Raw genomic sequence first — 72089 nt, forward strand, 5'->3', positions numbered from 1 at the left:
GCTTCGAAAGATCAAGTGTGATAGATTGATGATCGTGATCAAATACGGAAACAAATGGATCACGACCGCCACGATCAGAAAAAACAATGATTTCATCGACATCCTCATGATCAGATGAATCAAATAGAGGGGTAGATGAAAAGCAAACAAACTCATCCTCTGTGTTTCTAGAAAATACAGATGAAAGATCAAGTGGATTTTCAACGAATAACTTATCCTTTCCGTTGTCAAATGATGGCCCATCATCCGATGAGTCCTGCGAATGATCAACAATGGGTGCATCCATGGATGAAGACACATGTGAAATCATGGATGGTAGGTTCACCAAAGATGTTAGGAAAGAACGGGAGGGGGGGCTTGGACGGAAGGGAGTCCTCCTTCGCCGAGTGTCGATGCTAAAGCTCCCACTCATACTCTTCATGAATGACAGTGCACCAACTCTGTCAATGGGTTATTCCTCATTCACAACAAGTGAAGAGTTTGGAATGGAAAAACACAACACAGTTCCATCTGAAGGAACACCGAAGTGCAAAGACGGAGGTCATAGAAAAAAATGCATATGAGAACTCGAAGGACTCACAACAAAATCTACGTGAAAATTGAGTGAAGTGATGTTGGGAGAATGTGACAGCTGAACAGGTGTGTGAGCATGATCCTCAACATCACTCAGCAGTGGTGGAGCTGTCGAATGAGAGGAAGGCAGACAGTCAGTCAAGACAATGACCGCATCCACATGAGATTGCAGCTTCATCAGTGAATAATATTGGGCGAGGCTTGATCTCAAGCTTCTTCTTAGGATGGGCAGATTTCTTAAGGCAATACTTGAGCCGGTCCCAAAGATAGGTGAATTTCATTTGGCTCCTCGAAGCTTGAAACTACAAGTCACTGAAGCGCTGCCAAAAATCAATAACTGATTCATACGGAGCCTTCAATTGCTGTAACAGTTTTCGGTCAAGATGGTCTATATCAAAATGATAAAAAGTGTCTTCAATAAGATCACAGAAGTGCTCAAGTGAGTGCACACCGTCAGCCAGTAGGTTGAGCAAACAACGACGTGGAGATTCGTGAAGTGTGTGTGTAAGCAACAAGTTGTCCTGTTCATTAGAACACCCATATTCCTCATGAAGCATGGAAAGAAAGTCATGTAAGTACTTAGGCCAGGCTACTTCACCTTCACCATCATACATCTATGTGGACAAGAGATTAAAAAAACTCCTCGGTGATGGATACATCTTCATGATTCAATAAACATTGCGGAGGGAGAAGAGTGTAAGAATCCATGAAAGGCATGCAAAAGTTCAAAATTGGATGAGAGGACATAGCTTATCATCTGGCCCTCCTTCTAGCACCAGAAATGTTGACGGTGTGGGACTCGCCAACATGTCAAGGGAATCTCCCAGGTAAGAAGTCACAATTAGACCTCAGACCGTTTGGTGTAGGAGTCCCAACAATGGGTCATATGGTAATGCCTTGACCGCAATGTCACACAAAGGAAAGTAAGATAACTTTGTCAGTAGCAAGGGTGTGACCGCTATAGTGAGTCAGGGAAGGAGTATGAGAGGTTCTAACACATGGGGGTTGAGATGAGTGCACCCCTTGACAACCTGTAACAGTACTCAACTGGGAAGGGAACACAGGAGTGAAGATGCATCACAAGTTGGAAAGTAGGTCAGCTGACAGTCCAAAGTGATGGTTAAACCAACAACACATCTGCGACAAGATTCATATAATTGCATATAAAATTGTTCATACACAACTACGTAAGTTAAACAACATACATTTCTAAAGCAACCGGAACAATCCAACTACAATAACAACATATGCATGAAAATGTGTTGGCTCTTATTATATAAAGAAGTGTAAGTTCCAATCATACAATACATCCATGTAAACCCGCTAGCCACAATAATGGAACGTTACAGCCACATTTTCCTGCTCCTCCAAAGAGATGTACTCGCTCCGTGCAGTGTAGAAGCCAAGGCGCGTTACAATATTGTCCAAGCTCTCTCCAAGATAGTCTTATCGAAAGCTTCGCTGACCAAAAGCCCATACAATGAGTTATGAGGGGCTATTTATTGAAAAGGGTGGGGTGACCCTTGACATTCCCCTTTGTGACAGTTCATCTACCCTCATGACTCTTCATCTACTTTATGAATGTTACATCCAACTATTGGCACTTGACTTACACTTGACATGACGTTACATTACAATGCACATGTACTCATGTGAGACAACATGGCTTGAGAAAGCCATGCAAGACATCATTGACACTTGGTCCGTTGTGATGAGACCAACTCTTTACCATGCTTGTGATGGTGAATGTGGTGAGTTGATACCAAGCTTGGTCGTCAATGATGGTGTGCATGCACCTCATGTTGACATCTTGCTGAAGTGAACTCTTGCCTCTGTTGCAACCGGTGCATTGGTTCGGCTCCTTCATCCAAGTCGTCTCCTAACATGTGCATGGTCTTCTTGGGTGTGGTTGAACTGACAACAAATTGATGCATAGTTTATGTGTTGATCTTCAAGTGTATGATGGTAGTCATGTGCATCAATTTTCTGAAGTACATGTTCAGCTCCAGTTGGACTTGCTTCTTGTCTTCGCCTGGGTGAGTGTGTTGAATGGCTTGGATTGCATGTGTGTGCACGATGACATGCATGCTTATGAATCCCTTGCATGCGAACAACAAAACTTCTCACCATGTTTGCTCTATGCCAGTTGCTGGGAAGCATCTTTAACTTGTACAGGTGCAGTTTCATTCGTGAGTGCATGTTTCACCCACTATTGTTCATGTTCCTACTGCAACTCATTCGTCTATCTGTGTAGCTTCGTGTTCTTCCTTGAGTTGTTGCTTCAGCACATGTAACTCTTTCTTTGCTCCATTCTCTGTCTTCGCGTGATCTTCATGTCGTGCTGTCACCTCATAGCTTGAGTCCCCAAAGTTTCTTTCATCATCAGTGGATCTGCTTGATCTTGCAACTGTGTTCCGCCTTTGTGTTGTCAACAACCTTCCTCTTGCATTCGCTGCATTCATTGTATTTGTTGTGTTCATTGTCTTCGTTGCATTCACTATGTTCGCTACATTCGTTGCGTTCAGTATGTTGCCTTTAGTTGTTGTTCATGATGTTTCTCGTTGTGATATCCTGATGTTCTTGCCTACGAACAACTTGATATCTTCGTGAGTAGGTAGATGAACACCTGCAATACCTGGAGACATGGCAACACTCATGGCAAGCAATTTGTTAGTCGAAAACCAAAATGAACTTGAGAGCTAACTTTCAACATACCTGTGTCACTGATCGTGAAGGTTGCGCAATTTCGGCCGGGAGGTCAGGAGACTAACTTCCAAGACTGCGAAAGGCACAATCTGGGCTACTGGGAGACTGGCTGACTGCTGGAACTGCACAATGCACAATCCAGTCTAGTTGTTGGTTGTTGGTTGTTGGTTGTTGGGATTGCATAATGTGTAATTCCAGTTGGGAGTGACTGTAGGCTTAGGGACTGCATTGCACAATTTTTTGGGCCAGCAGTCACTGCCCCTCAGAAATGCACAAAACAATCCAAGAGGGTAGTGCTGGGAAAAAAGTGCATTTTTGGAGAGGAAGGCAGAGAATTCCTTCCCAATATTGCGCAATGCAATCTCAATGAAGGCAGAGTTTGGGCCAAGGTTGGCCCGACTCGCTGATGGGAAACTAAAAGAAAATAAGACAGTGAATGCATGGTGACACTAAGTGAAAGCAGAAACAATTGATAGTGCATGCAAAACATGAATGAAAGATTCAACAAACAAATCAACATGCATGTGGGTGAAGCGATTCACCGATTCAGAGAATGTTTGTGCAAAATAGTTTCATGCATGCGACAACAATGAGATAGCAATGAAAACCAAAACAAAGCTAGTACAAGCTAGTATACATGTAAATGACAGCAAGTGTTCAAAGAATTCAAGCAAATAGCACTCGCACAAGAGAAAACACAAAGAGTGATAGAAGTTGAAAAATACAAGTTGAGGCCACTTACCTATGAATAGTTGATCTAGATGTGTTGAAGAGTCTTGGATGTGTTGTGGAATGTTAGAGCTCCAAGATCGATGTGAAAGAATGAGCTCTGATGCGTCAAATAAATAAGTTTGGGCTCATGACGTGCATGCCACAAATATAGGAAAAAGTGACACTTGGAGAGAAGTTTCTAAAACAACTTCACATGTAACCCCCAACTACTAAAAATAGCTCCATGAATCATGGGATGCCTTTTGCATATTGCCTTTCACTATTCCAAGAAAAAGCACTTCATGTGTGCATGCAAGTCAAGTTTCCTTGGTCCCGGGTGGAACTGGTCAACCGGATTGCTCATGCATGCAACTGCTCAACTACTTGAGAAAAATTCACATTTCTAGTTGGGAGCTAGGCTGACTGCCCAAGAGGTTTACGCAATTTCTGGGCAGAGTAGCTGATTGCTGCCCAGATTTGCGAAAATTCTGGGCTAAGTAGCCCTGCTGGGGAAATTTGCGCAATTCTTGCTGTGCAATTTTCTTGGGGAATCTGCTTAGCCTGCAGGTTGACCAAGTTCGAGTGAACAGCCTGTGAGGGGAATGCATCAAACTGCGATTAACGGGCTTCCTTTGTGCATGAAAAACATTGAATCTTGTGTACTTGACAAAGCAAGACAAGGTGTTGTGAAAGGTTAGTAGGGAGGCTCCAAAACGGGCTAAGGAAAAATTTTGGAGGGTGGTTGTAGCCACTACAACAGAAGTCTTAGGGCCTGGATTTGTAATTAGGTTATATTTAAATATTATAATAATATTCAAATAAGGTTGGTTGTGGAACCCACTCCACGAAAAGAGTATGGGGGCACAATTCTAGAGGAAAAGGCAATAGTTGTGTTCTTTTAAGGAAAAGTGTGCCTTGGGGCCCATGTGGCTCTAGTGAGTGCCACTTGGCTAGCTATGGCCATGCAATTATAAAAGGAAATGTTTTTCTTGTAAAGGGATTCATTTAGCTAGGGATGGTTGGAGGGGGATTAGTCAATGAGTCTTGGTATGAACTCTGAGACTGACTAATGGCCAGTGAGTCTTGGGGTTATAATATGGACTAGCCCTGGTGTGTTTATTAAATTAATCATGTCGTATGGATGCATCTGGTTTATGATGAGAGCCCCAATGTTGGCTCCAATAGCTTGGTGCTCTAAGAGTTTGATGGCCCTTTTTCTAGCCTAGTGGCCTAGGATTTCTAGTGGGAACTCAGTTTCGCCTATGGCCTAGAGGATATCTGGAGCCTTGGAGCAACAGAGTTGTTGGGTTGGTACCTTGGCCATTTTTCTTGGAGGGTACCTAGAGCCCTGGAGCAGCGTGACTATTGGGTTGGCACCTTGGCCATGGATGTGTGGATACTTTCAGTTATTGTTGCCTTTGGAGTTGTTGCCTCAGCTCAGGGGTGACCCGGTTGTTGAGCTTATGAACCACTAGGTCTATCGCTGGGTGGAACGTGGAGAGCCTGGAACAAGACATTGTTTTATTCAGATAAGTATTCTTGCTCTATGTTGTGTCATATATGTTATTCTTATGTGTAGTGTTAAGCTTCAAACCCTAGTTTTGGGTTCTATGCCTTTAATTATGTGTTTGTATGTATACATTTATTTACCTATGAATTCATGTGTTTATTTACCATGGATTTACTATAAACCCTAGCCTTAGGGATTATGTGTTTAAGTGTCGGTAATGGTTGGTATCATGTGTATTGTTCAATTATAATTATATAGTGTCCTGCATTGTATTATAACTACGTGTTATGTTTATAGTTGTATGTTGCTTGGCTCAAGGCTCTAGTTGGGGTTAGAAATAATGTAATTATTGCTCTATTAATTATGTTATGCATTTTTACTTGCGAGTTGAGAATTGGGTCTACAATTAATTCTAATTGTACATTTAATGGAAGCAGGTTAGGGTTTACTCCTAGGATTCAAGGGCTTTGGCCCTGGAATGGGTTTAATGTAGAAAAATATGGATTATCTATGCTTCTGCAAGAATATCAATAGATTAAATAATGAAAGTTGGCTTATGGATACGTAATGAGTAGAACCCAGATTATATGCTTCCACAGAAAAATGGGGAATATTGTTGATAATTTTGGTTGAGGTTACATAGTGTTGTTTGACTAGAGGCTGGGGACATTACAATCATAGTTGGTAGCAAGGTGGAAGAAATATTCATTGGTCTTGTTATCCAACTACACATTCTTTCCTTCAATTGGTCATCATTTATGCCCATGAACATGTTTGTAGTATGTCTCCCTCTATGCATCCATGAAAAAGAATATCAAGATAGAGGTGATCCCCATCACAAAATACCAAAATGCACATTTAAGAATAACACCAAAATTCCAATCATTGATGGTTGGTTTTTTTGCAAGACTTAGTCACTTGTGACCTTTCCCCAAAAACCAAACCAATACTTAATAATGACATTTTACAGACACATACATATGCAAAATTGCCTTTAATTTATCTATGCTTTGTAATGAATTGGGACAACTAAATTGTATTCCATTAGCTAGATGCAATTTTAAATATTATTTTAATGATTAAGAAGTATTTTGAAAAAATTTCAAATGTGGCAAAACTTATCATCTTAGTTTTCAACCAACAATTACGAAAATCGTCATTGGTTGTTATATGTAATGTGTCTTGACCCATCATTGTTATTTAAGGAAAACCATGTCACCGAAAATAATCCATTAGAAGTTTGTAAAGGCGTAGACTTTAAATCTTGTCAAATACTTGTTGGCTTTGGGTAGCTAACATGTTTCCTTATGTCCAAGCAAGATGAGTTTTTAGCTAATCAGAAATAGCATTAGCTCTTACACCATGAGAAAAAGGTAATTTCAACTTAAATAGTATATTTGGGAAAATTAGTGTCCCTCGCTCTTATCATTAAAGCTATCTACAATGTAGTCATGTGCTTTTTAGTATCATTTATCATCCCATGTATGGAAAGATAGTGCCTTTTTATGATTAAACCTCATCTAAAAGATTAAAAAATATTTTAATTTTATGTTTATAGAGATAACATATCTTAATTAAGGTAACAAACATTTCAATTTTCTGTTTATGGTGATAACCTATTTTGATTAGGGAAAAAAATTCTTTTATTTAGTTTTTATTTGTTTTTAAGTGTGATTTAGGTGTTTAAAATTTTAGGATATAGTTTTTGGTCAATTTTATTGGAATGCAACATGTATTTGTTAAATGTAAATTTGAGTTATGTAATTTATAATTTCATTGTCTATAAATTTATTAGGACAAAAACCAAACCATTCAAAAACCCAATTTAAAATTTAATCACTTTATATAAATATCAATTGTGATGATAACATTTAGGAGCATAGTAAGTTTATAATATTATTAATTTGGGGTTATCCTTTAAATGTTTTCTATTTTAAAGGGTGTTTTTGACGTATTTTCTAATGAAATCAGAAATTTGTTGGAATCCCAAATTTGATTTATAAATTCTGTACAATCCCAGACTTGAAAGACTTTTTAAGATGCCAAATTCATTTTTGCAATATTAAAAAAAAAAAATATATATATATATATATATCCAATAAAAAAATTGTTTCACCAAAGCACTTTAAAGGCTTCTTTCATTTAGCAAGGGCTGCCCCTAAAGTGGGGTACCAAAGTAGTCTCACAAGACCACAATCTGCTCAAATTTTGGTTCAATTTATTGAGTGGGCATAATTGTTAAGAGCATGTGTTTTTTAAAAGGTAGAATATGTATGGCTTTATCGACTTAACAGAAATCGCTAGGTAAAGATAGGTCACTTATCCCCACAGAAAAGAATTTTATACACCAATTTAATATCTTGATTAATGGTGACCTTAAAATTAAATAATAATAATAATACTTACCAGTAACTTTTGCTGATTAGCGTGTTTATGGCTTCATGAATCCGAATAAAGAAAAGCAAATCCCTATCCATTTCCAGAAGGATGTCACCTAAACTTCTAGTGACATCCTTCAGATCCCTATCCATTTCCAGAAGGATGTGAAGATGCCACCTGACTGATTTCGTTGTCTTACTTCCGCCACCGTGTTTGAGAGCGCTATTTCTCGAGCCGAAGGATTGTTCTCGGACGGTTGGTTTCACTGTTCATTAGAGTTCGACCTAATATCGAGTTCTGATATTTGATATGTATACTCCATTAAGTTCTGCTCCCGCGGCCTTGTCTAAGAGTTCACTATTTCTCGAGCCAAAAGATTGTTCTCCGACTGTTGCTTTCCAGTTCTGTCGAGTTCCATCCGAAATTTGATCAAATTACAGGTGAAATATTCAGTTATGGCTTTCTTATGAGAATTCCAATTCTGCCAGAAATATCGGGAAAGGTGACTTCAGAGTCTGCTTCAGGGTTTTGTTATGTAAAATTTATCCATGTTCTGTCAGGGCATTATTAATTGAAGCATCTCCTGTTATATTTTTCTTTCATGCAATCCTACAGGTTGCAGCGTTTGGACACTAATTTTGGAATTTTGTATGGTGCAGGGTTTGGACTCTCTGTTTCGGAGGCAATTTATAGTTATTCAAGGTGGAAATATACAAATAATTTTCCTTAAAATAAAGTTAAAATTTCTGAGGGTGAGAATATAAATAATTTTTAAACAAATAAAGTTAAATTTTTATGAACAGCTCTTTATAATTTGCGTAGTTTAACTACCAGCCGGAGGAGTTGCCTGGAAAGTTATGGAAATTCTATTCATATTTAAAGAAAATCTGACAAGAATTTTTGTAAATCCAAATTATAGTTTTAAGATAAAATTTTAGATGTTAAAAGTATGATCCAGTGATAAGGGTTAACTTTGTGAAGAGACACATGTTTTTTATTATAAATGAGTTAATTAGTTGATAACTTTTATGGTAAAGGTATATTATTATTTTTTAAATGTGTTTATTTTAATTATATATAGAGTTAGTTATATATTAAAAAATGGAAAATTTAAAAATTATTTATTTTTTTAATAAATAATTTAATGTAAATTAGTGTATTTTATTTAAGGGAATTCAAAATTCAGGTATTTGTTAACATGGAACTTACTATATATCTAATAACAATAACAACAACTAGTTGAGTTAATTTTTTTTTTTTGAAGTTAGGTATTTTGTATTAAATTAAAAGAGGATTATAGAGACTAGCATTGTTGGTCTGTCCAAAGGGAAACCAGACGAGTAGCATAAGTTCATAATTTTGAGATCTTATAAATGAAAACTTATATAAATAGATTGGTTGTACCAAAACATTACATGTTGCAACATGGCAAAACAAAAAATATTGCTAGAGATGTAAACAAAAAACTAGTAAATCAACAGCTAGTGGTTAGAACATCCACGCACCTGTAGTAGCTGGTCACCATCCTTAGTCAAGGAAAAGGAGATGTTAGCTGATCTCCTAGATAGAATAGTCAATTTGTGATTTATACAGTCAATTTTGTCCTCCAACTCTGCTAATCTGATTGAATTTGTTTGTTGAGTGTTGACACGATTAGTGATTACTCACCCCATAAGTATTTTAGTGTGCTAGTAAACATTGACCACTTGCATATAGGAAAAAAATTGTGACAAGGTAGACGTCCCTATATTAGGGATTCGATGACAAGCAACAACATCAACATGGGGATTTGGAATGAAATGTCAGTCATGGTGCACTTCAGCTTCCACTTGTTCAATTTCTTTCCTAACCAACTCTAGAATAATTTCTTGATATCGAACCATGAAGTCATGAGTTTGGGCTTGAGCACAAAGCTGGAAGGTGGAGGCAACATCGTGATCCATTTGGACGGATATAAAGGACCACCCCGCCTACCCCCTTTGCATCTAGTTGTTGGTCTACCGCAAGGCATAGCTGCATGAAAGAGCAAGGTAGAGATAGGGGGATAGGAGAACATAACACATGAGTCAAAGGTGACATGGGTGAATGACCAAGTGGGAGAGGAGTTGAGGTGAGATAGGTACATCTTGGAAGAAGTAGTTGAAGACACTGAAGGAGAGTAATGTGGAGATCCTAAAAGGGGAGAATAGTTGGTGTTTTGTCCAAAGTGGCAAGGGAAGGCCCATTGAAGTTCTAGGTAAGCTCGAGAGGAGGAAATTCGAGGTGGAAAGGGAGAGAAAAACAATGAAAAATAAATAACAGAGGACATGAGAGGAGAATATGCACTGAGAGAGGGTGAGAATCAATATAAGAATGTAGGGCACCAAAGATGGAGCCTTGCCATAAAACCTAGGAAAGAGATATGAACCCAAAAACTAATGAGCCCACCATTGCACCGACCTCTTCAAAAAAGAAATAAAGAAGAAACAAAGTTGAATAGAGATAATTGTTACCAAATTGGAGAGATGTCCATGGAGAGGTTGAGTTTGAGTGCTTTGTTGGAGGCTAACAAGGAGAAGTTTGTGTATATAAGCACAACTCTAGCAATAATTGGCATGATTAGCTTTGAGAGCACTACATACTTTGGATTGCAAGTATGCCAAGAAACTGAGCACTGATAAGGTGATAATTCAAAAGCCAAAAGCAACAATTACACTCATTTTGGAGACACCAAAATGGGAATTGGAGCCTAGAATGCCAGAAGGCTTGAATTATGCGTAGACCCCAAGAACAATTTAACTGTTTGGTGGAAATTCCAATGGTGGGCTTCCTGCATGCACAATAATAACATGAGTTTGGAGCAAATATAATTCCAATTATGGTTTGAGGATAGACAAAAGCAACTGTGAATGCCAATTGAGACTTCTTGTACTCTCTTGTGCCTCACACGGGGCTCGAATGATGTCTCCCTTAATACAATTTTGTGCCATTAACAATGATATGACTATAGCGCATGCATTGTGCCAGGTAAGGTGAGAAATTTCGCCCTCTTTCAATTGCATTGTTAACATTTCAAGGCAATGAGTAAACGCTTACTTATGGCATGCTTCTAGCATAGTCAACTCTTTAAATTAGATTTTATACTTTATGTATATTTTCCTTTTGGTTATATTTTCTAAGTTAGTTAATTAGTAGACAAACTCAACCTTTTTTTAAGTTCCACCTTGAATTACTTATTTTTTTCAAATTTGACACTAGTCATCCTAAAATGCATTTTTTTATTATCAAAATTTCCATAAATTGTATGGAATTATAACTTATAATTTTTTAAAATAAAATTTGAAAAAAGAAGAATAAGAGAGATTAAGTTTTCCAGTTATATTTGTTTTTTTGGAAGAACGATATGTACACCTGTGGAGTGTTGTCACCAAAAACATACAAGCCCGGTCAAGTTCGAATACCCAATAGAATCATTTTCATCCCCTACAAGTGTCTCTCAACCTCAATCCCTCCTCATGAGATTTGAATTAGTAACTTAATGAAAACTAAACCCACACAAATCTACTAATTTACACTTGATAAATTTTCCATTTTAATAAACATCAATTTTTTCACTTCAATTTTATTTTTTAACTTTACTCCAATTCCTTGCATTTTATATTGAGGAAATAAATTTTGAAGACTCGATTATGAATTTCTAAGGAAAGAGGCCATGAAAACTCTCCAAGGGGTTTTTGTTATCATGTATATAATAGAAATCAATCTTGATTCGTTTATCTTTCTATGTCATGGATGTTTTATGTCTATTTTAACATGTCAAGGATGATTTATGTCTATTTTAACATATTGATATTGGTGTTTTTTTTTGCAAAGTAGTTCTTATTTTATAATTTAAAACAACATTTTTGAACCAGAAAAGAGAAAAGACAAGGGAAACACAGTAGCTAGTCCCTGACGCTTAGTTTAAATATAGCTAAATTAAAGTAGGAAACAATAAAAATACAAAGATTAAAAATTTTAAATGTTATAATTAGATTAATTTTAAATTGTAATTAAATGCTTTATTAAATTTTGTAAATTAACATTATTATCCCTGTCGCGGGGAGGTATTATGCATTTGGTAAGTCGTTGACTAATGAATTAGTGAGCTACTGATGAAAAATTAAAAATCATTGTCAAATGTAAACATTATAAAAATAAAAATATTTATTTCTTTAAATATTTTGTTTCGTTTTCTCTTACACTTTATTTGTTATGGTCTTATTTGGCAATGATTTCACTGTACTGATAGCAGTGAATGCAAATCAAATTCTCTTGTGAAATGGACAGAGTTCATATTGACAGCATTGAGTACTCCTGCCACAAATCAGATCCTTTGGTGATCTTCGCAGTTGAAATGTACATAGTACAGATCAGATCCTCTGGCAATCTTCGTAGTTGAAATGTACATAGTACAGGGCTGGTGGAATTCCTCCTCTAAAGAGGCTGGAAAAGTCTACCGGAATAAATCTTCAACGCTGATTTTTGTTAGAGCTTTGGCACCCAAGTTCAGATTCCCAATTTTCGTTGCCTTTAAGTGGAATGTGTCAATTGAAAACGCTGGAAGGCATGCATGAATGTGCAAGAATATGCTAAAATTATAAAATTATAGTTGGTCCAGGAATTTGAGACCAAATTCTCAGCCTTCATATCCTATTTATTGAAGCTATGCAACATCGACTCCAAGGGATCTGCACACATAGAATCTGATCCTTTCTCCATTAAACATTTTTTGAATGGATGTGAGACAACAATTGACTTCTAAACAAGACAACCATCATTAATACTCCCATGAATATTTAATTTACTTTTGTAATAACAATTTAAATGTACGAAAATGATCTCAACTTCTTGATAAGAACATTTAAGACAAAGCCTTGCTTTTAATTGTTCTGTTTTGGTTGTATTCTACGAGTCTTGCTATTGTACCTGATGTGGAAATGTTAACGTATAGATCATTCTTTATTGCATTTAGGGTTAATTAGCTCTATATTGATGATAAATTTATATTATTTTATATAAAATACTATATTCATTATTAATTTTTAACATTCAAAATTATTTAGGTACTTTTTATTCAATTATGGATCGAGAAACTTATTACAAGGCCCATAGTAGGTGTATTAATGCTAAATGTATTAATGCCCACCATTTTCAATCATTAATTTATTTTATATTCAAAATTAAATGAATCGGAGTATGATTATATGTGTTTTTCTTATTATACCTACTACAACAAGGTATAAGTGCAAGGATAATAAGAGCATACTCTCACATCATACAACCACCCAATAAGGTTGAAAAATTGTTCACATTTACATCAAAATAATTCATAACCTTATGAGTAAGTAATATCATCTTCAATATAATAAATTTACTGATTTAACAAATTGTTGTAGCGGCTACAACCACCCTCGAAAATTTTGGCTCACATGCAAATTTCGGAGCATACCTTGGATCATGCGATTGATCATCCTTGGTCACTTATTGGTAAGATGATGATTTCAAGCTCCCATCCTTGATCTTAAGATTTGTTTGTGTTCTCATCTTTATGTAGGATGTGTCATCCTTGGGCATAGGGGTTGTTGTTTGTCATGCAAAGGGGACGTTGTTTTGCTTCAAGGGAAAGCATACACGCTTGGTTTGTTATCATCACATAGACATGTTTCACACACACTACACGCACTCTTGTCACAAAGGTTGTTGCATCAAGCAGAGTATGTTTATACATTCTGGATGGTCTACATTGTATTACTAAGTGTTGGTGTGTGAACACAGTCAAGTCTTATCAATGTTTACACATGTTTCATTGATCTCACACTTAGCTAATTTCCCAGGTAGCTTAGCCTCATCCAGCCTCCTGGAACTGTGCACTTTTCTTCTGCAACCATCAAGCTTCCTCCCTTGCCTGTTGAAACCCTACAGTGCACAGAGACCCCAACCAACACTTCTCTCTAGAAATGCACAGAGTAGTTAGGCAGTAAGCACTTCTCTCTAGAAATGCGCAAAGTAGTCTGGCTGCCCTGCACTAAGAAACTACACAGAGGTGTCCTCCCAGGGCCCCCATCTTGCAGCAGTGTCTTGTGCCTCAAAACTGCGCAGTGTCATCCAATTTTTCATGTTGTTCTTGCATGCAGAAACTGCGCAAATGGGCCTCCCATGGCCTCATCCCGGCAGCAGTCACTTCCCGCTAAAACCACGCTGATCCATCGCCCAGTGACTACAGGAAAAGTTGACATGCTGAGATCACTCCCAAGGAGTCGAGGAGAAGGACCAAGAGACCAAGTAATGGAAAATATCAGGACCACATGCAAACTTCGTCAGATGCATGATCATGTTGAGTTTGCAGGACTGCTTGTCATTATCATGTCATCATTTCCTTAGTAACATGCACGTGTGAAAACACAAAAAATCGTTTCATGTGTTTCCTCTACATGTCTTGCTTCCTTTTCACCTATTTGACCAACTATCGTCTTCGACATGTTGATTTCTATGTCATGCTTGCGACCTTGTTCTGGTGATGTTGAAGGTTTGTGTATGAGTTGTGTTTGCTATGTAAACATCTATCGCACTCACACATGATGTTGTAAGCATAGTCGCGCAAGTTTCGTCACTGTCGTCTAAAGGTCTATCTGAAGTGTCACACTTGTCGTTTTCATCATTAGACAGTCCCACAGTCAGTCACACTAAGCATATGTTGTATTGTTGGTTCGAGATGTCTTATCGTCAAGTCAGGTTGAGTGTGGGTTCACAAGGTCAGATATACACAAGCTCACTCGCTCACACACTTAACCATTTTTCCCAAGATCTATCAACGGACCACCCTCCATCGATCGGACTTCCACTGAGCTACACAATGCAGTCTCGGCCTTCAATGACCAAGCATTATTGCCCAGAACTACACATAGCTTGAGGCTTCCTTCCAGGAAGTCTACACTGTACAATTCTGGAATCATCCTAGCTAATTGTCACCCAAAACAGCGCAAAAGTTTCCCAAGAAGCCATCTCAATATGTGTTTCCTACAAACCAATCCATCAAGCCTCCCTCTAGTTAACCAAAGATTTTGACTAGGCAGTGACCCCGATCTTCACTCCTCCCAAAAATTGTGCAGAAGTTGTCAGCATGCCTACCTTCGCTAACTGAAGAAATTGCACAGACAAGAGGGATAGGAACCCGCTACCTGTCACTGTACTGTCTCTAAAAATTATGTAGTTCCGTCAGTCAGTCCCCCTACCAATCAACCCGTTGCTCCTCCTGAAAAATGCACAGTTTTCCTGGAGTATCTACAAGCTGTCAGACACCCCGCTCAACCCAAAAACTACATAGACATGTTCAACATGACTGCCTCCCAATTCTATGCAGTTTTGGCCATCAAGCTCCCACAGCTCGCTCCCAACCTCCCTTGAAAATCTGCTCAGTTTTCACTACCAATGTCCTCTGCTTCCTTCTCAGAAAAATTGTGCAATTCTGCGTCTCAGCTGAGCCAAAGCCCATAGAATGTCATTGTTGTTCTGGACTACTCATTTCAACCTCCTAGTGACCTCTGTGCAATTTTTCTTAACAGTGCCCTAAAGCCTCGCATCCCAACCTAACATATGCTCTGCATTGTTTCAGAGCCTTATCCTCTCTCCCGGTCACCTACACCCGAAAAAGAAAGACAATGCATCATGGTAGACTAGGGGATTTATGGATTTGATGTCATCTCTTCATGAGTGATTGCAAAAACAAGTACATGGATGAGACATGGCGCAATGACGAATGAGATGAATAAGGAGTGCATGCTAGAAGACTTGCTCGCGTTGGACGAACACATGAAGCATACCAAGTAGAAAGTGAAGGAGACACATGCACATGCAAGAACTATCAAGTGAACACCAAGACCATTGAAGACTCTGCGCACTCTGTTATGCGAAGGTGAAACTATGGTACACCACGAGCACACTCATCACTCAGCAACACAGTGACTCGACATGAACAACACAGTCAGCATGTGCATGCCTGCAACGTCATGTCGAGTTGTGTCATGAGTCGCCTTGACCACATCACTACTTTGGGTCATAATTGTGTAATCAATGTAATGTAACATGGAATTCCAAGAGACCCATGGATGAAGTCGAATAGTCATGTAAGTCAAACAGACATGAGGGAAGTCGAACAATCACAAGGGTTAGCTTCACCCTTGCCTATATATATCCTTCATTTGTACATGCAAAGGAATTTTCACCTTGGTTCCTCCCACATAGCCTTGAGTGTCTGTAGTCTTTTCTTTGAGGAGCGAGCAGTGGATCCAATGTCCCACTATTGGGGTTAGTGATGTAATGGTGTATGGATGTGTCTTGGAACTTTTACTTAATTCAGAAGCCTGTTAATAGGCCAACACATTTTCACACATGTATTGTATTTGTTTGTAAGACTATTCTTTGGACTCTTCTAATGCATGTTGCTTTAACTTGTATTAAGACAGTTGAACTATTTTGATTGTTTTAGTACATATGCTATTGGAAATGTGTTGTATCAGTTGCTAACGATGTCCCGCCCGTGTGGACTATTCAGTTAGACACTCGACAGATTCATTGTTATAACAACCATCGCACTTGTGTGGACTATTTCGACGGGTGTTGTACGTGTTTTCTGTTCACATTGTGTTTGTGACTACAGCATCTGTGTGGACTACTTCGCCGGAAGCTGCACATGTCCTGCTGTGTTGTGTGTCTTTAACAGAGTTGGGACTATTACCTTTTGACTTGAGACTCACTCTCACCTTCTCCCTCTGCAATGAAAGAACCTTGAGATAAGTGACACTAAGCACTCACTAGGCATGTGAACCTCATTTTTTGAAGACTAAGTAAATCACTTTCATCTGCTGACAAGCAAGAGCTAAGGCATATCTTTAAGATAATGGCAATCGGGCCATCATACCGGATGGGACTCCTACACCAAATGTTGTGAGGTCTAGTTGGGACTTCATATCGAGAAGATCCCCTGAATGTTGGCAGGTCCAACACCTTCGACACCAATCAATAAAAGAAGTTAATATAAAAGTAACTTCAAGCTAAATTACATTTACTTAGTTAAAATATAGCGAAATTAAAGTACAATGTTTATCATTTTTTTAGCTATATTTATCTCATGGTTTCTCCCTGTCGCTTAGTTTAAATATAGTTACATTAAAGTAAAAATATTGAATTCAAATTATTGTTAAGGTTTGTAATGTGGACTGTTTAGATTTTACTGATTCGTAAATTGAGATATTTCGTTATTTTGGAATTTGGTCTATTTATATTTCACCGATTGGTAAATTAAGATAATTGATTATTTGTAATTTCCCATTGTGCAGTGGAGAATCTAATCCTACCCAATAACCATAATAATGCTTTATTAGTCCTTATCATGAAGTATAAAATTCTATTTCCATGAACATTTTCAATAACTATACTTGCTTTTTTAAATATATTAGACATTTTATGGCTTATCATATTATTTTGCAAAATTAAATAATTATGAAAATATTTTAGTTAAAGAAAACAATTTTGTTTATTTAAAAAAGATTAAATTATAAATTTTTAATTGGTTGAAACATATGGAAATATTAATTAATTGTAGTTGAATATTATATAATAAAAAAGAACAATTAGAAAGATGTATGTTTAATTCAAAAACAAAATTAAATAATTATGAAAATATTATAATTAAAGAAAACAAATTTTAATTTAAGAAAATATAATTAGTAAAATCATATAATTAATTGTAACATGATAGAAACACTTAATATAGTGGTCAATAAGTCATAGTTCCAATTCTTAAAATATTAAATTAAAAATTCAACTAAAATATTTAAATAAACTAAAATTGATCGATTAATGTATCTCAACTTTACCAAAATTAATCTCCTCGTTAATCACATATTCACATTTAGTTTATGTAGATATGGATATTCTTAGATTGTATGCTTATGTGATTCATGATATAATGCTCGGATTTTCGGGAGAAATCATATAGAGAACAAAGGGTTGACGCGTTTCGAACCTAGATCTAGGTTCATCATGAGGACTAGGATGAGGAGCAAAGTATTATAAAAAAGAACGTTAAAGCACAAAAGTCAAATTAGTTAATTTTGAATTTTATTTTAATTTATTTTATTTTGAATTTTATTTAATTTTTCTAATAATAATTTGTTATTAAAAATTTATATTAAAAAAAATTAAATAAATAATAATAATATGATATTTTTAATAAATATAACTATGGTTAGTTTTGATATTTTTTCTCTTTACACTAACATCCTGATTAAAGAGGCTATTGAAGTTATCAATCGCATAACGGATCCTGATTCTGCTAGGCTTGTAGAGATTTGCCTTACCTCAACCTTCTTTAGTTTTGAAGGTGAATTCTATGAGCAAACGTGCGGAGTAGCAATGGGTTCTCCCCTCTCTCCTGTGGTTGCCAACCTTTTTATGGAAGATTTTGAATCTAGGGCTTTAGCTTCTGCTCGGTTTAAACCAAAATTGTGGAAGAGATTCGTTGATGATACCTTCAACTTATGGCCCCATGGTTGGGAAAAGTTAGCTTCTTTTTTTGAGCATCTTAATAATCAGTCTCATTCCTTTAAATTCACCATGGAATGTGAGGTTAATGGAACCTTACCCTTTCTTAATGTTCTTATCTCAAGGAAAGATGATGGTTCTTTCTCCCACCAGGTTTTTCATAAGAAAACCCATAGTGAGCAATATCTTCATGCTATATCTCATCACTTTCCATCCCAGAAGCTAGGTGTTCTCAATACTCTCGCTACTAGGGCTATTCGGGTTTTTGATGAAGATCATCTGATGAATGAGAAAAACCATATATTTAATGTCTTCAATAAGAATGGTTATAGTAAGTTGCAAGGTCTCAGTGCCTTTTTAAAAGTTAGTCAGGGACCTAGAACTAAAAAAGAGGTTGAGGTGGACTCTAGTGTCCAGCTTCCCTTTATCAAGGGGACGAATGACAAGATTGCTAGAATTCTTAAGAAGCAGATGATTAGCTCCACCTTTAGACCTTTTAAAACTATTCGTAGCTCTTTGATATCTGCCAAAGACCCTATTGATCCCAAATGCATGAAAGGTGTCTATTTAATTCCATGTTCTTGTGGAACCCCCTACATCAGTGAGACTGGTCGTTCCATTTCACAAAGGATTTAGGAGCACGCAGCGGACCTTAAGCACTGTAGAACCTGCTCCTCTACTCTAGCCAAACATGCTAAATTAACGAAGCACCATGTTTTCTTAGAGAATTCTAAGGTCCTCGCGAGGATTGATCTTTTCCATCATCGAAAATTAAGAGAAGCCATTGAAATTGAAAAGAGGAAAAAAACTATTAATAGGGACGATGGATGGAAGTTAAGCAACTCGTGGGTCCCTTCTCTTTGTTCGTACCCCCCTTAGTTTCCTTCTTCTTTATTGATTGTTTTAAGTTTTCATTTAGGGATCTTTTATTTATTTGTTATTATTTTTATTTTTTATTTATTTTTTAAATTTTAATTCTATTTTTTTCCCCGAGGAAAAATTGCAATTTTCTATTAAAAATGGAAAACTACATGTTGTAAATACCAGTGGCATATGATGTATGTGTGGCCATAGCCATCAAAATATATAGTTTTGTACATAATTTCCCACTAAGGGTATACCTTCAGGTTTTGTAAATATTTATACAAAAATTTAAATTGCAAAGTTTACTAATATAATTCTACACAAAAAATTGTAAATTTAGGGCCTATCGGCCCTCTGCTATATCTGGTCGATGTAGGACCTATGATAATACTGAAAAAAATCTGCCTCCTTTTGTTCTTGTATCAACCATTGACCTCTGGGTTGGTTCGTTGCTTCCTTGGAAAGTTGATCTGCAATCTAGTTGTGCTCCCTATAAATATGGAGATTTTAATTGCAGGGCATCATCCAAAATGTTTCTAAGAGAATGCACATGACATGCAGATGTGAAATTGAACCAAATAATGATAGATTTTAGAGTCCCTGAAGATCTGAATTTGTCTACAGTCTTGTTCCAAGGCAAAATATAATAAGTGTCTAAGAGAAATGAGTTCTATGAAGTTGTTTGTGCCAGCAACCAACCCCATGTGAATTTGGAAAGAATGGTTGTCTAATAGGTGAAGTAATATACCCCCCCACATCCCTGATCTTGGGTAGATCCATCAAAGTAAGCCCAGGGATGGTTATGGTTGATAGCTTCAGGAGTTATAAAGCGAACAGGTGGGGGTTGATCATCATCCGGCAACTCATTATAATTATTGATGATCCAAGCAATAACTAATGGCCACTGAATTTGCAAGTTATTGAAGATGATGTTGTTTTGACTTAACCAAGTGTGCCAACAAATAATTAGTGGGAGATTATGGATCTTCATGTTCGAGGAAGTTGCCCACCAATTTCTCCATGCCTCCTTGATATTGCGCCCATCCCATTGCTGTGTGATAGCCAGGGGAGAGAGGACTTGCTCCCAAATGTGTCATAATGTTGTGCAGAATAGGAAGAGATGATCATTCGATTCCTCGTCCTGTCGACAGATGACACACCAGGTTGGAACAAAGTAAGATCTCTTCATCAAGTTGATGCATATAAGAGTTTTATTCATGATGACATTCCACATAGAGACGGGTTCGTGGGGGTGCCTTCAGTTTCCAAAGAGTTCTCCACCACCCCTCCAGAACAGGTGGCTTGTGTGCAACATGAATGATGGGGTATCCTACCTTAGGAGAATATACACCATGTGTTGTAGGTGCCCATATGAGATCATCTTCGTCATTATATATGCGGATGTGTGATTCAAATAAAGAATTTATGTAACCCTCCCAACCTTGAATCCATTCTTTAGGAATACCAAGTGTGTCTGTTGATTTCCAAGACTGCATGAAAATAGTAGTGCTTTCCTAATCCATTATTTGTGCAATCGAGGTTATGCCCCTGCCATTTAGGAATTCAATAAGGTTTGTGTTGGAAATACTGAGCGGGGGGTGAATTAATATTTCTTTTTAATTATTATTTATATCAGTTAAAAACATTTATATTTGGAACACAAAAGTAGATAACAGGAATAGATGCTTTTATTAATGTGATATTTGCAATAAATCAAGTGCATATATATATATATATATATATATATATATATATATATATATATATATATATATATATATATGGTTTCAATCATTTTCCAAGCACCAACTTGGACTCTTTGTGAGGCTCTAACCTCTAGAGCACCAACTCTGTCTTATCAAGACACCAATCTTGAATTTAGGAGCACCAACTCCCAGGACACCAATCCTTTCAGTTCTGAGGCACCAACCTCAAGGGCTCCAACCCTCTGCTGTAAACTCTCTGGATCTGTTTGGTTGTAATTCTTTGCTCCCAACCCTGTTGGGCCTATGACTTACTTTTCTCATCCTGTTTCTTCCATTTCTGCCAAAGCTTCAGCTTCCTTTATTTTCTTACAGTTTGCTAGTAACCCTAAACTTTCCTTGTTCTATGTTTTATATTCCTTATACCCATGACCTTTGGCTTCCTTTCTCCGCTGGCTCTTCGGCTTCCTCAACGCTCGCTTGATCTTTCAGCTTCCTTTGCGCTCACTCTTTGGCTTCCTCTGTCTCTTCAAATCCATCAATACACATAGGACACATTAATGTGGAAGAGAGGTCGAATTACAATAGTGTTGCATATTAAAAAATATTAGAGAGGCCCTTTTTAACTATTCATACAATATTCATTAATTGTTCAAGGAAACCATATAAGAGAGACTATGGCCATATAGAGGTCCCACATGCCACATCATCCTTTTATCGCAATCGTCGCTTTAATATGACAAGGCCTTAAGCCTTTAAACTCGAGACCATACAATATATCAGAATACAAGGATGCACAGGAAATACACATAAAATACACCCTCCAAACACATAAGGTCGGACTTCAAATGCATTACGCGCGTATCAATAACTTCATCAGGTCCGCTCCTTCACAATTTTATCGTAATCGGCAAATTTTCACATAACATAGCCAATTCCCCGATACCCGGACACAATATTGTTTTAAACTGTTTTAATAACTCCGTCAGGTCCATATATATATATATCGCAATCGGCGCTTTCAATGGGGCATCTCGTTGAGACTTATGATATGATAATTCCAATGAGGCGGACACGATATGATGCTAAATGGTTGTTAATACATTCGTCGGGTCCATGTATTATCGCATTCAGCACTTTCAATGTGGCAAGTCTTTACAAGAGTCTTGCGATATGGCGGATGCGATGTAATTTTAAAGTGTATTACAATGGAATCCTCGAGCCCGAGTATTGTATCGCATATATATATATATATATATATATATATATATATATATATATATATATATATATATATATATATCGCAATCGCATATTTAATGTGCCATCCCTTTATAACTTATGATATGATATTAAGTGGTATTCCTTAGCAATCCTCCACCGTTGATCTGCTCACGATCCAACGGTCAAAACTTAATTCAATCAACCCAAAAACCGTCCGTTGCTCCTTCGTTGTCAATCAACCCGTGCTGGATCTAGTGGCTTGCATGAATTTCCAGTGAGCAATTTGCAAGGGAAATAACCACCCGAAAAGTGGTTTTCTCTCTCCACCCTCATGTTACGTGTCACTCAGTTAATGGAATCGGGCGCTCTCCTCTAAATACCACTTACCGCCTAGTGTCCGCCCGAAAACCACTACCACTATTACAAATCCACCTTTTGGAATATCATCACGTGCATTCAATTTGACTTTAACCTGATATTATATTATTTAACCCGATATATGTGGTTATATACTTTAACCTGATATATACTCCTCCGCTCTTTTCTGGTCTGATATGACTCTGCGATGGCTTTCGATGCACTGCTCCAATAGTTCTTCTCTGATTTCTCCTCATGGCTTCTTGCTTCTGTTTCTTCACAAATCTGCTCTACTTCTCCTTGGCCTCACATCATTGTTTACTCATCCAGAATATTACCATATTGACATCAATGACAATCTAGGTCAACAATCTCCCCCTTTGTTATTGATGGCAATATTCTTCTTCTCCCCCCCTTTGACATCAATGGCAGAGGAGTGCTCAGGGACTCCCCTTATCGAACTGCTCCCCCTGTCCTGCAACATCTTTATGAATCAACTTGAATGATGCTAAGAAGATAATTCCCATCTTTCGAAGAAGATGTTTAAATGCTTCTCGAGGAAGAGGTTTTGTGAAAATATCAGCTATCTGCTCCTTAGTATTGATATATTCCAAGATGATGTTTTGTTCAGCTACTTGTTCACGAAGGAAATGATACTTGATTGGTATATGTTTGGTCTTTGAGTGCATCACTGGATTTTTGCTGAGGCTAATCGCACTTGTGTTATCACAATAGATGGTAATTGGTTGATTTGTACCTATGTTGACATCTTTTAGAGCTTCCTTCATCCATAGTATTTGAGTACAACAATCTACGGCAACTATATACTCGGCTTCAGCTATAGATAGTGATATGGATGTCTGTTTTTTGCTGAGCCAAGATACTAAACAGTCTCCCAGGAAGAATGCATTTCCACTAGTACTTTTCCGATCATCGACACTTCCGGCCCAATCAGCATTGGTGTATGCAGTCAAAGTAAGAGTTGAGCTCTTAGGGTACCAGAGACCGAAATCAGGAGTTCCTTTCAAGTATCTGAGAATTCTTTTTACAACCAACAAATGGGATTGTTTAGGAGCTGATTGAAATCTTCCCACCATTCCTACTGCTTGCATAATGTCAGGTCTCGTAGCAGTTAAGTACAAAAGGGCTCCAATTATTGACCTGTAATGAGTTGCATCTACCGGAGGGGAGTCATCATTTTTGCTCAATTTGCAACTTGTGGTCATAGGTGTGCTCATGGGTGCACAATCTTCCATTCCATATCTTTTAAGCATGTCTTTAAGATATTTGGCTTGAGATATAAACATTTCTATCGTGATTTGAGATACTTGTAATCTAAGGAAGTGAGATAACTCTCCTATCATTGACATCTCGAACTCTTTTGACATATTTTGAGAAAACTCATGGCTCATCTCATCATTATTACTAGCAAAAATCAGATCATCAACATAAAGAAGTGTGACTAGTAACTTATCCTCATCTGTCTTTATGTAGGATTACTTCCTGCCACCCCCTTCTTGAAGCCTTGTTGTTGTAGATAGTGATCCAATCTTTTGTACCAAGCTCTAAGAGCTTGTTTCAACCCATATAATGCCTTTTTCAACTTACAAACAATGTCTTTTCCTTCTGTTAGATTGAACCCTTCTGGTTGCTCCATGTGGACTTCTTCCTTGAGTTTCCCATTCAGGAATGTTGATTTTACGCCCATTTGATATATTTTGAATCATTTTGACCAAGAAAATGACAAGAGCATCCTCATAGCTTCCATATGAGCTACTGGTGCAAATGTTTCTTCAAAGTCAATTCCTTCAACTTGTGAATATCCTTTACAAACAAGCCTTGCCTAATTTCTGATGATTTGTCCATCTTCATTCATTTTGTTTTTGAATACCCATTTGGTTCCTATTATGTTTTTATCCTTTGGACGAGGTACCAGCTCCCATGTCTCATTCTTCTCAATTTGAGACATTTCTTCTTCCATGGCTTTTACCCAATGAGGATCCTTACTTGCTTGAGTAAATGTTTCTGGTTCTATCATGGATAGAAGAGCAACATCATTTTTCCTTGGTGTACTTGTCATTCTTCTTCGTGTCTGCATCCCTTCATCTACATTGCCAATAATCTGCTCTTCTAGGTGATATTTTTGGAGAAACTTCATCTTTGAAGGGGTTTGAGATGGTTCTTTTTCCTTGGGTTTTTCTTGATCTATTTCTTCTTTTTCAAGTTCTTCTTCTTCAATGAGAGGATCAACTTCATGTTCTTCAATTTCTTTTTCTGGAAGGTCTTCATCAATCTTTACATCAATGCTTTCCACTATTTTCTGTAGTCGATTATTGTAGCACTTGTAGGCTTTGCTCCATGTAGAATATCCAAAGAAGATCCCTTCGTTAACCCGAGAATCAAACTTTCCTAGTGAGCCATCATTGATTTTTATGAAGCACTTGCTTCCAAAAATCTTGAAGTATTTTACTGAAGTAGGTCTTCCTTTCCATAATTCATAAGGAGTCTTTTCATTATTTGGTCTTAATTGAGTTTGATTCAAGGTATAGACAGTTGTCCCGATTGCTTCTCTCCAGAATTTTGGCTGCAAGTCAGCTACTATTAACATTGTCCTTGCCATTTCTTGAACTGTTCAGTTTCTTCTTTCAACTACCCCATTTTTCTTGGGTGTTTTGGAAGTAGACAAATCTCTTTTAATTCCATGTATTTTACAGAATTCATTAAATTCTTTTGATGTGAATTCTCCTCCTCTATCTATTTTGAGGCACTTAATCTTTGAGTCCTTTTCATTTTCTACAAGAGCTTTAAGATTCTTAAAACACTCAAATGCTTCGGATTTATATTTTATAAAATATATCCACATCATTCTAGTATAGTCATCAACAAATAAAGCAAAGTACCTTTCTCCTTGGAGTGTCGGAGTTCTAGTTGGTCCACATAAATCTGCATGGATGATCTCCAAAGGCTTTGATGTAGAAAACTCCTTGGTCTTGTGGTTGGTTCTGGTTTGCTTTCCATGTTGACATGGACCACATATTCCTTGATTTGGTTTGAAGAACTTTGGGATGTCTCGTACTGCTTTAATCTTGCTGATATTGATCAAGTTATTGAAGCTTGTATGTCCAAGTCACTTGTGCTACAATCAAGTTTCATTTGTTTGACTTAAGTAGCATTTATCTTCTTGAATCTTGTTGAGAATGTAGATGTTGTCTGGTGTTCTAACCCCTTTCGCCACAAGTTCCCCTGGGGAAGAGTTCCTTATTTCATAGTATTTGGTGCTAAAGACAACATTATGTCCTTGATCACAAATTTGGCTAACATTCAGGAGGTTGTGTTTGAGCCCGTTTACTAGCAAAGCATTTTGAGCTTTTCCTTTTCCATTAATAAGAGTAATAGTTCATTTTCCAGCAATTTTGGCAGATCCACTTCCAAAGGATACATTTCCTTCCTTTTTGTTCAATGAGACAAACTTCCTTTTGTCCCTTGTCATGTGTCTGGAGCACCCACTGTCCACAAACCAATTATTTTCATTATTTTGAGCACATATAGCTAGGCCACATTTATCCGTGTTGGCATTCTCACTTCTTGTTTTTCCTCTTTTGAGTGGGAAATTTTGTTCATTGTGTCCATTATTATTACATAATGAGCAAATCAGATCAAATTTGGCCAAGGGATCAAAAGAATTGTAGGTCTTGATTTGTCCTTGCCCTTTGGGGCCATATGGTTTGTTTATTTGATCCTTCAGTTTTGGTGTTTCATTCTTACGAGCCATGCAATGTCTAGCTTGATGACCAAAATTTTTACAATAGAAACAATGCCCAAAAAAGATAGTTTTGTACATGTTGTAGTAGCCATGATTTGAATCAACATTCTTCCTTGGAATTACTTCCGCTTCATTCTTTGGTTTTGAGATGGGCCTTTGATGAAACACTGTTTTGTATCTGTTGTAACATCCATGATTCAAATAAACATTATTCCTTGGAGTTACTCTCTCTTCATTCTTTGGATCTGGGATGAGCCTTTGATGAAATAATCTTTCTTCTTTTGGGTTGCTGGAAAGTACATCGGCATAGTTTTTCGCATTATTCTTAGTACTTGATGATTCTCCTTTAAAACCTATTCCAGATTTATCATATTGAGGTTTTTTTATTATTTGGGATAGTGTCAAGTATTTGAGAGCTCTTCCAACCCTTTTTAACTTGCTCCAATTCCTTCCTCAGAGATACTCTTTCGGCTTCACGTTCTTCGCAAGCTTCTTCTTTTTCTTTTAGCTTATTTTTCAAGAAATCTTCCCTTCTTTTTGTTTCCTCATTTTCTACCTTGAGAGAAATGATTTTATTCCTTAATTTCTCATTTTCTTCAATGGCACTTATTAACAATTCATTTACATTTCCATCTAGCCCTGAGTCAACATCATTTGTGAATGCCATGAATAATACTTCTTGGCATCCAGCATGATCATTTTCTTCATCTGATTCTTCATTACCTCCTTTGCGGTGAGGGAACTAGTTAATTGATTTCTTTTTGATGACTACAAATTCATCTTCATCAAACTCATCTTGCTTAGAGAGGAAATTCTTATTATTGAACCCTTTCTTGTATACCATCCTTTTAGAATTTTCTTCATCATCACTATCATGCTTATGAGGACATTTTGCAGCATAATGACCTATTTTTCCACATTTGAAACAAATAAGAGGGTATTTACCTTTTAGCTTAGATCCTTTCTTCAGTCTTTGTACAAATTGCGCCAATTGGGATTCAACATCAGAGTCATCACTACTAACATTCCTTTCTTTCCCCTTTTTTGATTTTGAGGCCTTGAACGCTGCATCTTTGGAACTTGGGCAACCTTTTCTCATCTCATAGGCAATGAGGATTCCATGGATTTCATCCATCTTGAGAGTATCTAGATCCATCACTCCTTCTATGGCACTTAATTAGGAGTCAAATCTGTCTGGGAGAGATATTAAGACCTTTTGAACAATGGTGCTTTCTTAAATATTTTCGTCCAATCCTTTAAGAGAGTTGACCACTTCAGCTACTCGGAGAAAGTATGATGCAATATCTTCTTCATCATCCATTTTCAGACTTTCAAATTGCCTTCTATGAGTTTTAAGCTTTGCCTTCTTGACTTTGGAGTCCCCGTCGTATAAGCTAATTAGCTTATCCCATACTCCTTTAGTAGAGTTACAATTCATGACTTTCGTAAATTTAGAATCAATGATTCCATTAGTGATGAATTTTAAGGCTTTTTCATTTGCAACGTAGACTTTCCTCTCGTCTTGATATGTTGGAAGAGTGGAAGGAGCTATGTACTCATTTAAGACCAAATGCCAAACCTCAGGTCCAAGGGACATTAAGTAATAGGACATTCTCTTTTTCCAGAAACCAAAATTTGTGCCATCGAACAGAGGAGGTATTCCTGAAACTTCTTGATTTCTCGTCATGACTAAGAATCCTTATTCAAGCTGTTGGGATGATATGAAGAAGCCCACTCTGATACCAATTGTTGGAAATACTGGGGGGGGTGAATCAATATTTCTTTTTAATTATTATTTATATCAGTGAAAAACATTTATATTTGGAATACAGAAGTAGATAACAGGAATAGATTCTTTTATTAAAGTGATATTTGCAATAAATCAAGTACAATATATATATATATGGTTTCAATCAGTTTCTAAGCACCAACTTGGACTCTTTGTGAGGCTCCAACCTCCAGAGCACCAACTCTGTCTTGTCAAGACACCAATCTTGAATTTAGGAGCACCAACTCCCAGGACACCAATCCTTTCAATTCTGAGGCACCAACCTCAAGGGCTCCAACCCTTTGTTGTAAACTGTCTGGATCTGTTTGGTTGTAATTCTCTGCTCCCAACCCTGCTGGGACTTTGACTTACTTATGTCCTTCTGTTCCTTCCATTTCTGCCAGAGCTTCGGCTTCCTTTATTTTCTTACAGTTTGATAGTAACCCTAAACTTTCCTTGCTCTCTGTTTTATATTCCTGATACCCCTGACCTTTGGCTTCCTTTCTCTGCTGGCTCTTCATCTTCCTCAATGCTCGCTTGATCTTTCAGCTTCCTTTGCGCTCACTCTTCGGCTTCCTCTGTCTCTTCAAATTCATCAATACACACAGGACACTTTAATGTGGAAGAGAGGTTGAATTACAATAGTGTTGCATATTAAAAAAGATCAGAGAGCCCCTTTTTAACTATTCATACAATATACATTAACTGTTCATAGAAACCATATAAGAGAGACTATGCCATATAGAGGTCCCACATGCCACATCATCCTTTTATCGCAATTGCCACTTTAATATGACAAGGCCTTAAGCCTTTAAACCCGGGACCATACAATATATCGGAATACAAGGATGCACAGGAAATACACGGAAAATACACCCTATGAACACATAAGGTTGGACTTCAAATGCATTACGCCCGCATCTATAACTTCATCGGGTCCGCTCCTTCACAAATTTATCGCAATCGGTAGATTTTCACATAACATAGCCAATTCCCCGATACCCGAATGTGACATTATTTTAAACTATTTTAATAACTTTGTCGAGTCCATATATATATATCGCAATCGGGGCTTTCAATGTGACATCCCGTTAAGACTTATGATATGATAATTCCGATGAGGTGGACGCAATATGATATTAAATGGTTGTTAATACATCCGTCAGGTCCAAGTATTATCGCAATCGGCACTTTCAATGTGGCAAGGCTTTACAAGAGTCTTGCGATATGGCGAATGTGATGTAACTTTAAAGTGTATTACAATGGAATCCTCGGGCCCAAGTATTGTATCGCATCTATAATATATATATATATATATATATATATATATATATATATATATATATATATATATATATATATATATATATATATTGCAATCGCATATTTAATGTGCCATCCCTTTATAACTTATGATATGATATTAAGCGATATTCCTTAACAATCCTCCACTGTTGATCTGCTCACAATCCGACGGTCAACACTTAACCTGATCAACCCAAAAACCGTTCGTTGATCCTTCGTTGTTGATCAACCCGTGTTGGATCCAACGGCCTACATGAATTTTGGGTGAGCAATTTGCAAGGGAAATAACCACCCGAAAAGTGGTTTTCTCTCTCCACCTCGTGCTATGTGTCGCTCGGTTAATGGAATCGAGCACTTTCCTCTAAATACCACTTACCGCCTAGCATCTGCCCGAAAACCACTGCCACTGTTACAAATCCGCCTTTTAGAATATAACCACGTGCATTCACTTTGACTTTAACCTGATATACTCCTCCGCTCTTTTCTGGTCTGACATTACTCCGCGATGGCTTCCGATGCACTGCTCCAATATCTCTTCTCTAGTTTCTCCTCATGGCTTCTTGCTCCTATTTCTTCACGGATCTGCTCTACTTCTCCTTGGCCTCACATCATTGTTTACTCATCTAGAATATTGCCATATTGAAATCAATGACAATCTAGGTCAACAATTTGGTGGAAGTCGATATAAATTGCCACGACTTGTCCATGGGTTTGAACCAATGTGGACTAATGTTCCAGCTTTAATTCGCCAGGTGAGGCCATTCCTAATTGTGGGGAGGGTTTGTAGTACAGCCCTCCAGATAACTGAAATACCCTGTATGTTCCAAGCTGGGAGGCAGATCCAATCCATTAGGTTAAGAGGCCAAATGTATTTATTGATTATCACATTAGTCCACAAACTTCAAGATTTTAGTAGAAGCCAACCTAATTTAGTAGCCAAATCATGTGCGAAGGCTGGAATATCTTTGAGACCCCATCCTCCCCATTTCTTGGGCAGTGAAATACGACTCCATCTCACCCATGTGAATGGCTTCCCCTCCTTGTGACCATTCCATAGGAATTTGCAACATATCTTATGGATTGTCGAAAGTATACCTTATGGAATCCATGCTAAGGACATCCAGCAAACCGGAGTGGCTTCCAATATGGATTTGATAAGCACCAACCTTCCTTCTTTGGATAAGAAATGGTGGTTCTAATTGATCAACCTTTTTTCCACCTTAGTCACCAGCCAAATCCAGTCAGCTATTTTGTACCCATGGGATTTTATATGTAACCCTAGGTATTTAAGTCCATCATCCAATTGGTGACTTTGAAAGGGGAACTTCTTACAAGCATATATGGTTTCCTGAGGAGTGCATGCCGAGAAAGTGATGGTAGACTTTGGCCTGTTGATTTCGATCCCATTGGCAACACTGAATAGTAGCATGATGTCATAGAAACTAGTGAAGTCTCGGATGCCACGCTGAGGAAGATAAGCACATCAGCAATGAATAGAAGATGGGATATAGTACACTCATCAATGATCTTAAACCCCTGTAAACGCCCTTATCTTCTTTCATGTAGGATCAACTTACTTAGGCCTTCCAAGACAAGCAGAAAAAGTAAAGGGGAGAGAGGGCAACCTTATTTGAGGCCCCTCTCAGCATGGAAGAAGTTGGAGGCAAGTCCATTTATAAGTACGCTGAAAGAGATAGATGAAATGCAGCACATGATCCATTGAATGAATCAGATAGGGAATCCAAGATAAGTAAGAAGCATTCTTAAATAGAGACGACTCACTCGATCAAAGGCCTTTGAAAGGTCAATTTTGAGAATAGCTCCTTTAAGTGCTTCAATTTGATGGAGTGGAGTGCTTCATAAGTAGTACCAATGGCCTCATGGATCTGTCGATTGTGAAGGAATGCAAATTGTTCAGATGAGATGTTGGTCGAGAGAATAGGCTTGATAAGGTTCATAATGATTTTGGAAATAATTTTATATAAACAATTGCAAAGGGATATGGGTCAAAAATTATTGAAGGATTGGGGAGAATCCACTTAAGGATGAGGGCAATGAAGGTGGAGTTGATAGCCTCATACATGCGCCCCGTAATTATGCATTCTTCATTAACCTTAAGAAGGTCCATGCCTGAAGTCTCGAAAAAGGTGAGATAGAATTCTATAGTCCATCCATCAAGACCAGGATTTTTATCCTTCTTAAACCATTTAAGTGTACATTCCAATTCCCCCATAGATATAGGTTTGGTAAGGTCTTCAGGTATGTTAGGATCTACAAATAGTGGGAAGCGTCCAGCAATATGAATGATTTTTGCAAGTGAAGTCCCGGGTGGTGCCTTGAAGAGCTATTGAAAATGTGAACTTCCCAAATGAGCCAGCTGGTGGAATGTATGAGCATATTGTCCATCTTTAGTAGGCATCTTCCAAATAGTATTACTAGCTCGTCTCCCATGTCTCCTCTCGTTCTTGTAGAATCTTGGACCTCTGGGCCTCTAGCTCAATTAGGGTAGCTTTATTTTCTACTGAGATGAACCCTTGGCCCTGTTCATCCAGAAGGTCAGCAAGTTGGTTCTCAATATAACAAAGTGTCAGATCATCTCTGGTATGTTTAGATTTGGCCCATTGCATGGAGAGACTTTTAATTTCAATGAGGTTTCAACAAAAAGCTTCTGCCAAAGTCCACCCCTAGGAAGGAGGGTGATCTCTCCAAAATTCAGTGACCAGTTTGTTATATTTAGGGTCCTACAACCAGGTAGAGTTGAATTTGAATGGTGCTCTGGGATTTTGGGAAGTGCCAGCTAATTCCAGATAGATGGGGGAGTGGTCAGAGATACCCCTAGATCCTACCCATTGGCAATAATTATATAGGGTACGAAGCAAGTCCTCCTTGATGAGAAAGCAATCCAACGTCTGACTCAGGGCAGCTTCACCAGTTCTTCTATTATGCCATGTCGGTTGCCTTTTGTTCATGGGAATATCAATCAAATGATGTTGTTCCAGGAGATGTTCCATATAATCAAATAAGGGAGCCTGTTGGGCATTATGTCCCCAAGATTCCTCATGGACAATTAAGAAATTGAGGTCTCCTCCCATGATAATATTATTGGAGTTCATCAGGGATAGATGCAAGAAGTGGTTCCAGAAAACTACCCTGTTGTGATATGGTGCATGGACATTGATGATTCAGAAGTTCTTGCCCAACCCAAAGGAGTATATATCCATACCCAGGAATCCAAGGCCCCCCAGAATGAGATAGGTTTGATGGATCAAGAATTAATGCCCAGAGTGATACCCCAAGATCGTCCATTGACATCTAGGGCATGAAAGCACCAGCCAGGTTTCATTGAGTGTAGAATCTGGGCAACCTCTGCCTTCCCGAGGGTTTCTTGTAAAAAAATAATATCGAACGACTCTGAATCCAGGAGCCACTTAAGGGCTAGTTTTTTATCAGGGCTAGCCAACCCTTTGCAGTTGAAGGACAACTACTTCATAAATGATTTCGGGAAACAATGTTCTTTGCTCTAAGAACCCTATCAATGGTGGCTTGTCTGCCCAGGGCCATATCTGCCCCAGTGAAAAGAATAGCTCTTGAAATCATAGATGGGCGCCCCTGAGGGGTTTTGGTCACTTTTGGTGGGGGAAAGAGGCCAATATCAGAAGGCTCGGGAGGGATAGATACACGGAAGCAAACATGGATGAGAAATTCGAGATGTAGTGGAGGGCTTCGGTGATGAGATGGAGGCTACACCAGTAATCGAGGGAGGGGTAGTGTAGAAAATAGAGTTAGGAAGGTCCAAAGGACATGTAAGAGGGGTAGTGGTAATGAAAGCAATGGATGCATATGCAACATGAATTTTTTGTGCGGTGCATGATAAAGTAAGAGAGGAGCAAAGAGAAGGAAGAGTACCCGTGGAGAGAGCAGTCGCCGCAGCAATCTGAGTTCTAGTCATGGGCGAGATGGAGGTTGCAGAGAGGCAGTACTAGTTGGCATAGTAGTGTCCCCATCCATAGCCATCAGACTGGTAGCACGAGAAGGTTGTTCACCCACCAGGGATGCCTCATGATGTGGATTCTCTATGCCTTTAGCAAATGATGAAGTCGTTGAATAAACTAAGGGGCATTCCTTATACAGATGTCCGACCTTGTGACACCTTCTGCATCTAAAGGGAACCCCTTCGTAATCTAAGATTTATTTGCTGGTGAAATGCTTCCAATGCAGAGTGATCATTTCTTCCAGACCTTCCCTAGTATCAAGGTGAACCAGTATGCGGGCCAGTGATTTGTTTCCAGATGATGAGTAGGACTTACCATGGTCCAAATAGGTGCCTAGTGCATTGCCAATGCGAATAAATATGTCCTCCAACCAAAAATGTAGAGACAGCCTCGGTAGGCAAACCCAAATCGGTCCAGCACCTAATTGCTCTCATTCTGGATCGAAGAGGGGGCTCCAACGCTTGAGAAGCACAGGGGCCATTTCGATATGCCAATAGCGGGAGAGTACCCATTTTGTGTATTCTTCCCAGTGAACATTGAGGGCAAACCAACCTCGCACCAATATGGTAATCGTTGGTAGTTCCCTGAGTAAATTTCCTGATATCTCTAAGGCCCAAAGGCGAAGCCACTTTGCCGAATATGTTATGCCCCTCACACAACCCACCAATACCCAGTTCGTTGTGCCCACCACTTCACCCATAGTGACACCGTCCCCAAAACTGAGAGAGAGGTCTTTGCTCGTAGCCTTGACACACTTGTTCTTCTTGGCCTTGCTTGTAAGGGGTGTCATCGGATGATCCCAGAAGCGGTCCTAATTGCCTTGTGAATTCACCTACGGAGAAAGAGAGTAGTTCCGAGGGTTGACGACTGGAATGTTAAAGTTTCAAGAGGGAATAAGAAACCTCCCCTGAAAGTAGGTAGGGTTAGGATTGTTGTCTGGAATAGTGTGATGGAGAGAGGAGTTCCCAGATTGAGAAAACCCTAATGAGGAGGGAAGGTCGGATGATGAGGGGTGCAAGTTTGCCTCAGGTGATATGGAATCGAAATATGGGGAGGGTGCGATGCAGGAAACCAGGAGATTGAGCATAGAAGGAGAGAGTGGAGGGCAGTTGAGCCCTGGAGATGCAACGGAAAGAGTTGAAACCAACAGGTAGGGCACAGACGGTCCGGGAGTCATACTAACAGATAGTGGCCCTGTCCACGAAGGAGAAGGCGTGCATGGTGGTCTAGAACCTGACACTTCCTACACAGCATGAGGGAGCATCCAAATTTATTTGTAGGGATTCAGATCGATGGAATAATTGACAACATCAATCTCCATTTCAACAAGTTGCAGATAGAATCTAGGACGAGGGTAACGACCAGTGATGGGGTAGGGCAGCAGACCACAAGTCGTCACAATGAGAGCTCCACACTACAGATAGATGGTGAGAGCAGCGACAATGACAACAAAGCAAAGGATTGTCTGCTAACCTAAACCCTAAGGTGCTTCAAAGCAAAGCGCCATCTCTCCCTCACCAACCACCAACTTTTAATTCTAATTTATAATATAGTTATATTTATTAATAATATCATATTATTATTATTTCATTATTTAATTTCTTTTTAATATAGAAATTGTTAATAACAAATAATTATTAAAAAATAAAATAAAATAAAATTCAAAATTAAGTAATTTGACTTTTGTCCCTTAATGTTCTTTTTTATAATACTTTTAATTTTTATTCTTTGACCGTTGGGAATTTACCATTGCATTTCTTAGATTTATATATTATTGGTTTGTTGATCTTGCTCATCATCCTAGTTGATCCAGGTGGATGTTGGTGGCCACCCACCTATCCCACTTGGACCCCCACAACTGTCTCTTTTAGTTTTTCAGTTTCCGTAATTGTAGCACAATTTACTATTTTTAGCAGTTTTTCAGGTCCTGAACTTCCAAAGTCGTTTTGAGGCCCTAAACGACGTTTTTTGGGAAATATGAGAGCAGTCCATGGACCGATGTTGCTCTTCCCAAAGTTATAATTCTCAGATAGATCTTTCTAATGAGCTATTATACGCATCAAACGAAGATCAGGTGCCAAAGTTACAACCTTGGAAATTTGATGTACCAATTTACCCAAACGAGGCCCACAATTTGGCGTTTCATCTTCTAGGTTAGGTTTTGGGATGTTAATGGTTTTCCATTATTTCTCAATAATAAATAGGCCTTCGAGCCTCATTGTAACACAGTTCAGAGGCATGTAGCCACCACATCTCTTCTCAGAGATAAGCTACCATTGCCCTAGTTGGTTTACTTCCATTTCTGTTTGTAAGCATATTTCAATATTTTACATTAACGAAATGAAGTATTATTTCCGCTGCGTCTTTGTATATATGGTTATCTCTATATTTTGTTGCATTCCTATTTAAATCTGGATCAGTGGTATCAGAGAGCTCTGCTTTTTCTCTGTTTTTCTTTGCATGTCCCCAACGAGGTCGGGATATAAGGAGTTAGGGCTTGAACTGGTCGAACCTTTGCAAGGCCAGCCTCGCAAATCTTGACGACCTCCTATGGAAAATGAAAAGAAAGACGAGGGGGCAGGAGATCCTATCAAAATCTTGCTCGAAGAAGCCCTCAAGCGGCAAAGGAACGCGATGATGGACAGCTTTGCCCAGATCCTTCAGCGGCTACCCAAAGGCGACGCATCGACTTCCAACAGCTACTCTGGAAACACCACACTGTTTAAGGTACAAGTTAATTTTGAAATCCCCATATTCGAGGGTCAGATAGACGCAGATGTCGTAGATAAATGGTTAAATCTGTTAGAGGGTTATTTTTTTGTTCATGAATTTTTGAGTCGGGAAAAGATTGTTTTCGCTCTTCTCAAAGCAACCCCCCACATCAAGGATTGGTGAGAAACCTACTATGAGCAGAAGGATGAAAGTACGAACTCACTGTTCTCGGCCGCACCCACTTGGAATTCCTTTTGGGATGCCATCAAGGAGTAGTACTACCCTGTCAAAATCTATGAGGACAAATACATAAAGTGGACCACGCTGCGACAGGGACAGGACCAAGATGTGCCGGAGTTCACAAACATTTTTCATACCCTTCGCACACAATTGGGTATCAAAGATTATGAGCTGTATCTAGTACTCAAATACCGCAGCTGCCTACATAGATACATCCAGGAAGAGATGGAGTTCCTAAACATTTCCTCACTCGGCATAGCGTACCGGTACGCTGTCAAAATTGAGCAGAAGTTCAAATAGAAGAAGCAAGACTTTGAATCTGAGAATCTGAAGACCAAAGGACAAAGCCAAGGTGGGGTGACCCAAGACAACCCATCGAAGCCGCAAGAAAAGAATAACACTACGAAGTCGAAGAAGGACACAAAAAAGTGGTGCGAGTTCCATAAGAGCCCCACTCACAACACAAGTGAGTGTCGAACCAAGCAGTCGCTGGTGGCCGAGTTGAAGGCTTCAGAATCATATGCATGTTCCAACCCTGAGTCAGAACCCGACAAGGGGAATGGCAAAGGGAAGCAGATCATTGATGCGGAGCCCAATGTCACTTTTGCCACCGCCAAGATCCAGAAAAATGAGCCCGAAGATCCAAAGGAGGGGGATCGTCTTTTCCACTCACAGATGTGGGTGAAGGGTTCGCCGCTGCAATTCATTGTTGACAGTGGGAGCCAAAAGAACCTCATTTCAGCAGAGGTCGTGAAGCGGTTGGGCCTACCGACTACACCACACCCACAACCGTATAGTATCGAGTGGTTTTGTCCAAGGACAAGATCTCCAAGTTTTCTAGTAGTGCCACCTTCCTTACAACATCAAACCCTTCATAGACGAGGTATTGTGTGATGTTACACCTCTGGATGTTTGTGATGTACTATTAGGCCAGCCATACTTGTGGAGGCGACATGCTGTGTATGAGTCAAGGCCTCGTGCTGTCATTATTTCTTTGTGTAATTCATTATACAGGATACCAGAGGTAGCCCCACCTACCGCCACTTCTTTGATCACTTCCAAGAAAGGCAACAAGCTCATCTCCCAGACTAGGAAATTCATTTTCTGTCTGGTTCGCTCCCAAAGTAAGGGGAAGATCGTCACCACATCCATGACCCCCGCGAAGGGTTCCTTCACGCAGCAGCAGCAGCAAAGGGATATGGTTATGACAGAACACAGGAACAACTTCTCCTCACCCACAGGGTTACCACACAAGCTTCAAGTGGGCAACAAAGTTTGGTTGCATCTACAGAAAGAACTCCTCACAAGAGTCCATTAGAAGCTCCGACCACGCCGACATGGTCCTTACACCATTACCAAGGTTGTGGGAAATAATGCTTTGGAGCACAACATTCCTCCATTCCTTCGCCTGCACCAAGTGTTCAATGTGTACCACCCTCAACCATGCTTCCCACCATTACTGGACAAATCCAAGATTGCAGAACAACTCACCAAGGGACCAATTTCAACAGATGGAGGAACTCAACGCAATGGGCCATTGCTACCTAAGGGGGGAGGAATGATCCAGGTGGATGTTGGTGGCCACCCACTTATCCCACTTGGACCCCCACAACCATCTCTTTTAGTTTTTCAATTTCTGTAATTGTAGCGCAATTTACTATTTTTAGCAGTTTTTCAGGTCCTGAACTTCCGGAGCTGTTTTGAGGCCCTAAACGACGTTTTTTTTGGAAATCTGGGAGCAACATGTATCGTTGAATCGATGTTTCTCTTTCCAAAGTTATAGTTCTCAGATAAATATTTCTAACGAGCTATTGTACGCGTCAAACGGGGATCGGGTGCTAAAGTTATGACCTCGGGAAGTTGATGTACCAATTTATCCAAATGGGGCCCACAATTTGGTGTTTCATCTTCTAGGGTTAGGTTTTGGGATGTTAAGGGTTTTCCATTGTTTCTCAACAATAAATAGGCCTTCGAGCGTCATTGTAACACAGTTCAGAGGCATGTAGCCACCACATCTCTTCTCAAAGATAAGCTACCGTCGCCTGAGCTGGTTTACTTCCATTTCTGTTTGTAAGCATATTTCAGTATTTTACATTAACGAAATGAAGTATTATTTCCACTGCATCTTTGTGTATATGGTTATCTCTATATTTTGTTGCGTTCCTGTTTAAATCTGGATCACTGGTCTTAATGATGAAACTAGATCTAGGTTCGAAACGCGTCGATATGGATATTGATTCATCCTAGTCCTGATGATGAACCTAGATCTGAGCATTAGATATGGATATTGATTCATCCTAGTCCTGATGATGAACCTAGATCTAGGTTCGAAACGCATCGATCCTTTGTTCTCTATGTGATTTCTCTAAAAAATCTAAGCATTAGATATGGATATTAATTACCTATTGATCATTTGAATAAAATCAAATGTGTCTCCACTTTACCAAGATTAATCTCCTCCTTAATCACATATTCACATTTGGTAAACTAAAATATGTAGTTCTATTATAATGATAACAACACCGTTCATATATGCATTTTAATATATCTTTGTCATTTTGATTGAAAGCAGCAAAGGTACATATATATATGCAGTGACATTGATTAAGTTCCAAAGTTTTACACTGAAGATAATTAATAACACTTAAAGTCTTTAATGTGATTCCATTGCGCATAAACTTTGTAACTTCAGTGGGTAGAAGTATTTGAAATATATGTCATTTTTACTAACCATATCCATATTGTCAAAGCAATTAGAATGAAAATCTTTATATGTACATATGGTGGGTAGCACACAACATAATATACAGTTTTGCTTTTTCTTTTGGAAATTGAATTATGGATTTACTCTAATTATTGTTAAAATAATTTTTTGATTTTGAAATATAATTAATATTATTTTTAGTAAGTCAACAAAATTAACAATTCCAAATCAGAAAATATTTAATAAAAGTAAGAATTACATTTTAGAATTTTAAATAACTTAATTTTATTTATATACAATAATATTATTACATATTAAAAAATCTGAACTTATAAAAAAACAAATTATTTTTATTTAATTATATTTAAATTTAGCCACACGGAACCCAGCCATACGACCTTGTTTTACAGGTGTTCCCCCTTTTTCAACTTAAACTTTAAGTTATTACCAGAAGAAAAGAGGGAAAAAAATCACGCGAAGACAATGTGATGGTAATGGAATAAACTTTTACAAAGTGGGTTTCGTACCATAATTATGCCTTCAGGTTAGGGTTCGGTGCGCACAAACGTTTTTCTTTTTCGAAATGAGGGTTTGGCACACGCCACTCTTCTTTCTTTTCAACCGATCTGCCAAGTTATTCCTTTGGTATGAGCCAACCATGTGACTATCCTTTAGAAACAGCAATGGATTGTGGATCTCACTCATCCAACCCACTGCAACTCTTACAGCTCTTTGCTCACACCTTACCTTATTTCGTCCCCTTTCTCTATCGCCCTTTGGTTTCTTTCCAATCTTCACATATTTTCCATTTCCCCTCCCCTCTGCCATTTGCGAACATGGCCACGGATTTTGGCACTGGACTGGCGACAAACGTGGACTTGCGACAAACGTCACTAACGCCATTATCGGTCTTCTCTGCCAACAACTGAATGGTGTTAGGGAGTTGGGGAAGAACCTTCAACTTCTCAACAATGAACTCGCAGGTATGGACGAGTCGTTACGTCATATTCAAACCCAGTTCGAAGATCAACAAAAGAAGCGGCCGGAGTTAGTGGAAGGTTCTTTGGGAAGGATTAGCAATGCCCTTGAAGAAGTCAAATCCCTCATCCTTTGCGCCAACAAACAGCGAGGACGGTGTCGCGGTTGCTGTCTGTATTTCAACCCCAAGATCCCGGCAGATATTAGAGAATGGAAGACCGGATTTAGTGAGCTCTTCCAGCACCTTGATTCTGCTCTTTCAACAGCTGCCCATACTGCCAAGATTGTGGTGTCTGCACAGCCTCAAGCAGAGGTGCTTCTTCAACCTCTACCAGATTCAGGCTTCGTGGGGTCTGGCCTTCAAGCTGCCCAGCAGCAACTGCTCACATGGCTTAACGAACCTCATCCCCAGGCTCGTGTGTGATCGGTGTGTGGGGCATGGCGGGAGTTGGGAAAACTGCATTACTCCAACTCATCTACAATAACTTCAAGAAGAAGGTGAGTACAAGCTTCGATTTCGTCATTTGGTATACCATTTCTCAAAGTTATAAGATTGAAAGTCTCCAGGATACCATTGCCGAGTCTCTGAATTTAAGATTTGAGCCAAGTTCTAGTATTGACATGAGAAAGATGAAATTGTATGCATCTCTTGAAAATAAGAGGTTTCTTCTTTTGTTGGACGACCTTTGGAGTCCAATTGATTTGAATCAAGTTGGGGTCATTTTTGGCCATGATAAGGGCAGCAAAATCTTGATATCCAGCCGCTACAGAGATGTAGTTGAAATAATGGCAGAAAAAGAGTACTGCATGATGTTACAACCCCTGTCCACAGAGGAAGGGTGGGAGCTGTTCCGGAGAAGAGCTTTTAGAAGTGGGGCTGCTCCAGACAATAGTCTAGAGGTCATTGCTAGAAAAGTTGCTTCGGAGTGGAAAGGGTTACCCTTAGCAATAAATACAGTCGCTGCTGCTATGGCTCGGAAAAGGACTGCTGATGAGTGGAGTCGCTCTTTAGTTTTGATGAAGAATGCAGATCCATCATTTCCCTCCACTCACAGGACCATTGATGCAGAGCTCTATCAGAGGATAAGATGGAGCTACAATGATTTGCCCAATAATCTGAAAATGCGTTTTCTATATTGTGCTGCCTTTCCCGAAGATGCAGAAATTGATGTGGAGACGCTGGTGGAGATGTGGTCAGTAGAAATATTGGTTCCCCAAAAGGGAACAACTTACTTCATGGATGTTGGGCGGGAATACGTAGAAGCACTCGTAGATAGGTGTTTGATCGAGTATCATGGTTCAGTGAAAAAGGAAATAAAAGTTCATGATGTACTACACTACATGATATGGCAATTTATGTAGGCCAAGGAGAAGAGAACTGGTTATTTGAAGCTGGTCAACATCTTCAACATTTTCCAAGTGAAGAAGAGGCCAAGGATCGCAAAAGAATCTCCGTTCTCAGCAATGAAATTAGTGATCTGCCAACAGATTTGAAGGGTTCAACACTCGTCAGTTTAGTGTTAGCCGAAAATACACAGGTGAAGGAAATTCCAGAGGGGTTTTTGGTAAACTTCATGTCTCTCAAGATTCTGGATCTGTCAGATACCTCAATACAAACATTACCAACAGCAGTGGGTCAGCTTGGACAGCTTGAGTTTCTTAAATTGAAAATGTGTGTCCGGTTGAAGGATTTGCCTGATAGCATTTGCAATCTTTCACATCTGCAGTTTTTGAATCTCGAAGACTGTGGAAGTCTATTTTCTTTACCCTATAGGATAGGAGAGCTAAAAAATCTAAAGCACCTCAAATTTACGGCTTACAAAGGCTTCAGGGTGATTCCACATCAAATCTCTCAACTTATTTCATTGAACAAACTGGTCTTGCCTCGAGAGTCAACTCCAATGAGTGTGGAGGATCTCACAAATCTCTCAAATCTGATCGAGTTGAATGTCAGAGTAAATCCAGAAATTAAAGAAGGTTCAATGAGTACGTGGTCAAAGATGAGAAATTTGAGGTTATGGTTCCCATGGGGTAAAGTTGAAAATAGAGATGATGCGGCGCTAGATATTCTTCCACAGAACATGCAGAGCATTGAGGAGTTGCAGAGTCTTGATTTATTCGATTATGAAGGGGTAAGTCTCCCGAATTGTATATGTCAGTTTCAAAATTTGAAGAATTTGCGCTTGAGCCACTGCATGAAATTAGAGGAGCTTCCAGCCTTGGAGATTGGGAGCGAGGCTGCAAGTGACGGTTTTCCAAAGTTGGAGGAATTAAGACTAGATGGGCTAAACAGCTTAGAGAGTATAGTGTGGAATGCAAACACAATGTTGCAACTGCAAATCTTGAGGATATCAGATTGCCGCGTGTTGAAGACATTCACAATGGAGGAGCTACCCAACTTAAGGGAATTACATATATCAGGTTGTGCTCAGTTGAAGAAGCTGTTCATGGACAGCGGTGGCGGTTTTCCGAAGTTGAAGAAATTATATCTAGAGTCCGTAGACAGCTTAGAGAGTGTAGTGTGCAATGCAAAAACAATGTTGCATGTCCAAAGATTGACCATATGGGGTTGCCGCGTGTTGAAGACATTGAGAATGGAGGAGCTTCCCAATTTAAGGGAATTGAATATACGGGGTTGTGCTGAGTTGAAGGAGCTGTCCATGGACAGCGGTGGCCGTTTTCCAGAGTTGCAGACATTAGATCTATCCTACCTAGACAGCTTAGAAAGTATAGTGTGCAATGCTGAAACAATGTTGCAACTCCAAAGCTTGACGATATCAGGTTGTGGCGTGTTGAAGGCGTTGAGAATAGAGGAGCTGCCTAATTTAAAAGATATATGCATTAAGGAGTGCCCTCAGTTGGAAGTTGAGATCGGCAGTCTTCCATTGTTACAGAAATAGAGTCTTACAGGTTTAGAGAAGGTAGAAAGTATTGCAATACCATCAAGTGCATGGAATCAAGAAACAATGCCTAGTCTGGAAGTTATAGAAATCACAGGTTGTCCATTGTTGAGGAGAATGCCCAGAGAAATGGAGAAGCTACCTAAGTTGAAGGAAATTGTGGGAAAATTAGATTGGTGGGATGGAATAAGTTGGGAAAATGATAATGTAAAATCTAAACTCTCTCACCTTTTTAAGGGATCTGATGTTGAAGAATGTGATGAAGGCAGCGCACTTGAAGAAGATGGTGATGAAGGTAGTGAACTTAAAGAAAGATGGCGAAGTTGATGAAGACACTGAATTGGGAAAAGATGGTGAAGTTCAAGAATGTGAAGGAAATGGTGAAGACGATCATCCTAAATGAAGGAGAGGAGATGATCAGGAGATTTGAATGTAAAATTAATACTTTTGAAGTCTTGTAAGTTAATGTCACTAGTTAAATATTTTAATGTACATGAACTAAATTCTTAAGATGAATTTTACGAAATGTATTTAAAAAAATTAGTAGTAATATTTTTTTAATTATAAATTTATTTTCTCACTTATTTCCATAGAATGTTAATTATATATATATGAATATGAAAAAATATTTAAAATTTTAACCTCAAGAGAAATAGAGTTTGAATCATTTTTAATGTTGATATTACTTTTTCCATATATAAATATATATTTATATAATTACAAATTATTTTAAATATTTTATATTATTTTTAAATTTAAAATAAATATATATATATATATATAATTTAATATTATAACACCTTATTAATTTTGTTTAATTTTATATATTTATTTTTTGTTTAATATTTATATTTTTAGAATTATATTTTGGTTTCTTTTTTACTACTAAAATAATAATTAAGGTTATAATATTTAATATTAATAAAATTTAGTTTACACATAAAAAAATATCATTGGGAATTTTATGTGTATTTTTATCTATGTATTAGGTTTATTAGAATTTTATTAAGTTTAAAGTGAAATTATGAAATTTATGTTTATGTGTATTTTTATGTATGTATTAAGTTTATTAGAATTTTATTAAGCTTAAAAGTTAAAGTAGTGAAATTGTGAAATTTATGTTTATATTATTAAGAGGAAGATAAGTTAAAAAGAAAGAAATGGAGTTCATTGCAAGGTATTTTTGGGTTAGTTTACTAACTAATTTTACTATGAAAATTATGAAATTTAATTTTGAATTTGATGATATTCAAAACATTAAATAGACTATCTTAAATTCATATTAATCTCAAATTTATCAAGCACTAAGAGGGATCAAATCTCACGAGGTGCAAACCTCTTTTTTTAGTGCAAAACTTGAGGAAAGGTTTGTGCCTCGAGAAATTTGATCCCTCTCAGAGCTTGATAGATCTGGGGTTAAGATGGATCTAGGTTGGTTTCAGTTGTGTGCGGTCATACAAAAATTGTTAAACATCTAATTCTTTTGATCATTTTAAATATGCTAAATATGCCTAAGATCAATTTGGTCATTTTTATTTTAAATTTTATTAGTTACCTTAGTAGATGAGACAGATTGTTAGTAACTTGAATGATGAAATAAAAATTTTGAGGGCAAAGTGGAAATGCAACAATGTTGAATGATTGAAAATGTGAATAATAAGAATATAGTCATTTGCAAACAATCTTCATTTCGATCAATCTGAAACTATATTTTCTTCTATTGTTCTTATTGTCACACCAATTAGATTTGCCATTTTCTGATATCGATCATATGAAAATGGCAATTGAAATAATAGACCATTCAAATATTTAACTCATGCTACTATAGTAAACATCATACCTTGTCTCTATTGCTCTACAATATTAATTGTATTTTTCTCCAAAGTCAATCATTGTGACTTATGGAGTGTAAAACCCCAAATAATTTTCAATGGTAGTTATTGTCTATTACCACATTTGAATGCAAAGTGATTAACAATGTTGAAAGATGGAAAATGGGAATAATAAGAATGTATCCAATTACAAATATGGGAATAATAAGGATGTATCCAATTATAAATAGTTTACAGTTTCACGAAGCAAAGGTTTCGGGTAAGTGAACATTTTATTTATGATGAAAATTCAAGTATTGTATTTATGGTTGAATTACTATAACATAGAAGTCAATTCACGACATGAATAATTTTTATGTGCTTACAGTTGGAGAGAATGTGTATGTTTTGTGGGTGACAAGGAGAGACAAGGGGAGATAGAGATATAAATGGAGGGGGGAGAGAGAGAGAAGAGAGAGGAAAAAACATGGAGGGAGGAAGATATGTGTGTGTGGAGAGAGAAGTGTTAGAGAGAGAGAGATGGAGGGAAAAAGGGAGGGAGAGAGAGATATAGATAGATTTGGAGAGAGTGTGTGCATGTCTGGGGGGTGAGATATAGAGATAAAGGAGAGACAATGGGAGATAGAGATATAGATGAAGGGGGCAAAGATATTCTTACACTGAAATCAATGCACAATATTAATTTAATTACTTTGAAATTACTGTACATCATACATCTAGTTGCATCAAATCAGAAATCAATGCATCTAATGAAAACAATCAAATAGGATTAGAAATCAACATCTTCACTGAAATCAATGCATCTAGTGCAAGTAATCGAATAAGATTTGAAATCAATATCTACACTAAAATCAACGCATCTAGTGCAAGAAATCAATATCTGCATTGAAACTAATGCATCCAGTGCAAGCAATAAAATAGGAGTAGAAATCAATGCTTCTAGTGTAAGGTATTAAATAGGATTAGAAATTGACATCTACACTGAAATCAATGCATCTGGTGTAAGGTATTAAATAGGATTAGAAATCGACATCTACAATGAAATCAATGGATCTAGTACAAGTGATCAATTAGGATTAGAAACCAATATCGACATTGAAACTAATGGATTCAGTGCAAGCAATCAAATAGGAGTAGAAATCAACATCTACATTGAAATCAATGCATCTAGTGTAAGGTATTAAATATGATTAGAAACTGACATCTGCACTAAAATCAATGCATCTAGTGCAAGCAATCAATTATTATTAGAAATTAACAACTACACTGAAATAAATACATATATTTTAGTGAAAACCCAAAATATTCATGAATTTCTAGGTCTAACTTATATTTTTGTATTTGTCTCTATCTCTCTTTATTCTTCCCTTTCTCTCTACCTTCTTTTATGTGTCCCTTTATTCTTCCCTTTCTCTCTACCTTCTATTATGTGTCTATCACCCTCCCTCTCTCCTCCCTCTTTATATCTTTGCCTCTCCCTCCCTTTTTCTATCTTTATCTTCTTCCCTCTCTCCCCCCGTCATCTATATCTATACCTCCCTCCATCTCTCCTTATTTGTATCTCTATCTCAACCCCCTAAACACTTGTCACTCTCACACTCTCTCTCTCTCCTCCCTTTCTCTCTATCTATCTTCCCCTTGTCTCCCTCTCTCTCTCTCTTTCTCCTGCTCTCTCTCTCTCTTCCCTCTTTCTCTCCTCTCTCCCTCACCGTCTGTCCATCTCTCCCTTGTCAATCCCTCTCCCTCTCCACCTTTCTCTCTCTATGTATTTCTTCCCCTTAGAGCTCCATCGCTCCCTCCTCTCTCTCCCTTTCTCTCCCACCTCCCTTTGTCTCTCCCCCCCCATCACACTCTCCCTCTCTGTCTACTCTCCAACTTTATCACTATCGCCCTCCCTCTCTCCTTCTCACTCTCCCCCTCTCTCCCCCCTCTATATCTATGTCTCCCTGTCTCTCTCTTCCCTTCTTTCCCTATCTCTATCCTCTCCTTTTCTCTCTCTTCCCTTGTCTCCTTTCTCCCTCATTCCATCTTCATCTCTCCCTTGTCACTCCCTTTCTCTCTCCACTTATATCTCTCAATGACTTTGCTCTTTCCTCCCTCTCTTTCCCCCTCAAAATCCATCTCTCTCCCCCTCCCTCTCCCCTCCCTCCTCTCACTCTTACTTCCTCTCTCTCCTTATCTCTCCCACCTCTATGTATCTCTCCCCCACTCTATTCCCCCTCCATATCACTCTCTCTCTTAAATATGATCCCATTGTAGTGTATTTAAGAAAGTATCTTAAAAAAAACATAATTGGTTGTAAAATATTAAACCTATATTTTGGAGCAATCATGTCAAAGAAAATACAATAATAAAAAACTTAAAAGAATTATGTTGTATCTTTTCTCTATCAGTGTTAGTCACTTTGCTTTCTCTCTTCACTTGGATCCTTGGTTAAGATGCATCTATCTTGGTTCATTATAATAATATTTATATTACATAAATTTCACATATGGATATATAAAAGTATTCTCGCTTTTAATTTATTTAAACCTTGATTTAATCTCTATGGGAAAAATTTTAGTAGTAGTGAGGATGAAGAGTTTAATTTTAGTAGTTAGTTATAGAGTTAGTTATTATTGTCAATGTTAAGTTACGCCATGAGAGACTAATGCTCCTTTTTTAACATGGCATATGCATGATGATATAATGCTTATTTTGCTAATATAATGGACGATTGTTTATCTCATGTTTATCTTCATATGGCATATTTGGATGATGTTTTCATTCGTGTCTTTTCTATGCATACAAGTTCTATTTGTTTAAATTAATGTGATTAAAGGTTAATGAATTCACCACCACAATTAAACCTTTAATACTTTGCACATCACTAACATAAAAACTATCAAACATTCCTTGGGTGAGACCACCTTCCTTGCAAAGGTTGAAATAGTTGACACAATAGACTACATCATGCCTATTTTGGATGCTTTTTATAGACCTTGAGTTTACCATAGAGCCTGTTATCCCCCACAATGTCCCAAGCTGATGAGGAAATCGACGGAGGTAACCACAAACCAAGATTTTGGTTTGGTAGCTAGCCCTACCAAACTAGAGAGGGCTCTCTCAATGGAATCACAGTCAAGAGATGATACTTGCATCCCTCATCATCCGACCTTCCCTCCTCTTAACTAGGGAGGTATTTATAATGATACTTGGTCATTCTCAATCTGAAGAATTTCTCATAAGAAGAATGGGATTAGTAACCCATTTGTATAGCATCATAGTAACCAACATTGTTTATAGCAAGGCCTTGACTAACAGCTCTATCTCTCATAAGATCAAAGCACAATGTTGGCGATACTAGTGATTTATAGACACCTTTATCATTGTCTCTCAAGGTTCATACCCACCCGGGTGTTCACTGAATATGACCTTCTAGGGCTATTCTTATCTTGGGTTCCCAACCCTCAATGAATATCGGTCCTCTTTCCTACTCTTATCTTGGATGCCTACACATCCTCAAATAGCATCAGATGCCAGATGGTTACCCAACCCTCCATTCTTTCTTCCAAAGTGAAGACAAGAATGTTGTGTCTATCGTGTGTCTACATTTCTATACATGGACTTCACCTAGACTTACGGTTGTTAGTTCTGGTCTAGTGCATGACACGTGAAATAGAAAAACACAATTGTCACTCATTTTTAATCAGGGGTAATCTAATCCAAGCTACCTCTTGGTCAGGGACTTGTCAGAGATCCCTCTTAGCTAGGGACTCTTCTGTACACCAGCAACTTCTTCTTCCTGGGTCCTTCACTTGCTTGATCAACTTCTGTCCTTGATGTCATGAAAGTTAGTTGAGCTTCTTTCTTGTAGGGCAATAGTCATCGATCACTTTCCTCCTTAGTTCGTCATGTCACTCCTTTCTTCATAGAAAGTGACCTTCTTCATATCTAGAACCTTCATCATGTGACTACTTCTTTCTCATCATGCCTCTTCCATTCATCACATGAATGCTAGTTGTACCTGTAAGTAGCCCTGCATGAACTTATCCAGATATTATTCAAGAAACCAAATATATCATTAAATCAAATCGTAACTTACTAGATGGATCTTCATCTTGACATCTTTTTGTAGGTATCAACATCCTGCATTCATGTTGACACATCTTGCAAAGATATCCAAGGTCAAGCGTATACATCTTTTCCATCAAAGTCTTCATATCTTTCTGAGAGATTTTCTAGTCAAGTCTTCTTGATCTTTTGGATGTTGATTGCGTTCATCAGGGTTGCATATCTCACGATCTATCCTTATTTACAAATTCCATTCCTAGGTGCCTTTTAATCATAGTTCTTAGTTGTAATCAGCCACCTCATACTTCATATGAGGACATATTATGTTGATTTCATCTAGTGTGTCTTATGTCTTCTTGCATCCTTTCAGAGGAGGAGATCCTTTTTCTCTTGATCATGCTTCTCGAGATAGAAGTAGTGATCTATGTTACCTGCAACCATATGATATGTCATTATAATATCAAAAACAAGCATACATACCTTATTTTTACCTTCATATCATCAAGGCTTCTTCCAGCAACTTCCTTGATTGAAAAGATCTTAAATCCCTTGATCTGCTTCATATCATCACATCATCATCTCGTGGATTCCATAAGTTGGAGTTCTTGGTGAAACACTTGCTTCCTCTCAATATTAGTGAACCCCTCGAGGAGGATTCCATCAGATAATTTTGAGGATCATGTATATCCCCAACTGGCAGATGTTCTCAAGGTCTATATACTACATGTTTGTCTACCATGGATTTTATCCTTCATGATTCCCATGGTGATGTCACGAGCTCTTGTTTCTAATGCTTCCATGATGCGATGATGCATCGTATTCTCTTGGTCATATCTCTAATACAATATTTAGGAGCTTATGATAGAACCCTTTTGTGAGGGATACCATCTTACTCATAGGATAGATTCGTTACTGCCTCTTTCCTTGGTCCCTTTATTTAGCTTCCTCCATCTTTCCAGTGATATGAGCTTCTTTCTATAAACTTTCCATATCATTTAATCTTAGCTATACTTATTTCAAACTTTCCTTTCCATTTTGCACATGTTTGAGTCCTTTTAACCTTCAATACTTTTTTCATCGACTTGTCTTTCTCTATTTAGCATAGAGACCATAAGTTGTTGAATGAGGTAACTCATGGATATTTGTTACCTTGATTATCTGTTAGTGCATTATAGATCAGTGATGGTTATCTTCCTTCCTTGATCTTGTAGATGGGACCTTATGAAGATATCCTACATCCTTTGATACCTTTGCTTCCATGTAGATCATATTTCATGCGACCTTCTTCATTGCACATTCAGAGAATGAGTATATCTTATACATTGTATTTGATGTCTCCAATATTTTTATATGAGGGGATCTTATAAGTATCCCTTTCCATAAGTTCAAAGGAGACCTTTTAGTGACTTAAACTTCTTAGAGGAATATGATTATCCTTCTTCTCCATGCAAGGGATCTTGATGACCCATCAACTTAAAGATGTCCTTGCAATTCATGAAGTCATTTAACCAAATTTATAAATTGAAAAGATACTTACTTGTCATGTGAAGATGAAATATTCACCTTGATCATGTTAATGAAGGTTGAAGAAGATGTATGAGGGCTTCTTCTTGGATGATCTTCTTTCAAGTGAGAAAGCCTTTCCTTAAATAGAAAAGGTTGCTCCCTTTTGATGAGGATGATTTGTTGCTTCCTCAGATGGTCTTCTTCTAGGGCAAGGAGATGATCCTTGCTTGATTTCATAACCTTGGAGATGGCAGTTCCTTCAATATGCTTTGCCTTCTTTTATAGATCAGGATTGCTGCTAGGGTTTCAACTTTATCCAAGATGATGTGATCTTCATTTTGAAATCCTTCGAGATGTCTTGTTTTGTAGACATCTTGATGAGGTTCTTGGTCGCCTTTCGATGAGGACTGTGGAGACACAATTTCTTGTTGTTGTAGATTGTCCCCTTAATTGTATAGACAAACTTGCTAATGTAGATTGTTGTTGTAGATTGCTAGGGTTTGATCAAGATCAAGGTTTTTTTATTTAATGTAGATCTTGATGTCCTTCAGCTTGCTTTGATGCCCTTCTAGAAGCTTTATCTTTGAAATGTCTCTTTTTTTCCTTTCCTTTGATTGTAACCATAGCTCTGATACCATGTTGAAGAATCTAGGGCATAACAATTAATAAGATTCTTCTTGGCATGATAACTATTTGTGAGGTATTTTATCTTTAGCTTATTAGCACAATATTTTACGTGATATCATTAGTGTGAGTATTTCTTACTTCATCAAATAGCTACCAAAACAAAGAGAAAAGAACATAAGATGTTGGCATTCTGCTAGGGCCAAAACCTCTCCCTCTTGGAGAGGAAAACCTGCACAACATTCTTCTTATAGAGATTACAATTCATGAATACCAAGACCATGACCCTTGACCTATAATGTCGCCCCAAGATCAAGACACCAATCCTCTTCTTTGTCATTATTGAGTTCATCATCACTGCACCACTAAGATATTCCTTGCTATTATCATCACTGAGAACATTATTGTGCCTCTACTGAGATACTCATTCTAACAATGAGATCATTAATTCTACACCATTACTCCATCTTCACATAGATCATTGTTCCATCATCTCAATTGCACCATCATTATTATGTCATCTTGTTGCACTACTACAGAGATGTTCCTGAGACCATGGTTGTGACTATGCTTAGATCATGATTGTGTCTTGATGATATGTTGAGACTGTATGATCCTCTCCATCGTAGATACACCAAAACTGCGAGATGAAGATTGTGACTGTGTATGTATATAATCCGAGACAGTGTATCACTGAGGTTCTTCGTATGCATGCCAAGACTGTAACTTCTGAGACAATAGTCCCTGAAATTGAGAGAGACCGTGGCCATGAGACTGTTATATTTCACTGTGATCATCACCGAAGATAGTAGAGGTATCTTTAGTTGTTTTTCCCACAAAAAATCACAAAGACACCCGAGATTGTGTCATTGTGCTTGCCCGAGATTTCAGAGATCTTATGTGATGATTTCATTGTGCTTATCACCAATATCTTGTGCCTTAATGTGCCATCAAATTTTTCAGAGTGATCTGAATTTATGTCCTCCTATGATTACTCCAGTTGTGTATTTATAGGTGTTAGTCCATGTATGCAAGTCGACGTGAACTTAGTGAACCGTTGCGTCCTTTTATTGAGCCAACGTGTCATCTATATATACTTTGAAGCCGACTTGAATATATTTCACAACGTTTTGTTGGTAGTCTTCTTCTTTAGAGGATGGTGCTTGTCTTGGAGGGCTACTTGACACTAGGTTGACCCATATTCATGCTCAAGAAGAGCTCTTTAACATGACTTTGATTCTTTGACTTTCCTCTACCTATGGAATGAGCAAGAAACTTATTCTTATAATTTACAAAAATAATATTTATTTTTCTTGACAAGTACAAAGATCAAAATTACATTTCTAAATACCAAACCTAGTTACACTTTCTTCAACAAATTCTCTTGCTCCACATGTTTCATTTCCTTTGTTGTCACACACCTCCACCACGTCACCACTTGTTCACTTCAAATTGTTCATAAATACCCTGTATCATAATTAATGTAGATTTCATGATATTCCTAGGGTTCTTTCAATGGTTGAGCTTGGAGCTTGGATTCATGTCTACAATCATTGTTTATGTTTCAAGTGCACCTTATTGAATATATTGTGTTTTCAAAGATGACAATTAAAACTTCCCCACATCTTGCAAAAGACATCTATCTATCGACGGACATAAATTAGGAAATGGTTTGTCTATGATTTTATGCCAAGTACATGTATATGTACAATTCCCATTCAAGTAGCATATTATAAGCGTAATTCCATTTCAAGTAGCATTCTCTTGCATCTACTTCATTGAAATTCCCATTTTTAGTGAAAATAATCTTACTTGAGATAGAAGACTAAACACTAGCATCGCATACTACATAGCTCTAACCTTCCCCACTCTCTTGAGTAAGCCTTGCTTGACATGTGCTATACTCCCGACCAAATATCTAACTTTCCCATCTCTAAATTTCCCATATGGTTCCTGAAGAAAAAAAAAAGCAGAGTAAGTGATAGAAAAAATGGGAGTAGTTGTGCATTAGATGCAATGTAATCATTTTTTCATATCTTATGAATAATTGAATTGGGCTAAGCTAAACCTTAAGGTACTCTAGTTCTAAATCAATGTGTTCAATATAACAAGAAAAAAATCAATACTAACAATGGCCAATATAAATGGAAACTCATCAAAGGAGAGACAACTAGGCATTAACTTTCCAATAATAGTTATAGGTTGGAACATCTACAATTCAAAACCATGAGCTAACAAGAATATAATAGACTCCATTTAAAACCATGAGTGAACTGAAAGATAAGGGATTCCATTTCAAAACGACCATCTATTGTTAAACCCCAAGATGTGAAATAGGGATGATATATACACAATCTATAGAAAAACAAATACATAACTTTTGCAGAAAGCAAGTTTAGGTCTACATAATCTAAAAGAAGCAAAGAAGCATTTTCAAATTTTAGGTTTGTATCTTCCTGCACAATCCATGCCACTTTTAGCTCTTCCTACAACACAGGAACTGTATAAAAAAAAAAGAAAACATGCAAAATAAAATAATATCAATAGTGAAAATCGTGCTCTTTTAAATGCAACAAGATGCTACAAAAACAACATGATGGCTTACCTAGACAACATACCTATCCATAAATTAAAATGCATAATTTTCATCTTATTTAAGGTTGTTGTTGCTTGAGAAATTTAACCTTCTTTAAACCGCACAATGTTGTCCTCTAATGGTAGCTAAACACTTGTCTTCCAAGCTTTTTGGTTCATTAGTTCGTCAAAATCATTTAGAAAAATTAATGTTGGAGGAGGTTCTAAATCATATTATAGAAACATCATGATGGGTGGCTTAGACAATATATCTATCCATAAGTTAAAATACATAATTTTCATATAAATTAAGTTGTTAATACATGAGAATTTTTATGTGTGTAATCCCGTAGAATGTTGTCCTCTAATGGTCGCTAAATGCCACTCTTCTAGCCATTGGGTTTGTCAGCTCATTAGAATCCTTTATACAATTTAACGTTGAAGGAGATTTGGAATTAGTTAGGGACATCAAATTTCACTAAGAAGTATGAACATGGATGAGCTCTAGAAAAACATTTGGATGGTAGAGAAGAGACAATCCATTTCCATGGCGTAGAAAAAAATCACTAGAAGGGCTAGCGACCAACTAATGGGAAAAGTGCATGAATGCATGCAACACCACTTGGTTATACCGAAGCATGGGTGAAATCGATAGTTCATCAAATCTAGACACTCTAACTTAATAGATTATCTTTATATGATTTATTAAATTGTTTATTATATACTAGATTTAGAAGATTTGATATAAAATATCTTTATCTGTATATTTAATACTTAAAGTTTTAAAAATAAATATTTATTATAAAATTAAATTCTAACTCTCTTGTATTTCCATCTCCACAGTTGGTCTCGCCTACTACAATAAATGGCCAACCTTGTTCAGTTAATTATTGCTCAGTAGATGCTCGACAACAAATATTTACTTTCGTTCCACTCATAATACCATTTATTTCAGCACCACGAAAAGAAAATGCTTGCACTTTCGAACTATTAGTGGTTACGACCTGTGGTCATATGGTCTTGACGCAAAAAGATAAGGATATGCATAAAAACATGATGTTGGATGTCCTTCTACAAAGGCATTGCAAGCTCCTATTTTTCCTGCATATGTATGAACAGAGGGTCATCTAATGTTGTTGGGGCACTTAGAATTTCAAACAAATACACATGGACCAGGTCTTTGGACTGCAAATGATCAAGAACACCCACCATAACCTTAATCTTTTCACTCGCAGTTGATGTGACATATAGAATACCTCCTAATTATTTATATGTCGGGCATCTCGTTTGTAGTACAGAACATTTTTAATAATTAATGGCATAAGCTTCCGCTAAACCCTAAACCATAGACTTGTTTTCAGAGTTTTCCACCGATTTTACTCTAGTATTTTCAGATATTCAGTTTGTGTGTTGTTTTCTCCAAGCGAGCATAATGGAAAGACCGAATTGGTAAGATTTTGGGGTTCTTTATTATTTCAAAATTACGCAGATTTTGGGCATCTTCTACTTTAAAGATGATTGTTCTTAGTCTCTCCAATCTTAAATTTTGAAAGTAAGTGGAAAGCATACAATGTTTCCATGATAAACGATGCGCCCAACATTCATTATTTTGATGAACTAGGAAATCTAATAGCAGAGATCTTGAAGCAGAAAATAATTTTCGGAACTAACATTTTATCTGTTACTGATCAATCAGCCTCTATAACCTCTCAATGCCTAAATCAGTAATATTGGTAGGATAAAAATGAACAATATGTTCACGCGCGTGAGCGCATGATGTGACGGTCTGGGCGGTTCGTTTGCATGCCCCCCGGCCGCGATCGAGTCCTGCAGAGCTGCGGTTGCAGCGTATTATGCTCCATGGAGACCCCAATGCCAGAGTTTGATATTTGTTTTGATGTGACGGCTGTCAGCCTGTTCTGACACGCAATTGTACTAATATATGTAAAAAAAGAGGGCCCATAATGCTTCTGTAGGGAACTAGCCCCTCCCATTTAAAAAAAAAATCATTTTTTCATTTAGTTCTAGAAATATTTATTTGTGGCTTTGGAACTGAAAACTTTATTGAAGGTTATTGTTGGTAAGAGTTGTATATGAATGATATTTGCTTGAACTAAAAATTGAGATAATATACATCTCATAAAGTGATTGATTATTTTCAACATCTACTGTCAACTTTATTTTCCAGGTTATAGGGAATGCAAAGGGAGCAACGGTAATGGTTGTTTCATCTGTCTCTGTTACAGGGATGATAAGCAAAAATATGCTCTAGTAATCTTTAACATTCTTTATATATTTGTATGATTTATTTAATCAAAAGAACATATTTTGGTACTTGCATTTAACTTCTCATTATGGTGCAAACTATTGAAGAAAGTGTAACTAGGTTTTGTCTTCATGACACTGTAATTATGATTTTTGTAAACAAGAAAATGAATTTATTATTATTCCTTGTTGCATGGGTTTCATGAGAAAGAGGTTTATATTATACATGGCTCCCATTTAGAGCCTTAGGATTTATTATTAAAGAGTCAAAGTCATGAAGAGCTCTTCTTGAGAAATATAAAATGTATATGAGTCAACCTAGAGTCTAGATCAGCCCTCCAAGACAAACACAATCCTCCTAAAGACATCAACCAGCAAAACGATGAACATAACAGTCAAGTCAGCCTCAAAATATATATAATTGTCAAGTCGACTCATAAAAGGTGACACATTGGTTCAATGGACATGTCGGCTTATTATAGAGACGTAACAACTATATATACTCATCTAGGGTCACCACAGAAGGACAGAATCTCCGACAAGCCTCTGCAACTTCAGATGAGGACAAAACTTCGACATATCTCTGAAATATCGGTGACAATTACAGTGATCTCCTTGCATACTTCTCTGCACTCTCGACCTAGTTAAAGGGTCAATGTAATACAGTCTCGACATAGTTGCAAAATACCTCGGTGCAAGGAGAACAAAGTTGCAGTCTCAGAGAAGATCACAGTGCAAAATAATATATAGTAATAATCTTGGCATTCATGTTAGAGGAAGAATCTCAGTGTCGTATATATCCTAGACACAGTCATGTCCTCGGCTTCATTATGATCATGATAAAAATAATGATCCTAATAAAGATGAAGACCTCGCTGCAACAATCACATGTATATACATACATATCTCATTATGGAAACCTCATTAACATGATGATGATCTCAATGAGAAGTAATGAACTAAGTAAAGATGGGCATATGGTGCAACAGTCATGTTCTCATGAATATCTCAGTGAAGGTGCATGAATGATGACCTTGGTGAAGCAGTAGTGTTGATGATGATATCAACAGTGACAAAGAAGAGGATTGTGTCTTAGTCTTTGAGTGGCCTAGTAGGTCAAAGGTCATGGTCTTGGTATTCATCAATTGGAATCTCTATAAGAAGAATTTTGTACAGGTTTTCCTTTCCAAGAGGGAGAGATTTTGGCCCTTGTAGAAAGCCAAACATATTGTGTTCTTGTATATTTTTTTTGGTGGCTATTTGATGAAATAAAGAAGACACACTCTAATAATAAGGAAAGATTGTAATAATAAGAAAACCTCTAAAATAGTTATCATGCTAAGAAGAATCACATTAGCTCTAATTTCCCTAGATTCTTCAACATGGTATAAGAGCTAAGGTGTTGAAGTCAAAGGAAGGGAAGAAAAGAAACATTCAAGGATCAAGATTCAAGAAGGATATCAAAGAAGGTTGAAGGATATCCAAGAAAAGGGATAAAGATCTACATTTAAGGATCAAGCCCTAGATCAAAGAAGCAGTCTACAACAACAAGATATTTTGTCTCCACTGTCAACATCAAAATGCCACCAAGACTCTCATCAAGATGTCTACAAAGAAACATATCTCAAAGGACCTCAAAAACAAAGATCACATCATCTTCAAAAAGGATGAAACCCTAGAAGAAGTCCTGATCTACACTACAAAAGAAGGCAAAGCATATTGAAGACAATAAGGCATTGTCATCTTCAAGGTTATAAAAACAAGCAAGGAGCATCTCCTTTCCCTAGAAGAAGATCATCCAAAGAAGAAACAAATCATCATCATTAAAGGGAGCAACCTTTTTCTATTGAAAAACGGTTTTTTCATCGGAGAGAAGATCATCCAAGAGGAAACTCTAATACATCTTCTTCAACCATCATCAAAGTGATCAGATAGAAGAGTTCATCTTCACTTGTCAAGTAATTACTTTTCATTCTTTAATCAATTTGGTAAAATGACTTCGTAGTTGCAAGGAGATCTATAAGTTGGATGGGTCATCAAAGGTCCTTGCATGGAATAAGGAGGATTATCATAATCCTCATAGATAAGAGAAGTCAATGAACATATCAAGGTCTCCTTGGAATTCATGGGAGGGAACTCTTAAGGTCCTCTCCTCCCTATGTAGCAAGAAAGGAGACATAAAATATATATATGAAATGCTAGAATATATACTCTCTGAAATACAATGAAGAACGTCATATCACTTAGACCTGATTGAAGGTATCAAAGAATGAAAGAATATCTTCATGAGATCTCAATTGGGAGATCTGGGAGAGATGATATGAATATAATCATCATTAACTAATAAACAAGGTAACAAATGTCCATGAACAAGAAGGTTACCTCATTCGACTACTTGTGGTCTCTATGCTAAATAGAAAAAGACATGTTCTAGGAAAAAAGTGTTGAAGGTTAAAAGACTCAAACATTTGTAGAAAGGAAAGGAAAGTTTGGTTCTCAAACAAGACAAAATAGTATAGCTAAGATTATGGAAATATTATGATAGCTCATATCACCATATAGATGGAGGAAACTTAATAAAAGGGCCAAGGAAAGAGTGAGTAATAGATATATACTATGATTAAATTGGTATCCCTCACAAAAGGATCCTACCATAAGCTTTTGTTATAGATATTATCATGATAATTATATGCATCGTGGCATCATGGAAGCATGAAAAACAAGAGCTTGTGACATCTCCATGGGAATCATGAAGGATAAAATCCATGGCAATCAAACATGAAGGATATAGCTCTTGGGAACCTCATTGGACATTGCAGGAAAGGAACAATTCATCTAGGACAAGGCTCATCATACATCAAGTTAAAAAGGAAACATTTGCCAAATGAGGATATGAAAGATCCTCAATATTCTCTAAAGGAATCCTCATCGAAGGGTTCACTAATATAAAGAGGAATCAAGTGTTTCATCTGGAAATCCAACTTATGGAATTCATAAGATGATGGTATGATGACATGAGAAATGAAGCAAATCAAGGGATTTAATATCTTTTCAGTCAAGGAAGTTGTTGGAAGAAGCCTAGATGATCTACATGTAAAATGAGGTATGTTTGTTTGTATTTAATATTGTAATGTCATGTCATATGGTTGCAGGTGACATAGATCATTACTTCTATCTTAATAAGCATGATCAAGAGAAAAAGGTTCTTCTCCTCTGAAAGGATGCAGGAAGGCATAAAAATCACACCAGATGAAATCAACATAATATGTCCTCATATGAAGTATGAGGTCGTTGACTACAATCAAGAAACTCTGATTGAAAGCTCTTGGGAATGGAATGTATGAGGAAGTAGGGGATCGGGAGATATGTAACCATGATGAAGGAAATCAGCATCCAAAAGACCAAGAAGATTTGACTTGGAAATCTCCCAGAAAGATAAGAAGACTCTAATGGAAGTCTGAAAAATATGAAGTCCATTGACAATGGATATCTTTGGGAGATGTGTCAACATGTATGTAGGATGTTGATACCTACAAGAAGATGTCATAATGAAGAGCCATATCGTAAGGTACTATTTTATTTAATGTTATGTTTTGATTTCTTGAATAATATCTGGATGAGTTCATGCAAGGCTACTGGATCAAGAGTTGTAAGTAGAAGTACAGCTAGCATTCATGTGGTGGATGGAAATCCTTGAAAGAAACATGATGAGGAAGAAGAAGCAATATAACGAAGATTCCATATATGTATCAAGAAGGCAACTTTCCATGAATAAAGGAATGACATGATGAACCAAGAAGGAAAGTGATGGATGGCTAATGCTCTACAAGGAATAAGCTCGACTGAATTTCATGACATCAAGGAAAGAAATTGATCAAGCAACTGAAGGACCCACGAAGAAGAAGTTGTTGATGAAAAGGAGAGTCCCTAGTTAAGAGGGAGGTCTGACAAGTCCCTAATTGAGAGGGAGGCCTGACAAGTCCCTAATTGAGAGGGAGCTTGGACAAGTTCCTAGTCAGAGGGAAATTGGATACATTCCTTTATAGGAATGGGCATATCTTCTCTAGTTGAAGGGTAGAGATAGACACAACATTCTGGTCTTCATTTGGGAAGAAATAATGGAGGATTGGGTAATCATCTACCATCTGATGCTCTTTGAGGATTTGTAGGGAATCCAAGATAAGAGTAGGCAAGAGGACTGATATTCTTTGAGGGCTGGGAACCCAAGATAAGAATCGTCCTAGAAGGTCATACTCAGGGAACACCCGAGTGGGTATGTACCTTGAGAGAAAATGATGAAGGTGTCTATAGTCATTGGTCTCACCAACATTGTGCTATGATCTGATGAGAGATAGAGTTGTCAGCCAAGGCCTTGCTATGGAAACAATGTTGGTTACTATGATATTACATAGATGGGTTACCAATTCGATTCTTCTTATGAGAAATTCTTCATATTGACAATGACCAAGTACCATCATGAATACCTCCCTAGTTAAGATGGAGTGTTGAAGAAATTGTAACTAGGTTCGGTCTTCATGACATTGTAATTATGATTTTGGTAAACAAGAAAATGAATTTATCATTGTTCCTTGTTGCATGGGTTTCATGAGCAAGAGGTTTATTTTATAGATGGCTCCCATTGAGAGCCTTAGGATTTATTATTAAAGAGTCAATGTCATGAAGAGCTCTTCTTGAGAAAATATAAAATGTATATGAGTTAACCTAGAGTCTAGATCATCCCTCCAAGACAAACACAATCCTCTTGAATACATCAGCTAGAAAAACGATGAAGAGAACAGTCATGTCCGCCTCAAATATATATAATTGTCAAGCCAGCTCATAAAAGGTGACACATCAGTTCAATGGACATGTTGGCTTATTATGGAGACGTAACAACTATATATACCCAGCTAGGGTCACCAGGGAAGGTCAAAATCTAAAACAAGCCTCTACAACTTTGGATGAGGACAGAACTTCGACATACCTTTGAAATCTCGGTGACAATTACAATGATCTCCTCATGTACTTCTCTGCAATCTTAGCCTAGTTAAAGGGTCACAATAATACAATCTTAACATAGTTGTAGCATACTTCAATGCAAGAAGAATAGAGTTGCAGTCTCGGAGAAGATCACAGTGAAAAAGGAGATATAGTCATAATCTCGGCAATCATGTTAGAGGAAGACTCTCGGTGTAGTATATATCCTAGACACAGTCATGTCCTCGGCTTCATTATGATCATGATAATTATCGTAATAAAGATGAAGACCTCGGTGCAACAGTCACCTATATATACATATATATCTCATTATGGAAACTTCATCAACATGATGATGATCTCAGTGAGAAGTAATGAACTAAGTAAAGATGGAGATATGGTGCGGCAGTCATGTTCTCATGAATATCTCAGTGAAGGTGAATGAATGATGACCTTGGTGAAGCAGCAATGTTGATGACGATCTCAACAATGATAAAGAAGAGGATTTGTGCCTTGGTATTGGAGTGGCCTAGTAGGTCATGGGTCATGGCCTTGGTATTCATCAATTGGAATCTCTATAAGAGGAATTTTGTGTGGGTTTTCCTTTCCAAGAGGGAGAGGTTTTGGCCCCTGCAGAAAGCCAAACATATTGTGTCCTTGTCTCTTTGTTTTGGTATCTATTTGATGAACTAAAGAAGACACTCTAATAATAAGGAAAGATTGTACTATAAGAAAACCTCTCAAATAGTTATCATGCTATGAAGAATCACATTAATTCTAATTGCCCTAGATTCTTCAACACAAACAACAAACACTGAATAGCATTTACTGAAATCATAGACTGATGTTGCATATCGACAAGGACAACTGATATACAGTCTTGTTTAAATATACTAAACATCATAATATTTGTTTAAAGACAACAAATAGTGTAAAATATATCATATAAACATAATAGATAACTGATAGGAAACGCTGAAAAGAAGTTTTTTTTTTTTTTTTTAAATAATAAAATATATACCAAATCATAATAATTACAATGAAGGTATTTTTAAATTAAAAACACTTATAAAATCTTTAGTTATCTCTTCATGCCCACATAAACCACGCCATATTTTCCCAGACATTGAACCTCTCATCTATATACACCACTCCCTTGTGCCATATAGATCTCGCTATATCTTTCATGCATGACATAAAGTTATAAACTTCTCACCTATCTACGCCTTGTGGAAACCCACCATCCACCCTTATAATGAAAGCCAAGTTGGGTTTTATCTCTCTTTTTGCAAGTAATAATAAATAAGGTGTGTTGCCTTGGATGATTTAAATTTATTAATTTCCAATGTTGAGGTTTTGTAAATTCTAATTTTATACGTGTAGATCATTCAAAGGTGGAGTGAAAAATCTAAAGACACATTAGGCATGGCTACCATTGTTTTGAAGTGGTATTATTGAGGTTGTGTGTTCATGCAAATAAGGTATCATATGAGAAATTATTGTGTTTAGCCAGAGCTCACTAGTAGCCAACTTCAACTATGGCCACCTTGTATTTGGTATTTGACTTTTGCTTGTTGATGATCATTTTGGTGGAGGTATCAAAAACTATTTACTTATATTTTAATGTTAAATAACATTAGTTGTTTCTATTTTTTTTATTAATATTTACAATAAGTTTCTTGAAATTAATAAGTTGATACTTCTTTAAAGTATTTTTCATGTAATGTATTGTTATTTTTATTTTATAGTTGCTAAAGAGAGGATGGCTCTTAAACTTCTTATGAGGTAGAAAATGAGAAACGACTTTAAAATTCGAACTCTCCTTCCCTTAAGAAAAAATAGGGATATTAAATGCTTGAGATTACACATTCCATTTGCTATAAGAATGCCATTCATATTCATAGCCATGCCTATAAATTATTGTACTTAAAGATAAGATATTCCAAGCTTTTATAAGAATTTCAACCACTCTAATAAACTTACTAATTCCAATGTAATTTAAAACTTAAGATTGACATTGTGGTATGTTATATCAATCTATGTTGTATGTGCAATGATTATGTTAGCATGTAATTCCTAGCAATATTGCACATGGTATTCTAATTGTGAGATTGTTCTTTGAACTTTGACTTCTATTTCTAATTGTGAGATTGTTCTTTGAACTTTGACTTTTATTTGCCTCTTGGCATGACCATTGACCAACTTAATCGTAATATGGCAATGTGGCAAACACACCCCTATGTTATTTAGAATTTAGAGGTTAGAATTTAGAGGAGGGTGCATGCAATGGGAAAAAATAATAGCCATGTGCAATTATTCCTTCCAAGTTTATAGGCAATGATCCATCATGAGAATGAGTTGTGTTAAATTTAGATGTTTCCTCAAGGGCATTTGTATATTTTTTTAAGATATACATTTGTTTATGTGACAAAATTAGAGGAATATGCCACATAGTTCCTCACCACATTGCAAATTGTAATCAAGTCGTGAAATTATTCTTTGTACTTTAACTTTCATGTGCCTCATGATATCACCATCAACCAACATGTTCATCTAATGATATCACATTTAACTTATCACTTCTTGATCTAGAATTTGGATGGGAGTGCATGTTGTGGGTAATGGTCATTGGTGATTATTCTTTTCAAGTAAATTTTGAGGCAATAACCCATCAAAAGAATGATCTTTAATCAATTTTTGGGCTACCTTAAGGGCATTTCTTGTGGGTTTTCAAGGTAGCCTCGCGTTCATGTGAAAAATATTAGAATAATGTGTCAAGTCCATGGACGAAGACACACTCAATAACAATTTAATGTGTTGAGTCAAGGATCAAGATGCATACAATATGGTAGAGTGTTGTGTATGAAGCTCGATAACTAGGACATAAATTGCATCATTTCCAATGGCATTCCCTGTATTATAACAAATGACCAGTGATTGAATTACTAGATCTATTGCACAATTTTTTTATTTTTAGTTTTTGGGTTGACTTAGAGACCCTATAAAACCTTACAGTTACAATTATCAATTATTGAGATTATGGTTTTGGAATCAAATTACATTTAATGTAAAAGAACACCAACAAAGAATTCCACAAATGGGGATTGAATATTTAGGGTATTTTCCATCTAACAATTTTAAGACATTTTGCGTGGGCATTACAATGTCTTAAGAGAAGAGCCAGGGAAAAAGCAACAAGTGTGAATACCAAAACATTCCTCCTACTTGAGGCGCTCGTAAAATATTTTATCATTTGTCATTAGCCTTTTGTAAACTACCTTTCATCCCTTGTCTACAACCTATTGTTAAGTGCAATTTACCCTCGTCCACTTCAACACCTACCTTCTTATCCCATCCACTTGTTGATCCTCCTCCAATGCCATTATACATATCCATTATTACATTGAAGACATGGGTTTTTATAAGATGTCAAAGTTTAGTGAATGGTTATTCTCATAAAAGCACTCAATTTTTCTCCAAAAGAATGTTGAAAATTTCCCCACAATTAACGACTATTGTAGAAGAGTATTTGACTAGATAAATAGTTAAAACATACAATATTTTTATATTTTATTTTATTGCTTTGTAACAAAGAAATAATTTTATTTTTTTATTAAGAACAAAACAATGTAGAATATAGATAATTGTCGTAAAAAACAAAACATGCATAGATGAAGGAATGGGATCATATGGATTAATTTTTTGAAATTATAATAGATTCCAAATATCTATCTTGTTTGACACATTTTTAGTAAGGATAATGTTGATATCATTGTAACACAGTCAATAGGATTGCATTAGGTGAATGAAGTTAAGTTGGGTTAATATATGGAAGTTTGTGTTAACCAAACAAGGGTATTTCCATGCAAGAATGGATGTTATCCCAAACATGCACACCAATAGTTATAAAAGTGTTAAAATTACAACTGGACTTAATGATGTCCAAGCGCCAAATAGTTGTAAATCAAATATTCTCTTGTGTCAAGATGTAGAAATTCTCACTGTAGATTAATCTGATTATGCAATGTACTAAAGAAAAATACTTAATCTACTTCTACTATCAAACTTGCGGAATCTTAATCGATTTTGAGCAAGATCAAACAGAACACATATAACAGAGAAGAAGAACCAATCACACATGAAACACAGAAGAATACTCTGGGGAAAGCCTCAGCGAAAAACCCCGCTATTTGTATTATCATACAAGTGGAAATATCTCAAGATTACACAAAAATTTAGCTCTCACAGCTATCCAGCTCTTAGTACAATCCCTCACTGCTACTCATAGGAAAACAAGGCTTCTCACAAACCTTCTCCTCTCCCCTCCAAGCCTCCTATTTCCTTGCGTTGTTCCTCTGGGATGATTCACCTTCAACCAAGTGGAACAGTGCTCTTACACACTGTAAAACTGCGCAATCCTCAAGGAATGAATTCCTTCTGCATGCAAGAGATTTTCTCATAGGAATATTCTTGCAACTGATAGTACACTGTCCCTGCCTTTAATCTCAACTGGGTCTTTGTCTGAACTGACATGCATAAGTTATTTATGAGAGAATATTCAATTATCTGGAGAACGCTAGTTGCATGCATGCATGCATTAACTGACTGAACTCACAATCCGTTCCACAAATTGTTTGGAACTAATCTAACTGGACTTAACTCAGTTAACTGAGCTAACTAAGTACTAACTGTTGCATGACTTCACAAAAACTTCATGTTTGAATTTCTTCAACTGATTAACTCAAGATGAATTAATTAATTTTTTTCAAACAGCTAGTGAGACTAAATTCGAATTTTAATTCTCAATTTTAATTCAAGGGAAAATTAAAATTGGAATATATCCTAAAATGATATCTATAGCAATGCTATTTTTAGCATTTCTATTTTTTTTGGCATTTCTTGTTGCTATTTTCAACACTCCCTCTCAACAAGAAAGGGATTATCTGCCACCCCGATCCTTTCTCTATGGAACTGGAATTTACACTTTGACAATGCCTTAGTCAAAATGTCAGCATCTTGCTCCTCAGTCGAAATATACTGCAACAACATGATCCTCCTCGCCACACAGTCTTTGAGATGATGATACCGAATGTCGATATGCTTGGACCTGTCATGAAATACTGGATTCTCAGAGATTTTGATAGAACTCTGATTATCGCAATAGATCACAGTTGGATCCATCTTCTGATCAAACAAACCAACTAGAATTTTCTGTATCCAAATGGCCTCACATGTTGCCTGACTTGCAACCATGTATTCAACCTCTGCTTCGCTGAGTGCAACTGACCTCTGTTTCCTGCTATACCAAGAAACTGCAGTTAAACCAAGGTTGAAAATTCCTCCTAATGTGCTCTTCCAATCTGATGGACTCCCTGCCCAATTTGCATCTGTGAAGCCCTGTAGCTTCACTCCCTTTTTCCATCTGTACCATAATCCATATTTAGATGTGCCTCTGAGGCATCTCAAAACATGCTTCGCTACCTTCCAAAACAGTTTGGTAGGTTGAACCATAGCTTGACTCAGCTGGTTCATCGCATAGCACAAATATGTTTGTGTGTTCACTAAGTACATCAGTTAACCCACAAGCTACCTGTACACAATAGCTTCTATTACTTCTCCTAAAGTAGCATCCTCCTTCCTCTAGTTACCTGCTAGAGGAGTCTACATGGGCTTGCACTTCTCCATGTGGAATCTCCTGAGTATCTCATTGGCATACATGCCTTGAGACACAAACACTTCCCCATCCTTCTGCCACACTTCCATGCCTAGAAAGTAGTGCGTGAGACCCATGTCTTTCATCTCGCATGATCAACTAATCATCAACTGTCAATATCAAATCATCAACATAAAGAACAATGATCAACTGCTTACCTTCCACCATGATGTGGTACAAGTTCGCATCCGCTTCACTCTTTGTGAAGCCCAACCCAGTGAAGTAGTTGTTCATCCTAGTACCAAGCACGAGGTGCTTTCTTCAGCTCGTACAAAGCTCTCTTGAGTCAACACACATGCGACTCACAATCGAAGGTCTCAAAACCTTTCGGTTGCTCTATGTACACCTCTTCCTCAATCTTTCCATTGAGGAATGCATTATTCACATCCATCTGATGGATCTTCCAACCCATCTATGTTGATAGTGCTAACATTGATCTGATAGATGAGTACCTTGCTACAGGAGCAAAATTCTCATCATAGTCGATCCCCTTGACCTGTGAGAAACCATAGGCAACAAACCTTGCCTTATGTTTCTCCACACTACCATCAACAGCTTGCTTTACCTTGTAAAGCCAACAGGAACTCACAACTAACTCGTTCTCTAGTCTTGGAACCACATCCCAAACACTGTTCCGAACTATGGAGTCATACTCCTCCACCATAGCATCAACCCAAATCAGCTGTTGCACTACTTCCTCAAAGGAAGATGGCTCGGTCTCAACACATTCCCCAACAAGGGCCATGTATCCAGTGTACCTATCAAGTGACCTCCTCTGTCTGCGCTGAGAAGATGGTTCTCCCACATTCTCTCTCGCATCCGACAACAATTTGTCAGCTTCTCTTGTGCGCTTCCGCCCATCTCTGGAAGACTCTGCTTGAGTGGATGTCTCCACTCCTGGAACCTCTGCATGCAGCTGCTCCGCATCAGTCTGAGGCTCCTCCTCCTTAGGAACCAAAAGTTCCTCCACAACCTGTAGTTGGAGCTCCCTCTCAAGGGAAACTCGCATGGCCTTCTGCTCATCAAACTTAAGATCTCTGCGAACCACTGTCTTCCGACTGGTAGGCAAATACACCCAATAATTGTGGGGTGTATCAGTGTACCCCACAAGTATCTCAAGGCCCTGATCTTCTTCCCTGATTCTTTCTCAACCAAATTTTTGACTTCACAAACTTTGAGAAGGTTTGATCCTTCTTCTGCATGAAATAGATCCAGCATTTACGGGAAAAATCATCAATGAAAATCACATAATACCTTTGTTTAGCGGTGAAGGCTATCGAGAATGGTCCACACACATCTGTATGAACTTGCTCCAAGATTGCTTCAGCTCGACTGTCTCGATCATGAAAGGAAGACTTGGTGTACTTTCCCAAGGTACAACCTTTGCATGTGTCCACTTGCTCAAGTTTACCTTTGGGAAGTCCGGTAGAAATCTGTTGCATTATCTTCAAGGCCCCATGATGCAAGTGGCCCAACCATCTATGCCATAACTTGCCAATGTCTTGGCTTTGCAACAATTATGCTTTCAAACTCAATGCAGCACAGTCATCTACCTCCAGCTTGTAGAGATTCTTCACTGGAATCCCAATCCTCTTGGTCTGACACGTGGCTATGTGTCTCAGGAACACCTTTCCTTTACTAAAGACTACATCATAGCCTTTGTCTTCCAACTTCGCGACTGATACCAAGTTCTTCTTCAGTCCAGGCACATACTTTACATCAGTCAGGGTGAGAGGAGCTCCTTGCTTCCTCTGAAACACAATCATACCTTCACCTGAAACACGGTACTTTCCATCATCGCCCATCTCTATGCACATATTAAGGTCTTCTCCTCCAAGGTACTGAATAAACTCTTATCACCGGTCATGTGGGCTCCACTATCTAGGTACCAAACACAACCCACCATCGATGAAACCATGCATGCAATAAGGGTAAAATCCAATTCGAACTGAGAGGCTAGTGCCTCGCCTTCTAATCCTTTCAAGGATCCCTTCTTGGATTTCTTCAATGGACAATTAGTTGCATAATGGCCCACCTCATGACACTTAAATCATCTCACTTTAGATTTGTCAATCTTCTTCCCTCCATGGGAAGAACTCGATTTGGAATGGGAAGCCTTCCCTTTCCCTTTCCTCGCCTTACCTGCTAAGGCTATATTTTCTTGATCATCATTCTTAGATGAAGAACCATCTCTGGTGCTCCTCCTGATCTCCTCCTGCATCAGATCTGACCACAGTCGTTCCCAATCCAGCAGTTTCTCTCTTCCATTCACTGATTCCTAGTAGCTATGCCAGCTCTTAGGAAGAATGAGGAGAGCAAGACTCACCATATCATCATCGGGTGTCATTATTCTTACACTTCCAAGCTCATCTCTGCAAGTGGTGAGCTTGTTCAGATATGTAGAAATCGTGTCGCCCTTTTCACACTTGATTTTCCAAATCTTGTCCTTCAACGCCAATTTCCTCTGGTCGTTGTTGTTTTGATATATGTCCTTCAATGTCTTCCACTTTGAAAATGGAGTCTCCTTCCCATAGAGACTTGAGACAATATGGTCTCGAACTCCCTCCAAAAGAATCCTCCTCACCTTTGCCACACACTTCTTCCATTCCACCAATTCTTTGGCATTAGCTACTACTGGCTTGGGGATTTATTGATTAATGAAATCCTTCAAACAATTTTCTTCTAATACTGCTTCCATGTTATGTAATTCGAGCTGCCATGTAGGGCATACTCGAGTCTCAAGCCATTGAATTTCATTGGTGAGCTTTGAGGTGTGATAAGAACTCGATTTTGTACTTGCAATCAAGAACTTAAAACTTCGAACTTTTCCCTTCTCAATATATTGTTCACAACTCTGATCACCTTTGCTCTGATACCATGTAGAAATTCTCACAGTAGATTAATCTAATTATGTAATGTACTAAAGCAAAATACTTAATCTACTTCTACTATCAAACTTGCGGAAGCTTAATCGATTTTGAGCAAGATCAAACAGAACACATATAACAGAGAAGAAGAATCAATCACACATGAAACACAGAAGAATACTCTGGGGAAAGCCTCAGCTAAAAACCTTGCTATTTGTATTATCATACAAGTGGAAATATCTCAGGATTACACAAAGCTTTAGCTCTCATAGCTATCCAGATCTCAGTACAATCCCTCACTGCTGCTTATAGGCAAACAAGGCTTCTCACAAGGCTTCTCCTCTACCCTCCAAGCCTCCTATTTCCTTGGCTATTCCTCTGGGATGATTCACCTTCAACCAAGTGGAACACTGCTCTTACACACTGTAAAACGGCGCAATCATCAAGGAATGAATTCCTTCTGCATGCAAGAGATTTTCTCATAGGAATATTCTTGCAACTGATAGTACACTATCCCTGCCTTTAATCTCAACTAGGTCTTTGTCTGAACTGACATGCATGAGTTATTTATGAGAGAATATTCAGTTATCTGGAGAACACTAGTTGCATGTATGCATGCATTAACTGACTGAACTCACAATCAGTTCCACAAACTGTTTGGAACTAATCTAACTAGACTTAACTAAGTTAACTTAGCTAACTAATTACAACTCAATACAACTCATCCTTATTTCCTTAATTAAGGGATAACTTCCTCAATCAAAGGGATAACTGTTGCATGACTTCACAACGACTTCATGTTTGAATTTCTTCAACTAATTAACTCAAGATGAATTAATTAATTATTTTTCAAATAGCTGGTGAGACTAAATTCGAGTTTTAATTCTCAATTCTAATTCAAGGACAAATTAAAATTGGAATATATCCTGAAATGCTATCTATAGCAATGCTATTTTTAGCATTTCTATTTATTTTGGCATTTCTTGTTTCTATTTTCAACACAATATTCTTCCACATCATACTTCTTATAGACTCTATTGGATCATTTGGAAAGCTTGATCTCTTCTTGTTTCAAGGAATTTACTCTCCTAGCGTGAAAGATATTTGTGTTGGATATGTGTTTGAGCATGCACATGAGATCCATATTTACCCCAAATTAATAAGGACTTGCCATGGAAAAGACACTTGCTTTCTTGTATTATTATGTGCTCTACAAGGAGATGGTCGTAGGTCTCTAAAACTTCCTTTCTAATGGTAATGTAGGAGACCGCTACTATAGTTTTGAATCAAATAAAGCAAGACATGAGAGGGTCATTGTAATACCCCGCCATTTATGATGTAATGAAATACTTTTTATTTAGGTTGGCAAGCTAGAATGATGTTATAAGGCTTGTATGCCCATGTAACAAAATTAAATATATTGTGGGGCCAATGTGCTTTGATGGATATGCCTGTAAAAGTTGTGAAGTTGTTGACGGTGCTGGACCTGCCAACATGTCAAGGGGATCTCCCCAGTAAGAAGTCCCAATTAGACCTCAGACCGTTTGGTGTAGGAGTCCCAATAGCGGATCATATGGTAATGCCTTGACCACGATGTTGCACAAAGGAAAGTAAGATAAATATGTCAGTAGCAAGGGTGTAACCACTGCAGTGAGTCAGGGAAGGTGTATGAGAGGTTCTAACACATGGGGGTTGAGATGAGTATGCCCCTTGGCAACCTGTAACAGTATTCAACTGGGAAGGGAACACACGAGTGAAGATGCATCACAAGCTGGAAAGTAGGTTAGCCGACAATCCAAAGTGATGGTTAAACCAACAACACATGTGCAACAAGATTCATATAATTGCATACAAAATAGTTCATAGACAACTACGTAAGTTAAACAACATACATTGCTAAAGCAACCGGAACAGTCCAACTACAATAACAACATATGCATGAAAATGTGTTGGCTCTTATTATATAAATAAGTGTAAGTTCCAATCATATAATACATCCATGTAAACCTGCTAGCCCCAACAGTGGAATGTTACAGCCACATCTGCCCGCTCCTCTAAAGAGATATACTAGCTCCATGCAGTGGAGAAGCCAAGGCGCATTACAATATTGTCCAAGCTCTCTCCAAGATAGTCTTAATGGAAGCTTGGCTGACCAAAATCCCATACAATGATTTATGAGGGACTATTTATAGAAAAGGGTGGGGTGACCCTTGAAATTCCCCTTTGTGACAATTCATCTACCATCATGACTCTTCATCTACTCTATGACTGTTACATCCAACTATTGACACTTGACTTACACTTGACATGACGTTACATTACAATGCACATGTACTCATGTGAGGCAACATGGCTTGAGCAAGGCATGCAAGACATCATTGAGACTTGGTCCTTTTTTATGAGACCAACTCTTTGGCATGCTTGTGATGGTGAAGGTGGTGAGTTGATGCCAAGCTTGGTTGTCCGTGATGGTGTGCATGCACCTCATGATGACATCTTGCTGAAGCAAACTCTTGCCTCTGTTGCAACCAATGCATTGGTTCGATTCCACTCATATGCTAATGTGAGCATGGTATTCATGGGTGCGGTTGAACCTGAAACACACTGATGCATAGTGTCTGTGTTGATCTTCAAGTGTGTGCTAGCAGTCATGCACATCAATTTTCTAAAGTACATTTTCATCTCTAGTTGGACTTTCTTCTTGTCTTCACCTTGGTGAGTGTGCT

At 37.6% G+C, this 72089-nt stretch overlaps 1 pseudogene; it reads left to right on the forward strand.

Annotated features, from left to right (window-relative positions):
- Positions 1 to 39631: 39631 nt before the first annotated feature.
- Positions 39632 to 43446, forward strand: LOC149191053 (putative disease resistance protein At4g27220; annotated as a pseudogene).
- Positions 43447 to 72089: the final 28643 nt, after the last annotated feature.

The sequence above is a fragment of the Pinus tabuliformis genome, chromosome 3_1, assembly GCF_031772625.1.
Source record: "Pinus tabuliformis cultivar Carrire ecotype Pingquan chromosome 3_1, CPIR1, whole genome shotgun sequence".
Taxonomy (NCBI): Eukaryota; Viridiplantae; Streptophyta; class Pinopsida; order Pinales; family Pinaceae; genus Pinus; species Pinus tabuliformis.